At 56.7% G+C, this 69,887-nt stretch overlaps 1 protein-coding gene and 1 long non-coding RNA gene across 4 annotated transcripts; both read right to left on the reverse strand.

Annotated features, from left to right (window-relative positions):
* Window positions 1-12,000: 12,000 nt before the first annotated feature.
* LOC121103404 lies at window positions 12,001-14,949 on the reverse strand. Its single transcript, XR_005835567.1, has 2 exons — window positions 14,364-14,949; window positions 12,001-14,137 (listed from the first exon to the last, which is right to left on the reverse strand). It is a non-coding gene; the product is annotated as an uncharacterized LOC121103404 (long non-coding RNA).
* A 13,217-nt stretch (window positions 14,950-28,166) lies between these two features.
* IRF8 (interferon regulatory factor 8) lies at window positions 28,167-50,313 on the reverse strand. Of its 3 annotated transcripts, none has more exons than XM_040633221.1 (9): window positions 50,259-50,313; window positions 46,437-46,611; window positions 41,535-41,718; window positions 39,035-39,123; window positions 37,560-37,665; window positions 36,387-36,434; window positions 31,417-31,803; window positions 30,784-30,899; window positions 28,167-30,251 (listed from the first exon to the last, which is right to left on the reverse strand). In XM_040633221.1, the coding sequence occupies exons 2-9, from the start codon at window positions 46,608-46,610 to the stop codon at window positions 30,075-30,077; spliced, it is 1,281 nt and encodes a 426-aa protein (XP_040489155.1). In that variant the 5' UTR covers window position 46,611; window positions 50,259-50,313; the 3' UTR covers window positions 28,167-30,074. The 3 variants fall into 3 exon arrangements, with proteins under 3 accessions (XP_040489155.1, XP_040489154.1, XP_040489156.1); XM_040633220.1 differs by lacking the exon at window positions 50,259-50,313 and adding an exon at window positions 49,914-50,057; XM_040633222.1 differs by lacking the exons at window positions 46,437-46,611; window positions 50,259-50,313 and adding an exon at window positions 41,831-41,972.
* Between the last annotated feature and the right edge of the window lie 19,574 nt (window positions 50,314-69,887).

The following is a 69,887-nucleotide window of genomic DNA, read 5'->3' on the forward strand; positions in this document are numbered from 1 at the left end:
TTAGAACCTCGGACCCAGTGTGGGGTCAGCCGATTCAGGCGTGCAAGTCGGGAGCTGGGTTCCAGTATTGGCTTGGCCAGGAGTTCCTTGAGACTTAAAACCAGTCTTCCCCCTCTCCAGCTTCACTGGGTCCAATCCTTTTGTGTTCCGCAGAGAACTGTGATCCCCTCTCCTCTCCCCAGACGTTTGCGAGGCCAGCGACGTGCTGGACGGTGCCTGTACCAGCCCACAAGGGGCAGTTAGGGGCCTCCCTTCCTGCTGCACATACAGCCGACATCACCCTGCAGCATATCTCAGCCACGCTGGGAGTAGTTACGCCACGGAAACTGGTACGTGTTTTTTGTCCCTGGAAAGCCAGTTGTGAGCATTTCTACCAGCATACGACTCTGAAAGGCCCAAATCTGCTGTTATCTTTAAAATCCTCTATATTTTGGGGCGCCTGGGTAGCGCAGTCGTTAAGCGTCTGCCTTCGGCTCAGGGCGTGATCCCGGCGCTCCGGGATCGAGTCCCACATCGGGTTCCTCTGCTGGGAGCCTGCTTCTCCCTCTCCCACTCCCCTGTTGTGTTCCCTCTCTCGCTGGCTATCTCTCTGTCACATAAATAAATAAAATCTTTAAAAAAAAAAAAAAAGATGAGCGCTTCAGGAAGCCTCCCGTGTTCATCCTGTGCTCGACTTTGGGCGACCAGGCCGTGTCGATGCCGGTTCACCCGTGGTCACGAAGGTACCCTCCGGTGGGGGTGTTGTGTGCTGGGGAGGCTGGGGGCAGGGCTGTGTGGGAGCTCTTTACTTTCCACCCAGTCTTGTTGTGAACCTAAAATTGCTCTAAAAATAAAGTCAATGTTTTTAAATTTTAAGATTTAAAAAAAAGAAAAAAAAACCCAGCACCACCTGATTTCTAGGTGTCCTTCTAGACCTAAGCGCCCACAGGGTTTTGTGTCCTTTCTTTAATTAGCTGCAGGGAAAGCAGGTGCGGGGGGAGCTGCGGCTCACACAGGTGCGGCCCATCTTGGTGTCAGGGGCCCCGGGCAGTCGCGGTCCCGGTCGGAGTTGAGCCCAGGGAGGCCCGACTCTCCAGTGGCCGCCTGAGTTCGTGGAAATGCAGATCCCCAGGCCGGCACACCCAGGAGTAGCCCCGTATGGAGGTCTTGGCCTGCAGCGCAAGGCAGGCGCGTCCCCTTCTCCGCACCTGGGTCTCCTCAGCTGTGAAGTGGTCAGCCCCGGGGTATCGGGAGAATTAGACCCAACGCCCTGAGCCCTCGGCAGTGGCCAGGGAGCAGCTTCATCCCCGAGCTTGGGGGGCGGCGCCCCTCTGGGTCTCTTGCCGGCCTGAACCACAAGCCAGGGCAGGCATTTATCTTTGTCAACAGAGGGGCACCTGGGGCCGGGACTGTCAAAGAGACAGGGCCAACTGCCAGCAGGGACGCAGTCCGCTCCCTTTCTGAGTGGCCGAGACTGACCCAGGTCCCATGGACTCGCACCACACCCAGCCGCTTCCCGGGAAGCTAAAGTGCCGTAGGAGGCACCTTCCCCTGTCCTCTTGAATGGACCTTTCCAGAATTCGCACCATTGATCACCAGCGGTTGCTCTCCTGAGGGCCTTCCCGTGCACCAGGCCCCAAGCCCAGGCTTGCCTTCCCCTTAACCACAATGGCCTGGAGACAGGAACTCTCACCGCGCCCTCGTGGAGGGGAGGACACTCGTCTACAGTGTGTCCGCCACGGGCCTGAGGCCACCCGGACTGGAAGCCAGGTCAAACCCAAACCCATTACCCCATGGGTGGTTTGCCTCCTGGGCGCTGGGGGGCTGAGCCACAGACTTGTTAGAATGAACCCCAGGAGACTGGTTCCCACAGAACCTACCAGAGAACTGGCATCACCCAGCCTGAGAGCCCGCTGTGTGCCGAGGGTTTTGTGCGGGTTATCGATGGGGTTCTGGATGGGGCGGCGCTGGGGCGGTGCCCGTGAATGAAGACTTCTGTGTGCCGAGCTCTCTGCATCCCCGCGAGCTCTGAGCACACCTTCCGCTGCCCAGAACATCGACCCAGAAGGCCACGGAGACTCGGGGACAGCGAGGGACACGCACAAGGTCACACAGCTTGTTGGGGTCAGAGTCTGCCTTGGAACGCAGGCTGGCGCTTTCCTCCACTCTCTCCGACAGGATCCGTCGGCTGGACTCTGGCATCAGGCGCAAAGCCCACCCCGGGAGGGGCGTTCTGCCCCAGAGCAGCTGTTCCCACGCAGGCGGCACGAGCTGGCCCGTGACTTTCTCATCTCCATCAGATTCAGGATCAAGGGCCCGAGGCTGACTTCGGCTCAGGCCGCCCTGGGCCAGGTCAGCATCTCCCGGACCGCTCGCGCTCTGGCTTCCAAGGTGGGGACACCGCCCTGGGGACTGAGTGACCCTCACGTGGTTTGCTTCGGCTCCATCTGCAGATGTAGCCTACCGTCTCCAGGACAGAGGTGGTCAAACGGTGCCCAAGGTGTCACTGCTAAGAACAGAGCCCTAGTCCTCCATCTGGGATTGACCCACATGCATTTGGCGCCTCCCGAACTAGCACCCTGAACGTGTTCAGGTCCGTGGGTTTGGAGGCCTGAGTGAGCCAGAGAAAATCCCCAACTGAATTTGCCCCTGGATCCCAAGCACTTTCACAGGAGCTAGCCAGTGACAAGCGCTGGGACGCGGCCACACCTTCCGTGAACAATGTGGGCAGCCCTGTCAGGACACCCAGAAATGTCCGTCACCCTCCTGTGTTCCAGTGTTCAGTGAGCAATGCTGACCTCCTCCTGTGTGCCAGGCCCCTGTGCAAGACTGCAGACGCACCAACGCGCGGGACACAGTCCCTGCCCCCGTGGCGCTTACTGCCCCACGGGAAGCCACTGACAGCCCGTGTCAACAGCAGAGAAAGTGAGGACAGCTCCCCGAGGGAGTCACACCTGAGCAGACCCGGAGGAAGTAAAGGAAAAGCCACGTGAACCTCAGGGAGGAATGTTCCGGGTGGAGGAGCGACAGTGCAAAGGCCCTGAGGTAGGACCATGCGTAACAGGTCTGCGGGCAGCAGGGAGCCCCACGAGGCTGCCATGGAGTGAGGGGTCGGGCAGAGGGGACCCCCAGGAATGCCACTCCGGGACAGCATCCCAAAAGAGTAAAGAGAAGCAAACACACACACACACAGGCATTTGCAGCATCATCCCCCAGGATCAGAAATTTCCCAGCCACCTAGATGGCCACCCCCACGGTGACAGGTGAAGAGAGGACGGCTGTGCAGACTTGGTAGCAGTGAGGAAAGCGCGCATGATATAATGTTTTAAAAAAACATTTTTTAATCGTGGCTCAGAATATGGTCTCCAGCCAGAATGAAGACCGAGAGTGGTTGGCGTGGTCCAGTGGGGGCGGGAGGGGGGGTATGGTGGAGGGGGCAGTTCTTTTTTCCTTTTTCAAATTTTATATAATGCGGTCGCTGTATTATTTTTATAATTAAAAAAAAATTAAGGGGAAAAATGTGTTCAAACCAAACCAATGGCAGAGCGAGGGGAGGCAACGAGAAATGTTGGTTTCCCTTCCTCATGATACCAACAGCCCCCCTACCCCCGGCACGCACTGACATTTCGGGTTTTCTCACCACCACCTTCTGGGTGCAGCCAGCTCAGAATGCCACGTTCAGCCCCAAAGGGCCACAGGGATTCCTTGGGATGGGGGAGTCCTGTTCCTGAGCATAACTATGTTTCTAGAACAGGGCCAAGAGTGGGCAGGGCACATGACCTTGCAGGACAGCTGGAAAAACCATGTCCCCAAATACGTCCCCAGCTTCTGCCTGACATCCCACCACATGAGACTCATGTGAGCCACCAGGGGTTTCCTCCCGACCCCCATGGAGACAGTCCGCCTGTACCTCACACCGTAGCCAGTGTAAGTCCAGCCCGGGGTCCAGGCTCACTGCCTCTGACCCGGAGGCGTTAAACAGCCCCCCAGTCACTCTGCGGCTGTCCCCAGGCACACAGGCAAATCAGAGGTGCAAACACCTTCCACACAGGGCACGAGGCCTCCAGCTCCTGCTTCCTTCTCTCCCTTCCTCTCTTAAACTTCTCTCCTTCCCCAGGCGCCCCCCCCCCCCCAGCCGAGCTGCGGGCTCTTTCCCGAATGACACTGAAGCTTTCTGGACTGAGGGCAGCCTGCCTGCCTAGCTCTGGACTTGGCCAAGCCCTTGACACCCAGCTCAGATGTCCCCTCTTCCGAGCAGCCCTCCCTGACCTCACCTCCCTCCCAGGCTCCTCCTGCTCACCCCAGCACCCATCCTGACAAGCCAGGTGGGGAGAGCCACTCCCCTGCCTCCTCTCCCCGACACACACCCCTGATACGAGCCCAGGTTGGACAAGCATTGGAGAAAAGGGAGCATGGACGAGTGGGAGCAAGAAGGGCTCATGTGAGCCTGGGGACAGACGAGGTGCCTAAAACAGGTAGGGGTGCCTGGGGGGCCCTGAGAAAGCCGTGGTGTCATGGACTGGGTTGCGGCGGCCAGCCCAGGCTTGGTGGGGAGAGACCAGGCAAGCCCTGCCCCGGTCCCTAGCTGCCCCTTCACCTTCCACGTCGTGGGATGTGACGTTCACCGGCAGGGAAAGGACCCGGCATTTGCTGAGAGAGCCCCAGGAGGGGCAATGCCTGAGGCTGCACTGGAGCCCGGACCCCCGGGGCCTGAACGGGGGCGGGGGGGCAGGCACACGCGGGAGCCACAGAACACCCGGATTCCTCTACCAGCCTTCGCACACGAGCTTCCACGGGATGAGGTCTTGGCTTCTTTTTCTCCCAAATGGGAATAGAAAATAAACTGCGTCCTATTATTTTGTAAAAGCCTCATGGCAAAATAAATTCACAACAGAGAAAAATACAAAGACAAAACCCACAACTGGACTCATTTCCACACCCACCCCCAGAAGGGTCTGCAGATTTTAAAGAGAACTTTCAACGGGTTCGTGGCCAAGCCACACGTTCAAATCCCCGGAGGGGCCTCTCACGGTGCGGGTGTCCAGGTGCTATGAGACAAGGGGTGAAGCCCAGATGCGGGGTTCTTTGTCCATGACCCCGCAGGCCCCGGCGGTGTGCAGGGCTGTGTGAATGGGCCACCAGGGCCAGTCCCCAGGGAGACCTCCAAAGGCTCTGGAGAGAATGGATCAGGGTCCAAGTAACCCAGAGCTTCCGCTCTTACGTGCTTGCTTTCCGAGCCCTGCTGGAACCTTCAGAGGGAGTATGGCTTCAGGGGAGGGGCCCACGAGAGACAGGAAAAGGGAGGTGGGAGGGGGAGTCTCCCGGGACGCATGCCACAGCCATTGTGGGGGCACAGAGGTCTGAGTCTGGGGTTGAGGCACCCCCCTCTGTGCTTGGCCCCTCGGGGCTCCGAGTCCCCCCTCCGCACAGAGGGGGGTGAGCTCCAGGGTCTGTGTCCAGAGGCCCTTCCAGCCCCGAGAGCCTGATGCCTTTGAGGTTGGGGTGACAGAGACGCACATCGTCTGCGGTGGAAGCCGCACCTCGCAGAGAGCTTCACCCTGTGATTTCAGCTCGCTCCCTCAGACCCGGCACCTCACCCAAAATCCCGAAATGCTGAGTGAATCTTAACTCCGTAGCTTTCACTCCCAAGCCCACGCCCAGGGGGCCCACGGGCAGAACAGCGGCCACCAAAGAGGCGAGGGCTTGTAATTAGTGAGCCTCCAAAATGGAAAATAAAAGCCTTCAAGGACCGTTCGTGTGGGTCCCAGAGTCTTGCCGGTTTCTTGTTTTTACCTCCCTCCATGTTCCCAGCTGGTCTCAATTCAACACGCAAGAGGTCTGATTAAATGAACAGAAACTGGCTTGGGAAGGGAGTGGCGGGTATTTGCTGGAGGACCATCTGCATGGCGGGGGCTGGGAATGCGGTGGGAGGTGTGCGGTTTCTGCACCTGCTCGGGCTGCGGGAACAGGATGAGCCCCGGGGTCATGGAGAGTGAAAATGCAGAAGTGCACGGCCCGGGTCAGGCCTGTGGGGGCTGCAGGTAGCGGAGGGGTGTCCCCTGGCCTCCACACGAAGGGGCAGGGGTCTCCCCAGAGCCCTCTCCCGCTGTGTGGTCCTAGGCAAGCCACTCTGTCAATAGGAGCCTCAGTCTCTCCATCTGTGTAACGGGAACAATGAGTCGATGAGTAGACCGGAGAGTGGTGGGCCGTGCTCCCCCCAGAGACGCCCTAACCACCCCCCCGCGCCCCGTGCCTGCGGGTGGGTCAGGTTACACGCAAAGGGAAATAGCTGCTGCAGGTGGGATTCGGCTCGCTGATCAGCTGACTCCAAGTTGGAGGGATTAGTGTGGGCCAGCCAGGTGGGGCCACTATCCCCACTAGGGTCCCAAAAGCAGAAGCGGGAGTCGGTGGTGCAGGTCAGGGGGCGCCGCCTGCCACGCGGGTTTTGGGGGGGAGGGAGGAGACACAGCCGGGCCATGCGGTGTCTCCAGGAGCTGGAAATGCGAGGAAGGGGGTTCTCCCCCGGAGCCTCCAGAAGGAACGCGGCTCCGTCCACACCTTCCTTGAGCCCCGGGAAGCTCGTGCTGGACATCCACATCCGATCCCCGCAACTACAAGAGGGCACATCCAAGCGGTCTAAGCCGCCGGGCTCGTGCTGGCGTGACAGCAGCCCCCGCAAACACTTCACACGCTTCGCGGGGTGGTTCATGTCAAGGCAACAGATGTGCACGCAGTGCGGGAGGGGCAAGAACAGAGACTCAGCCAGGGTCACTCCGTTAGTGGGGGATGGAGCCTGCACTTGACCGCCTAACACCCTCGCCCAGGTCTTTCCCCTTGAGCAGGCACGTGGAAGTCTCACCCACTCGGCACAGAGCTGCGGAGCGAGCCCACCCCCCACCCGTGTCTGGTCCCGTGGCGCCCTGCCGGCAGGCGTGGACTGGGACAGGAGAGACTCTTCAGCTCTGGTTTGGGGAGGCTGGGCGTAGGTTCGGACCCGGGGGATGGGCAGCAAGGCCCGTCTTCGCATCACTGTACGTAGGACTTCTCGGTCTGCACCTTCCTTTGAAAACACAAGCCCCCCAGTCGATCCTTATCACGATGGGTATCCTGGTAAAATACGGTCCCGGCTTCTCAGAAAGACGCTTCACTTGTAAAGCAGTAGGGATATGTTCAGAGAACTGTATGTTTCTGAGGGTGACAGCAGGAGCCTGCCTGCCCGCCGGCGGGACAATCCCACTTGTCCCCTCTCACAGGAGGCCGGGCCCTCCCGCAGGAACCGTGGGGTGAGGGGGCGTCGGAGCCCGCTGTGGGAGGCGGTCTGGGGAGGGCCTGAGAGCGGGGCTCCCTCTTGAATGGTGCTGGGAAAGGGGGGCAGTCGTCTGATTGGGGGTCTCGCTCCTTCACCCACGGGGCAGGAGAGCAGCAGCAGGAGGAGGCTGGGGGGTGAAGAGGCAGCAATCTCTCACTGGAGCAGAGAGGGGGGAATGTTTGCTGTCTCGTGGGGACCGGTGACCTGTTTGGTCCCACTGCACCGTGGTCTCCGGGCGACCTTGCCTGAGGCTGGTGTCCTGTGAGGGGTTTGTGTCTGGCAGGAGGACAGCACGGCCCAGCCAGGAGCCAGGGCTGTGCCCATGTGTCAGGGCCCCTCTGCTTCCTCCAGAGTAATTGAGTGCACCGTTCCAAAACCATCCCTCCATCCCTGCTTTTCGTGCTGGCCTTCCCCTCTGTGCGGGGTGTGGTGGACTCTTTTGGGTCCCACACCTCAGTTGGTTCATTTGCAAAAATAAGCCATGTTTTCTAAAGGATTTTTTTGTATAACATGAGTTGCATGAGTTTCCTGGGGGTCATGGAAGATAAGGGCTCCGTGCACTGTTAAGTTTAGCAAGCACTGGGCTTTTGCTGCAGGACTTCTCAGAGCCTTTAGTATGTTCCAGAGCATCTGAAATGTAGGGAAAGAACTAGAGTACTTAGAAACTTTGTTTGCAAACAAGGGGTCTGGGACTTCTTTGTTTGCTTTGGGACGTGGTCAGTGTCTTGTGGGAGAGCGTTTATAAACGGCAGAAATAAGGGGAGGCTAACACAGTGGTGTCCAGCTGGTGGAACATGGGCTCCGTGGGAGCAGGGGAGCCCTCACAGGAGTTCGCACTGCAGACACTCTGGCACATGTGTGTGGCTAGCGATCACAGGCCGAGAAGCTGCTGTGCCTAACTAAGGACAGGTGTGCCGGCTAAAGCAGGTCGGAGGGTTCAGCACAGCACCTGATAATCATGGAGGCTCACGAGGCGTGGCCCTCACGAGCCCTGCGTGGTGTGATCTCAGCCCATGGGCCCCGGAGGCCTCGGCTTATTTGCCTCCCTCCCTCCCCTGCCCTCTGGCTGCAAACACCACCGGGCAGGCTTCCCTCCACTCCACCCGCAGATGCCGCCTCGGGCCGGGAAGCCTGCCCTCACTCCGGGGAGGGGTTAGGTCCCTGCAGCATCTCTAGTGGCTTTTTCCTGGTTTTCCAGCACCTTTCAGGCTGTGAGGGACACAGACTCCTCGCGTCCCGGTGAGCTCCATCTCCGGCTCTGGAGGCGGCAGTCCTGTTGCAGCCGGAGCTCCTAGTGCCGGGCTCGGCCCACGGTGGTGCTCAGTACACGGGGGCGGCACGAGTACCGGACGGCGAGGCCCCTGTAGAGTCTCGTAATATGTCAGAGGGTCCCCAAGACTCAAAGACGTTGGAAACCACAGGTCCAAAGGATGCATGGACGCATTCACGGTAAAAAAAAAAAAAAAAAAAAAATATTCATGAGAGGTGGGGGGTGACCTCCAAGGCACGCGGGATTTGGGGGCAGAGGGCATAATGGCGCGTCCTGAAACTGCAGACAGCTGTGTGACTCTGACGACACTGAAGGCTACCAAAGTGTGCCCCTCGCCTCGAGTGCTGAGCTGCTCCCTGATAAAGCCGTCAGCAAGCACCCGCGAGTCCAGGGGAAACCAGGAGCGTGTTCTTTGCCCCATCCTTACCGGCTTTTTGTACATTTACAGTGATTTTCCAACACGTTTAAGTGGCTAGATCAGATCCCGTCCCCAATGAGCAGGGTTCAAGGACTCCCCCTCCCGCCTCAGTGAGCGTTGCCTTTGCACGTTTCTGCACCGTGCCCATCGCCATGGTGAGCGCTCCTGGGCATCCGGTCGCTCGGACCTCTCAGCCTCCCCAGGAGGGGGTCCTGTTCACGTGCCCAACACACCCATCCTGCAGATGGGAAACAGGCCTACTGAGAGCAGCTGCTCACGAGGCGGCCGAGGCGGACGGCTCCGGACCCAGGGTGTCCGACTGAGAGCGTCCACGGGCTGGATCCGAGCACCAGCCTCGGCCGTGGCGTAGGTCGCGGGGTGCGGGTCCCGAGCCAGGCGGGTGGCGTCTGTTCCTGGGGGCTCTAATTCGGTCTCTGCCACACGCCTGCCCACAGCACCTGGGCTGCCTTCTGACGGGGGCACCGCAGAAACCTCAGCTGCCGTGTCGCAACCGTGTGGCCCACCACGCCGCGGGACGGCAGCTGCTCAGGAAGACCCGGCCGGCAGCGCGGGCACAGGTGCCCCGACAGGGCCCGGCCGCCAGGCGTGGACGCCAGAGCCTCCGCGGGGAGGGGGTGAGGTGAGGTCCTGAAACCAGACCCCCGGACCAGTTCCCCTTCCACCGCCAGCGAAACGTGGGACTCCCACTAACGATTCCTCTTTGGGCGTCGCTTGTTCCCTCGAGCAGGACGTGCGGAGCTGGGCGCCTTCCGTCCTCAACTTCACGTTTTCACTTTTCTTATCAGAAAGGTGCATGACTAATCCCGTGAGCCGGGCCCCTCGTCCGCGTAGAGCCGCCTTGATGTTCAGGGACCCCGAAACTTCTCCCGTCTCCCACGTGTGCGTCAAGGTAGGAGCCTGAGGTGAAACGAAATTCAGAATGAGAAGAGCTAAAATAGAAACGAGAAGAGTCGGGATGGGAGCCGCCCCCACGGCTCCGGGAGCCACCGCCGTCCCTCCTGGCCGGGCTCTTTTTTAGCAGAGCCCACTCTCCATGGCCACACCGGGGGACAGCACTGCCCCAGAAACAGACCCCACTTCTGAGCCCCACGGACCTGGCTCCATCTACAGGCCACTGTCAGACGCGAAATCACTTGGTCTCCCTAAGCCTTGGTTTTCCCATCTATAAAATGGGGCAGCAGGAACACCCACCCCACCAGGTCAGAGAACCAGGTGCACTCACCCACAAATTGAGACTATTGATTCTGATACTATGACTTATTGAGCTCCTACTCCTCAAACAACATGACCCCACACTTAGATACTCCACTCCTGTCGTGCCCCGGGCACCACACCCCATTTCTTTATGTGATCCAGTGGGGTGGGTCTCATTATTCCTATTTTAAAGATGGGAAAGCTGAGGTCATCCGGGCAAGGGGCCTGCCCAGAGTGGGCGCAGGCTTGGGGCTGCTGCTGCTGACTTAGGGTCCCTCTTCAAGATGAAGAGCCCAGGGTGGACCCCCAGCCAGTAAAGCGCCCACACAAGAAAGGAGCACGGGGCTGAAGCTCTGTGAGCCCCATGGTGCATGTGCTGCCGAGCCAGGCCCCCCATGCAGGCAGCCCAGCTCCTGGGCTTCGGCCTCTGCCACGTGCAAGCGCTCTCGAGGACAAAGCACTCTGTGGGCCTGGGGCCTCGCGGGAGGAGTAAGGGAGGGGAGAGGCTGAGCATGAGGGACTTGGCAAGGAGGTAGGAGAAGGAGAACACACAGGTGTGTGAATGGCGGAGGATAGGAGAGGGGTACTGGCCCCGTGAAAGTCAGGTTCTAGAACATTCTCTCTGGCTCTGCTGTGGATGATCACCAGCTGGGAGGCTGTCATGACTTAAGGACTTTGAATTTCAGTAGCACATGGGGCTAGTGGCCAACACGTCAGACGATGTGGCTCTAAGTCCCGACAGGGCTTCGGGTGGGAAGTCGCGACGTCCAATTTGTGTGGCTATGTGGTGGCTCCGTTGCTAGGGAGACAGCAGATCAGGACAGTGGCCAGTGTTTGCAGGGAGCAGTTGGTCGCCCCTTGGTGTCCAGGCAAGCGCGGTTGCTGGCCGGGAGGGAGCCAGGCAGCCAGGGTGATGCGGGAGTCTGGTCTCTGGGCCGACCTCGACTGAGAACAGAAGCAGGGAGGGGGCCCGGCCTCCGCGGGGGGCGAGGGCCAAGGGTGCAATCGGGAGTCTGGACTGAGACGTGCTGCGTGTGAGGGTGCCCGTGGCCCATCTTGGCAGAGGAGTCCGAGGGCGTTCCTGAGCCTGTTCCAGGATCTGTGACGTCGGCATGGAGATGTGGGTTACAGGTCACCAGCCCGGGGTGGCTGCTTCCTCACAGCAGGGGAGGTGGTCCCGGCAAAGCACAGCCTAACAGGGGCACACGAAGTCCCACCATCCCACTGGTGACCTGGCAGCACAAGCGACCAGGTTTGAGCACCAGCAAGGGCATTTCTCTTAAACTGGGGTACTGTCCCCGCCCCCCACAGAGCAGTCACCGCAGCTCCCGGCCCCTTCCCCCCGGTGCCTGGCGTCTCCTCGCCTGGCAGCTCTCCCCGGCCACCTGCCTCTGCTTGCGGCCCCGGCCGGAAGGGCCAGGGACCTCCCGTGCCAGGCAGGAGTGTGTGCATTCACGCCTGTCACCCTCACGCTGACCCGGAGCAAGGGGTGCCCGCTGTATCACCCCCGGTTTAGAGGCCAGGCAGCTGGTGGGGGCAGAGCCAGGCTCGCAGCAAGTACGCGCCCCACAGCCACACCCGATCGGGCCCCCAGCACCGAGCGGCCTCGGGATAGTAACGCAGCGAGGTCACTGCCGGACCCGCCCCAGCCCCTCTGTGTGCCTTTCATTCCGAGGGGGTCTCCGGTCTCCACCGCTAGAGGAAGCTTCTCTCTTCACACTTGAGACTCAGGGTTTAAAAATAAAGAAAAATAAAACTGGTTCAAAATTAGCACAAGACTCGCTACAAAGAACACAAGACACAGTTTCCTGTGTGTGTGTGTTTTTTCAGTTTTTTTAAGACTTCCAGAAAAGTTTCCTCTGCAAAACTGAGACCAAAAAGGCACAAAATGCAAATGTGCTGGTCCAACCTTGAACCATCATCTGTACCCGGTCCCGAGCAGCCACGGAGACGCAGGAGAGATCTAGCCAAGTCCCAAAGTCTCAGAAGCCCTGGAAGGGAGCCCTAGAACCGTGTGCACTCACTGAGTCCCTGGGGGCTCCAGTAGGGTGGGGGCGACTCCTTTGACCCTGTGTCCTGAGCCAGCACCACCTCGATGGGTGGGTGGGTTGACATTGGGAGGGGTGGAAAAGTGGATAGAGGATGGACAGATGGAGGGGTGATGGATGGGGGATGGAGGAGTGATGGATGGGGGACGGGTGGAAGCGTGGTGGATGGAGGTGAGGTGGGTGGTTAAGTGGACAGAAGATAGACAGATGGAGGGGTGACGGATGGAGGTGAGGTGGCTGGATGAGTAGATGATGCATGGACGGGGGATGGAGGGCAGGTGGGTGGAGGACAAATGGAGGGTGGGTGCATGGTGGACAGGTGGACGAGTAGCGCGGTGGCAGGTGAAAGAGTGAGTGAATGAGCAGTGATTGCAAAAACCCCCTCACTTGACTGCCAACCGACCCAGCCTGAGCAGAAACGTAGCCAGATGCTCGTGTCATCAGATCTGGGGCTCGCACGGACCCACACCTGGGGGTGAACCCCGTTCCCCCACCACCACCGAGATGGAGCTGCTCATCCAGGGAGCTCCCGCCAAGCTGAGCAGGTGCGTGCCGTCCAAGAGCACGGGCCCCGCACAAGAAGAGAGCGAGGTCTCGGGTGAGGCGGGTTCTGAAGAGGTGGCCTGAAGAAGGGGCCGCGGCTGCTGTGGGGCTCGGGAGGACAGGCCCAGACGAGCGTGTGCAACAGCAGGGAGGCAGGAATCCTTTCAACAGAGAAGGCAAACTCCAGAGTCCCCCAGTCATGGAACCAGCAGCTCTGCATGAAGGAATGAGCCCCCTGCTGCTTCAGGTATTCAAGCCAGGAACGGCCAACCATGGCGGGTGACGGTGACCTTCCTCCCGCACAGGCCTGTGTCCTCTGCTTCAGTCTGGTGGGTACTGTGCCTGCCTCAGGCAGTAGGAAAGGCCGAGATGACCCTGTGGCCCTGTCCAGGCCTCAGCTGGGGGGGCCTGGCAGCTCCCTCTTCCTGTCCCCCAGGACACCCACCCTGGACGTTCCCGAGCCACCAAGCAGGAAGTCCATCTGCCCTCCTGGAGAGGCCACGTGGAGAGGCCCTAGGGCCACACGAGGACAGCAGGCCCAGCAGACCCAGCCGTCCCGCATCCCCATCTGCGAAGCTGCCTCGGGTCCTCCGGAGTGGCTCATCGGCCAGCTAAGGGCTCGAGGGAAGCACCAGCCAGCTGAGCCCAGCCTGAGCTCCTGACCCACAAAGTTACGGTCAAAATAAAGCATTGGGTGTTGTGCATCCCTGAGCCCGGGTCTGTTTGCTCAGCATCGCTGGAGGACAGTACACGAGCTATGGGACAGGCCACAGGGGAAGTGACGGGGCCACGTGGTCACCGGGACACCGTGATGGTGCGTGGTATGGCTGCGACACGGTCAGGCCCTTCGACTTCACTCACTGTGGTTTGATAAAACCCAGGCCGATAAGTCCGGGACACATGTAAGATGGGAAATCCTAAATTTGCTGACTCAAAAATTTCATCTCCTTCCATCTGAAATGTGCTCTTGCCGGCCCTCCGAGGGAAGGAAGGAGGAGGAAAAGTTAGGCCAGTATGAGTTCTGATGAAACCTGTCCTTTTGTTGCTCAGACAGCAAATGCCAAGTGTCCTGCATCCACCGCTTCCTCCAGCAGACGTCTGTGGAGCTGAGAGCCTGCTGTCTGCTCCGTGCTCCGTGACACAGGCTCTGGGATGCAGCAGCGAGCACAGACTGAGTCCTGTGCTCCTTGAACATAGTGTCCAGTGGGGGAGACATGCCAACCAAAGAGAAAAACTGGCACACGTGTGTGTAAGAGATCAGGTGGTACACTCAGCAGATGTGTGTTGTGGCAGCGGTCCTCCTCTGGAGTCTGGCCAGGAAGGGTTTCCCAAAGGAGCAGCACGTAATCCATAACCTGAGGGAAGCAGGAGTTAACCAGTCCAGGAAGAAAAGGAGCAGATGCCAGACAGAGAGAATGGTATGTGCAAAGGCCCTGGGGTAGACAGGAGGGATGGGGCATGCTGGAGGAAGCCCCCGGAGCTTGGTTGGCAAGAGCAGCATAGAGACAGATAGGGCTCAAGGGGGTGCTGGACCAGCCCAGTTGGAGTCCTACAGCCCACACGAAGGGTGCTGGTCCTTACCTGAGAGCAGTCGGAAGCCACGGGATGGATTTAAGGGGTGGAGTGCCACGCTCCTCGGCCCCCGAGAAGATCCCTCAGATCAGCTTTCCAATGAAGACCTTGAATAATTGCTAAACGGAGGAAATTTTGTTGTTCTGTGCAGACCAGGTGACAGGGGCCACTCCAGCAGCTCCTCCCACTTACCTTGAGAAAGACCCCTAGCACATCGGGGCCTGTTTCTGCCAGAGCATGGAAAAGGGTTCGGGAAACTGTCGGGGGGGGGAGGGGAGCCTGACAGACGTTCCTTCAGGCGCCCCAGAGTGTTGTCCACAGTGAGGAGGCAGGTGATTGGACGGGTTAAGAAGGGCCCTTCAGCTCTGGGGTCTTCTACCACCACCCGTAACTCCAGTCTCACTGTGACAGACCCAAACCGAGGGACAGTCTATGAAACGCCTGGCCAGTGCTCCCCAAAGCTGTCGAGGCAAGTCTGAGAAACCGTCCCAGCCCAGAGGAGCCTGAAGAGACAGGACGACCTAACGCAGCGTGGGATCCTGGGACAGAGAAAGGACGTCAGCTGAAAGCCAGGGAAATCCGAGCGGGGCACGGACTTAGCTAATGGTAATTGATCGGCGTTGGCACGTTAACTGTACCAGAGCCCCGTACTGAGGGCAGGTGCTGTGACACGGGGTGTCTGGTTGGGGGGCCAGTGGGGACCTCCTACACTGTCTTTGTCATTTCTCTATAAATCTAAGATGGCGTGAAGAATAAAGCTGTGTTGGGTGTTTTTCAGATGGCCAGGCCCCAACTTGAGAGCAGACTGTGGCCTGGACGGGGCACAGGACTGATCTTGGCAGGGGACGCGCAGCCCTGCTCCGTGCGACGACCATCAGGGGGCCAGCCACAGGGGACAGTGCAGCAGCTCCGCACTCAGTCCGTCCTGACGTGGGTGGACCCACGGAGACGGTGAGTAATCAGTGGCCGGGTGCCCTGCCCTGGGGACGGAGGTGGGGCTGCTCTGGAGCTCCCTGTCCACGGCAGGATGCCACGCCGCAGCAGAAAAAGGCCCCCAGGTCGGGAGACCCAGATCCTAGCGCGAGAAATGCGGCCTTGGCTTAGTGAGGTCTGAGCTCTAGTCTCCACGCCTGCAGAGCGCGGGGCCGGCCGGGGCTGCCGAGTCTCGGGCTGTTACGTGCGGCCGCCACGTTTGAGCGACGTGAACTATAATGTTGTGCTCTCCCAGTATATTCCATATATGCTCCGGGCCCCAAGGGAGAGTCAAGTTCAGTGCAGCACAGCCCTGCATTCCTGCAGCTGTGCCATTGAGTAGCAAGCCGTGTGACCTTGAGCCAGCTGTGTCTCGGTTTCCCTATCTGTAAGAGAGGAACGACAATGAGAGCCATCTCCCAGGTGGTGTGCAGCCCGAGGAGGCGACACAGAAAATGCTCAATGTTGCGAATTGTCCATGAGACCAAGAGCCGTGCGGACGGGAACCTGTAATTCGCTCGTGCGTGTAGACCCAGGCGTGGCACGTGGCTGGTCAGTGAGCATCTCCGGGATTGTCCGTAACTAACCAAACATCTGCGAGAGAAAACGTTGAGTGTTGCGGAGGGGAGCGTGCTGTAATTAGCTGCAGGGCAGGGGAGGGAAGGAAAGAGGCGTGTTTCTTGGAACTTGGGAGCGTTCTGCCTTGTCCGGTGTGGTGGACAGTATGACGACGCCGGCCCCGCTCCTCAGAGCCCGTGCGTACGCCGGCTTACGTGGCAAAGGGCAAATACGTTTGCAGGTGAAATTAAGGTTACTAATCAGCTGACCTTTAAAATAGGCAGAGTATCCGGACTTGAGGCCCGTGAGCCCCGATACTGGACTCTGTCCGCAGTGTAGGAGAATACGCCCTGTTGCCCTGAGCCACTCCGTTTGCGGTTACCCCACTCCGGCGGCTGCAGGAAACGGGGCGGGAAGGCCAGGGCGTCGCTCCGCTCGACCGTGATGGGACCAGGGATGGCAGGAGCACTCGAGATGTTTCTGGGCACATGGGGGGACCGTCGCACTGCGGTGGTCACTTGACCAGTGTATTCACGGTTATCTGGAGGCGTTTAATCGGCAGGTGATGGGCCACAAATCCCAGGGTTCAAAAGTAGGGCAGTCGGAGAAAAACACCGTAAACCCCTGGTCCAAGTCCCTGCTGACCCCACAGTGCCCATCCAGACCCCAGAGTAAAGCTTTCTTGGAGGTAGAGGACAGTTCACTCTTACTTACCTGGTCAGTGTGGATAGGACACCCGCTGGCGACGGCGGAGAAGCTCTCCGTCCCTGGTTTGGGCCGCCCGGCCTTCAGAGCCCTTCTGCGGCTGAGGGACTCCCATCCTGGAGCAAGGAGCGGGAAATGCTGGGTATTCGCTTCCCAGGCCCCCTTGTGGCTGGTGGGCCTCGAAACCAGCATGCAAGCCCACAAGAAGTGAGGGGCCGCTTCCTGGCCCCTGGTCCCCTTCCTCCACGCCCCCCCCCCCCCCCGGGGTGCAGTCAGCAAGCTGCCCTCTGGCTTAGCTCGAGCGCAGGGGTGAACCCCTGGCAGGCCTGATTCCTGTGAGCAAGGCTGCACTGTGTCTCCCACAAGGACACACCAAGGGGCCTGGCCCTCCACAAGCTCGGGGCTAGGACCCGTCAGGGCCGCACCGCTGTCCTCAGAGGCCCGCCCGCTGGGCCACCCTCTCCCGGGGGGATTGGAAAGGCATGACGTCATTATCACCGGTTGTAAGTGATCGTTGTGGAAAGTGCTCAGACCTGTCGAGGAAGAATGAGAAAAGCCAGCAGAGGGAACCTGTCCCCTAGGAGCGGCAGAAGTGGCCCTGCAGGAAGGTGGGGCGACGCTCCCTACCAGGACAGCCCAACAGTGCCTGCCTTTGCACGCGGTACGGCACTCCTCCCAGGCCACACCGGGAGCCGGGCGGTGCCGGAGAGCAGGGGGAGGCCCAGAGAGGTGATTTCTCTAAGTGGCAGAGACACGAGGCTGCAGAGCCCTAGTGCTTCTCCAGCTGGTGTGGGAGGAGAGAGGAGAGGGTACCAGGTCTGTGCCTCGGGACGCTTGGGGCTGCAAGCAGCAAACTCCGGAGTGAGGGAGGTGCCTGCCGTAGAAAACAGGAATCCTAGAGCTGGCGGGGGGGCTGGCCCTCCCCTGCCACCTGCCATCAGCATCACCCACAGGCTGGCAGCAAGAGGGAGACGCGCTTCCGTCACCTCCCTGGCCACAGCCTCAAGCCGAGGAAGGAGCGAGGAGACTCCCAAAAGCCCCCTGCAGATCGCGTCTTCCCAGTGTGGGCATCAGCATCAGGGCCAGGGGGTGACCATTGCTGTCGTGGAAGGGTCAGGAATTATGGCTGGGTCTGAGTGGGGGACCCTTGCCCTGAGTCACACAGGGAAGGAGTAGATGCCCAAACAGAACCAGGGCCTGTGACAACGTAGAGGTTGGGAGAGGGATGTCCATGGCCAAGCAACACTGCCCCGTCACTGGCCAACTTCCAGGCCAATTCTGCTCTGTCACCCAGACTTGGGCGATTTGCTTACATCACTGAGTCTTGGTTTCTTCATCTGAGCAATGGGAATGACGTTTGCTAAGAAGCTTGGGTGGAACGGGAGATAGGAGTGGTCCTCAACAAATGTGAGTCCCCTTCCTAACCGGAAGACGCCCTCTCGTCCACAGGACACACAGTTACTCCCCTACACACCACGTCCCCCAGACAGCCTTCACCATCGTCAGCATAGCCTGTGAGCCAGAATCTTGCCATCTGTTTCCTCCAGACTCGCAAAAGCTCTCTCCGGCCTGGCCCTCGGTCTTGGTCTCCATTCAGCAAGTGTTCTGGCCACAAGAGGACTCTCCTCTGATGAGCGGTTCAGAGTGAGAACACAGGATCCGCGTTAGAGGCACAGCGTGGGGTAAGTTCTAGAATATTCTGGCTGCTTCCAAATTGCTGACCCACTCACACAGCCATTCCTCTGGTGGTTCCTTCACCCAATACCCCTCGGACGCCTACAATGGACGTGCTGTGGAGTAAGTCGGGCACCCAGCTGGCAACGGTCAGGCCGGGTCTCCACAGTGAACACAGGCTTTTTAAAATCTCTTTGGCATGTTCAAAAGACTCCTGTCTGAAATGAAACAGAAATTGTAAGCCTCATTTAGAAAATAATTCCTTCCCTCCCTCGCCACCTACACGCTGTGCCTACGATGTTTTTCAGATTTTCCAACTAAGAATTTCCTTTAGGTCAAGCCCAAGAACCCAGAGGAAGCTAAGGACAGCGTCTCGAGAAGGCCCTGCGCGCACCGCGGTTTCGGTTGGAAATATGGTCTTTGCTGTGACTGTATCATGGTTGAATTTCACACCAGAGAAAGGAAGGACTGACTTTAACCTCAAAACGAGGAAGACCGTAACAGTCACACACAGAAAAGCAGTTGCCTGAAGGAGAAGCCGCTGTGGTAGGGGGTCCGGGAGTGCGTGGCAGCCGCCCCCAAGGACAGCTGGAAGGCAGCCCCCAGGCTGGCCACGCAGGACTGCCACGGAGGGCACGGCAGAGGAGGGAATGGCCGCGAGGATGGGCTGGCAGCGGCACGTCAGGAGGAAGTGGCTTCTGTGAGCCGTCGCCCTCACAGCAGGCCGAGAAGCAGAAATTTAACCACACAGGGGTACAGAGCTATTTTCAACCTTGGGGTTTTCGCCCCAAGTCCCCAAAGCGCTTGGGCAGCCCAGCTCCCGTGTGACCCCGTCAGGGCCCTGGACCCACGGGAAAGGACAGAAGAGAAGGCAGGTCTGAGAGAGACGGGCAGAAGGGCACGTGGGGCAGCAGGTCTCCACCTGGACCCTGGGCCGTGAGGCCACGCTGGGCCTGAGCTTCCTGTCTGCTCACGCAGGCTCTGTGTTTCCTCCGGCTGCGGTACAGACAACCCCATCCCTCGTGGCTGAGAACAGCACACATTCACTCCCTTATGTTCTCTGACAACACGTAGATTCTAGAGGTCACCCATCCAACGCGGGTCTCACGAGACTCAAGTCAAGGTGCCGGCAGGACCGGCTCCTTCCAGAGGCTCCAGGGACAATGCTCCCTTCCCTCCTCACACTTCCAGAGACCACAGCAATCCTTGGTCCGTGGCCCCACCCCATCTTTGAAGCCAGCAGAGTGGCACCGTCCCGTCTCTCTGGCCCTCACCTCTCCCCCTTCCAGGACCGTGTGGGGACACCGGGCCCACCAGATCATCCAGGACCACCTCCCCATCTCCAGGTCCTCAACTCGGCCCCATCCTCAAAGCACCTCCCACCAGGAAGGGAGCTCCCCCCAAGTTCGTTCTGAGCACTAACATGGATATTTTGGGGGGCATCACCCAGTCTACCTCACGTTCCTTCCCTCTGGAACCTTCTAAGATTCTGGGCAAGGAAGATGAGGCTTCTTCCAAACTCAAGATCGACTACAGTGGTGGCTGATGTTCATGGCGGCCTGCCCTCCCCACGACCGTGCTGACCCACGTGGCCTGCCTGCACCCCGAGTGAGGCCCAGTCCACGGAGGGCAAAGTCAGGCTCAGGGGTGGGGGTGCTGACTGGTCTGTCCACGTTCATTCAGGAGTGAACAGCAGAGCTGGATCCTTGAACCCGCGTCCTGCCAGAGCCCGAGCCCTTGGCCGCCTCGACGGGATGCCGCTCTGGTGTCCGAGGCGGAAACCACACTTACCTCGTCGAAGCAAGGTGGACCAAAGCTTTGAAAATCAAGCCTCGCAGCCCTAAGGGCTCCCACTCATTGCTGGTGAGCATCCAGAATGTTCGGCCCCTTTGGAAGACAGCTGGCCTGTCTCTCACAAAGCTGCACATCGGCTGACCCCACGATCCAGGAGCTGTGCACCCACGTACCCTGCCACGGGAGCCGAGAACGAAGGTCCACGTGACCACCTGCACACACGGGAGCAGCTCCGTTCACAGCTGCCGGCAGGACGAGGACCAGACAGGCCAGGGGCACGGAGCTCACGAGATGCCATCCAAGCCGTTGAATGAGGACAGAGACTGAGCAGGAAAGGTCACCCTTCCTGCCGTGGGGTCCTCGCCGCCTCTCGCCTCTCTCCCCTCGGCCTCTCCCACCCTTGCCATCGTGACGCTCCGTGTCGTCACCTCCCAGAGCAAAGTTCTCCTGCCCTTTGCCAGCGTCCCGTGTGGCCCTGAGAGTGGGTAAGGTGAGGACAGGAGCGCCGGGACCACACGCTCGGGCGGGAACGTGAGAGGACAGTACACAGCCCAGCCGCGCACATGTGCACAGGGACTCAGAAATCCCAGCCCACAGTGCCGTCCAGGGCCCAACCCGGGAGCCAGACCGAGCGCCCAGCCGCAGAAGGAGGTGGGAGTCCTGGTGCGCTCACAGCCCGGAACGCGAGACCCTGGGGACGCACGTCCGCTGGGCCGGCTCTCCAGCAACGGTGAGTGAATGAAGGCCCACGCACAGGAAGACAGCGTGTGACTGAGTTGTGCGTGTTCAGGGGCTGAGGGTAGTGAACGTATAGAGAACAGCGGGGAGGTGGTTACCCGTGGAGTCCAGATATGCTGTCCCTGCAGCCGACGTGGTTTCCCTCAATGGGGGAGAGGAGGGTGCCGGTGGGGTACAGACCAGGTCAGGAGCCCGCAAACGCAAGCACGCAGGTACGCCGGGCTCAGTGTCTAGGGCCCTTTCGCCAAGCACCCTCTCTCTGTGGCTTCCCACCCATTTACCAGAGGGGACACTGAGTCACACGGCCATGAGCCTGGTAGAGGGGGCAGGGCCTGAGCTCTGGTGCCAGCGGGTCTGCAGGCCTGAGAAGGAGGGAAGTGATCCCAGCCAGCATCACGCTCAGGAAACGAAAGGCGCACTTTACGGAATCACCTTGAGTTTCAGAACGGCCTGTGTCCCACACCTTCCCCCCGAAACTTCCAAAGGACAGGCTCTTCTTGAGTAAGCTGTCTTGGCTGGAAGTCCTGCAGCGCTCACTGGGCCACACGGCCGTTGCAATCCGTTGTCTATCTCGTGCACGGAGGCCCTGGCGTGCATCCCCAGACCTCCAAGAGTGGCCCTCACCTGCCACGTCCAGCAAGCCCAGGCCCCAGCCTGGACGCCTCCCGACCGGCTACCCCGTCCGCCCTGCCCATCAGGGCCCGGACCAGCCCCATTTCTGTGCTCAGAGCCCCCAGGGCCTATGTCCGTGCTGGCACGTGGATCCCATGCTGCCTTGGACCCAGGAAGCCCATTTCACCCCGGGGCCTGCCCGACGGCGAACACTCTCTTGTGCATCGGGAACTTTGAGCAGGTGCCATGTGCTAGGGATCGAACGGAGAGCGAAGCGCACGCTGTCCCTCCTTCGTGAAGATAAGCGTCTCCCCCAGGGCTTCACCTTGGCCCCGCTGACGCTGGGGTCGGATGACTAGTTGTGACGGGGGGAGGCCGTCCTGTGCACTGTAGGGTGTGAGTGGCACCCCGGCCTCTACCCACTGGACGCCAGCAGCCCCCACCTCTCCAGTCGTGATAACCAGAAATACCTGGTGATGAGAGTAGGGCCAGGAATACAGTGCAACGTGTGACGCTTCTCAGACCCCAGCTCCCTCAGCCCTGGGAGGAAGCAGCGACCCCGAGGGGCGCCGGGAACGGTCCCAGCTCACCCCTGAAGGGGGCGGTATCGGGGGCCTGGCCGCGACCCCGTCCTGCTGCCAGTGCGTGGAATGGTTTGGAGCAGAGAGGAGCGTCGAAGACACACACAGCCTTTCAGGACCCTCTCCGCCCAGGAACACGGGAACCTGGGAAAGCGATTCCTGTGTGTGAAGAGGTCCCGGTGATGACACGAGCAGCAGCCGGCGGCCCTGGCGAGTCTGCAGACGGTCAGTCTCTCCAGTGTGGCCGGGTCGGAGGCAGAGCCTGGCTGACTGCTCCGGAAAGCTGAGCTCAAGGACGGGACAGTGTTTCCGGCTTTGGGGGCCGTGCTGCATCTGTTGGGACTGCTTGCCTCTGTCACCGTGGCACCGAAGCAGCCGGAGGGCATGCGCCAACGAGGGAGGAGAGCCGTGTTTCGATAAAACTTGACACAGACAGGCAGTGGGCCTGGTTCGCCAGATCCGCTGACACGTGGTCTCGGAACCACAGGAGAGAGGGCAGGAGCCAGGACTGGTGGGGCAGGGCTGTCACCACCCACAGAGGGGGCCCCCAAAGGACCCAGAAGAGGGAACGGTTCCTGCGCCCAGGAGCAGTCACGTGCAGACCGTGGCCTAGGGAGTGGCAAGGCTGACGGGGCGATGCAGGGAGAAGACTGGCTGGACGCACCCTGGCCTCTCTCCTCCCTCCCTCCCCCTGACTCCTGCTGGGGCTCCCATGGGCTGACTGCTGGAAGCCATAGGGTGGGGGAGCCTGCTAGCACTCCAAGCATGTGGGCCCTCGGGGGAGAGGCCCTTTTGGGATTCTCTTTGCTCCCTCTGTCCGATTCCACGCCCACTGAGCAGCCTGCCGGGTGGCTGCCTGCGCCCCCTGCCCCCAGGGAGAGGCTGGCCCCAACGTACCACCTCTAGCACCGGGCCAGGTCTAAGCACTGTGCACGGATGACCTCCTGCCATCCTCGCGGCAGCCCCTAAGAGCAGTGCACATACCCTCACAGCAGCCATGTGAAGTAGGAGTGACAGGTCTTTTACAGACAAGGACGCTGAAATTTGGAGAAAGGAAGTCGTTTCCCCAGGGTTTCACAGCTAATCAACAACTCAGCCAGGATTTGAACCCTCAACCCGTGTAGCTGCCCTTTGCAGGTGCACCTGGCTGAGAACTAGGCGCTTTTCCCCCCTTCGTCCCCCCTTCCTCCTCCTCTCCCCTCCTGGCCTGCCACCCAGTCTCCAGGCTCCCGGCCTCCATCCCGTGGCCTTGTCTGGCCCAGTGATGCAACAGCCCAGCCAGCCTTGCAGTTGAAATATTCCGAAATGTACAGTAGACGAGGCCATCTGCTTCCTGCAAGCATTGCTTCTGCCCCTGTCAGGACCCCGAGCAAACGTGCAAGGGCACCGAAGCAACAGTCACTTTATTTCTGGGCTCGAGATTGCTAACTGGCCCTATTGCTCAATGCTGGTTTGGGACAGCGGAGCAGTGGGGAGGTCAGAAGGAAGGCTTCTGCAGGTGCTACGGGAAGGGAAACGCTGAACGAGGGGTGACATCTGGGCCTGCCCGACGCACTGCACCGTGATTTTTGCCTCCAGCAGCGCTCCAAGAAAACAGCAGGGTCCCACCCTCTTGCCTTTCTCTGAGAGAGGTTTTTTTCCCAGATTCTTTGTTCTTTCCAGCTCCCTCGGGTCCTTATGATTTGGAAAAAGAGCGCGCCCTCCACGAACCAGGTGGTGGGTGTGTATGTGAGCACAGCCAGGAGCCGGGAGCTATCTCACAAGCGTCCGGCCCGAGGACACAGCTCCACAACCACAGGCGACCTCAGGCTCCCTCTCCTCCCCTCTTCTCACCGTTGAGAACCCTGCAGTTGATACGTGCAGCGAGCCCAGCCCACCCCTCGCCACCGCACGCGTAATGAGACTCCCAGCGCTCAGGGCTGGTGCTCGCTGTCCGCTCCTGGGCCCCCCCTTCGTCTTCCTACACATCAGCTGAGTCCCCCTCCCACGAGAAACAACACGTCTAGAAAAGGGGGGGAGGTGGTCCTGAGCTTGCAAGGAGCCCTCTCCCTGGAGACGGGGGAGGGGAGAGGTCTGTGAACCCTGCGGTCTCTAGTGCCTCCGTCTGACCCCACAGAAACCTCTCGGCCCTCGTTCTTCCGTATTTGACAGGAAGGAGGTGATGGGAAGGGAGCGAATGTGTCTTGAGTACCTACTATGTGTCTGGCAGCTTGGAAGAGCTGCCTCCTGGAGCCCTTCCCTCCCACGTTCGCGTGCGACCTGCTTCCACCACCAGAGCGCTGACCTGCCACGTTCACACATCAGCCGCTCGCTCCCCAAACGCCAGCCACGCACCCCTGCACGCCAGGCCCATCTTCTAGCTGGTCCTTGCCTCTGCTCGAGCAGATTGTAAATAAGACATGACAAGAGAATCAACAATTGCATTATAATTATTTCCTTATTTGTAGGATTGTAACATAGTTTTAATCATTATATAATCATTGAATAATTACTGTTTTTATAAAGTTAAATAATTCTAATGAGTTAAATAATTATAGAATTAGATAACTACAATTTATTATATTACTAATTAGCAAATATTTGCATATAATTATAGTTAATATAAATAAGATTATTTCTTAGACCTATTAAGTCTGAGACTTATCAAAATTTAATACTAAAGTAATTGCATGAATGATAAATATAAATATAAATATCCTTTTTTTAGTATTCACCATGGCCAGGGGCGGTTGTAAGCCCTTTATCCTCGCGGTAGGTGATATCATTACCCCTGTTTCACAGAGGACGAGACTGAGGAACAGAGTTGAAGTGATTTTCTCTGGGCCACACAGCCAGTAAGCTGAACCCTGGGCTGTTGGCACGTGTCCCTCTCCGGAGAGGTGACAACACTCCATGGAGCTCCCAGTGTCCCCAGCACGTCCCCTCGCCGTTCCCGCCGCAGTTATGCCGCCGACCCCCGCGGCCAGCCCATGCGGCGGGAGCCGAGGCTTCTCCGGCTGCCGGAGCCACGTCTCCTTGCGCGCAAGGCCGGTGGAAAGTACCAGGTCCCCGCCGCCCCTGGTAGCGCCTCGGCCGCCCCGGTGGAGGTGGGCAAACACGGGTCTGGCTGGTCCCAGCCCAGCAGGCGCCGCAGAGTCACGTCCACGGGCTTCTCCTCACCCCTACCGGCCCTTCCTGACGTGGCCCCGCACACAGCCGCCTGACCTCCGTCCTTGTTCCGGCTCTGCTTCTGGGGGAAAGGCAAGCGGGGTCCTGCACGGCTTCTCGGGGACCGCAGGCCACGCCGGTCGGCGGCTGAGGGTGCGGCCCGCGCGGCGGTGCGCGGCTTTGCTGTGCTAACCCAGCCCTCGCGCGCAGCCCGCAGATGGGAAAGCCGAGGCACGGGGGACCCCGCGAGCCTGGCCTCACTCACTCGGCGGCGGGTGGCAGGCCGGGAAGCTCAACAGGCCGAGCCCGGCCCCACAGAAGCCATCACCCACGGCCTGAGCCTTTCTTCGGTCTCCTGCTCTCACGGACACATTTTGGCAGAGGCCTCGCGTCGGGGTGACAGCGAGGAGGGTGGCCCTGCCTTACGCTGAGAGGTGAGGAGCAGAAGGAAGGGAGGGGCCGGGGAAAAGCCATGTCAGGCTCTCGCCCCTGCGCGCCCCGTGGTCCCCTCCGGTGGGGATGGGCTCTCACAGTAACGCCCCAGCGTCCCGCCCGGGCTGGGATCAGTGTTCCCGAGGGAAGGGCCACAGTCTGAAGAAGGTGAGTGTCCACAACCAGGCTCCCACGGTGGAGCGAGGGAAAGGCCTACCTGTCTGGGGCTCAAGGAGCCGGGGCTTCCGGGGAGGAGGCAGAAGATAGGCTTCGGCGAAGGGTAGGCGGGATGCATAGCAAAGAAGATGCCTCTGGTCCCCCCACACCCAGCGGTTCTCAAACATGGCCGCCAGCTCCTTGACGCTCCTGGCATCGAGAGCTGGGGACCCTGCCCATGCCCCTCAGTCTGGGCGGCCTGTGACTGCTCTGGCCAATGGAGCCTGCTGGAAGCGAGTCTAAAGGGCGTCGAGGCCAGTTGACAAACAAGCCCTCTGGCGTCCCCTGTGTCCCCCAGACTGCCCCAGGGCCGCCATGTTGTGAGGAAGCCCCAGCTACACAGAGAGGCCTCCCAGCCCAGGCCCTGGACGTGTGGATTAAAGGCCTCCGGATGATTCCACCCCCGGGCACTGAAGTCACCCACCACTGTGAGTCTTCCCAGCTGACACCCCAGACTTTGCGGAACAGGGGAAAAGCCAACACCGTTGTGTCCTGTCTAAATCTGGCCCACAAAATCCATGAGCAAAATGTAAGTTTGAGGGTCGTGTGAGGGTGGCCACCCCATCCCTGGCAGCCTCCGTCCAGATGGAAAGGCAGCCCTACCAGAACAGAGAGCATTCTCCTCATGATGCCTGAAGTCGGTCAAGCTGGATGAGGCATGCGTATCCCTAGACACCTTGCCAGGCACGTCAGATCAAGTAAGTTTGGAAAATGCTGGATCCGGTAAGTTTCTTACCATGAGTGAACTTGAATGTGCCCCTGTCCTAGAGGGAGATCGAGATGACGAGTAGGTCAAGACATTTACTGCTTCCTCCCTGCTTTTAGTAAAAACAGCCACACTCTCCACTGAGAAGCCACTCCTTCTCCTCCCTCAGCCCACTGAGCTGTTAAAATTATAGTCATTAGTTATAGACCATTCTTTAGAAAGAATTTCTAAATATTTCTGAGTAGTTGAGTTGCAAAACTTTCTCTTGTGGAGAGTGTGAGTCACTCGTACAAATGACTTCTTCCTGGTTCCCACCATGGCTGCTTGGCGGAGAGTAGCTGTCTCAGCAGCACCCAGGGGCCCCGGCCCACGGCCCCCTCCCGGAGGACTCCGCTAGGACCCCAGGCAGGCCTGGCAGATCCTGGGGATTCTTATCCCAGGGGCTCAGCATCTTCCTCCATCTGGACATTACAGAGGAAAACCAAAATTTTCCATCCCAGATGGATTTTGCAAAAGTTAGTGTAGCAAGGGGCAATCACTCAGCAAGGGGTGGTTGAAATATCTTCACTTGCGTAAATGTTTCTAGAATACAGAGAGTGAAGGCCGCTTGTCTGACCGAATGTCTCAGGAGCCCAGTCCCACGGGCTGCCCTTGGGTCCCAGAAGATACTTGTCCAGAGGAGGCCCCACGTCTCAAAGGTCAGTCACCTCTGGGCCCTAACGGCATTTTCCAAACTCCCAGCTATTCCTGCGGCATCTCGTCCCTGAACCCCATCCTCCCTCCTCTCCTTCAAGAAGCAGAGGGGGCAGGTCTGCCAACGGTCTGCACGGGTGCGCTGAGCTCTGGGGAGGAGCAGACTCCCTCAAGTTTGCACATTTGGCCCCGAATCCACAAGCAGAAAAGGGTTTGCTGATAAACAAAGGTCCTGCTTGCGACATGCGGGAATTAGTGTGACTCAGGAGGAGATGTCTAAGAAAGCCAGGGGTTAGCCGGCGGGCGCCGAAGCGCGGCGGCCAGGCCTTGTCAGAAAAGCCTCTCACACTGAGCTGTCCCAGGCCACGAATGGCCACAGCGCACCCCATATGGGGACATGCCTTCACTCGTCTCTGCACGGAGGAGGGAACGGTCCCAGTGGAGCACATCCCCTGGGTCGGCTGGGGCCCGGGCCCCCCTGAAACAGACTGATTTGTCCTGCTTGTTCAAAAGGGACATCCCATGAAGCAGCGTCCACGATGACCAAACTGGGTCCCTCGTGTCCCCGCTGAACCCCCTAAGGACCCAGCACAGTGAGTACGTGTATGAATGGAAGGATGCACAACCCATCACCTGCCAGCAACCCAACGGGGGGGGGGAGGGGGGAGGCGCCCAGGGCCTTCCAGGACAGGGCTGTCCCCACCAAGCTCCAACCCTCCACGCCCCCACACCCTCCTCCATCAGCTCACACAAACCGCAATGGGCCCCTGGACTTCCAGAAAAACTGAGCACGTCCTGCTCTTTCTCCAGAAACTGCTCTATGATCTGCAAACTTCTATACGTTTTTGCCATTGTTTTGGGGATGAGTGAAAAGCAAAAAATCCTTAAACTCACAGTGCAGCATTAATTCCCCCTTAAGAACCCAGAATCAGGTAAAAACGAGGAAACATTTTTATAGTGACTTAAAACACAGAGCATGAATCAGCTTTTTAAAAAGCACTTTATTTTAATAAAGAACAAAAAAGATCAATGTTTTAAGTGGATACAAAAATAAATATTCATCTAGCAGAGTCGGGATCTATGCTTTACCATTTGAGCTGGAGACCAAAACCCACTGTTCATTTCAGAAAACAGACGGAAAAGCCACTTTTGCTGAATTTCCCTATATTTTCAGGTGAAGTCAAACACAGTTCAAGGGACCAACGATGACAGAGCCTCGGTCCACACACCACGCCTCCATCACCTTCGCGGAAGCGGTCGAGGGGAACGACGTTCTTCGGCTTGGATTTTAAGTCAGACTCACGGTGACAAGGCTGCCAGGCTGGCTAAGGGGGGCAATCCTGTCCCCCAAACCCCAGCTTCCCCCACTTCGCAAAGTGCGCGTCAACAGGTAAGGCCCCTTCCTGCCCTTCACGGTGAGGCTGAGCCTGGGCCTGTGGGGACCAGGCTGGGGTACGAAGGGAAAAGAATGGGGCAAAGACTCGTCCCCACCCCCCAGAGAGTGGTAGGAGAGCCCCCCGAGCCGCCCAAGCCCCGCCTGGTGTCCACACTGAGCAGGGAGCTGGCTCCCCGGGGGCATAGGGCAGACACCTGCTCCGTGCCCACCTGGCTGGCCAGCCTCCGTCCGGCACATCACCCAGGACACAGATGGGGAAGAGGCACCCAATGGAGCAAAATACACATTTTTTTTCCCGGAAAAAAATGTTCAAGTGCTTTTTAACCATGAAAATGGTTTTAGAGCCGTTGTGGAGAGGTGTCGTGCACCACAGAAGGTCAGCTGACCTGGCCCCGCCGTTCTGACACGTGCGGGGGTAGTAGGTGCGTCCTCTTCACTAGCCAACAGCCAAAGTTCTTCTGGGGCTCAAACTGGGAAGGCCCCCTTGGGGTCCCCCCATACTACTCGACCCAGAATTTGGTACGGCCCGAGGCCACCTCGGACCTCGAGGAGTCCCAGGGAGGGGGAAGGCATTGTCCCTGCTGCCATCCGCCCCAGGACCAGGGTGGCAGTGACCTACTCCCCAATCCGCCCGAGGCGCGCCCCCACGCTCCACACCACCGGCCGGGCTCTGGGTGCACGGAATCGAAGGCACAGTCAAAACGCTTGTACGATCTACCGTTACTTTTTGAATTTGTGGTTTACAGCCTGCTCACTTTATAAAAAAAAAAATTCAAAGTAGTTTACAGTAGGACAAGTAAAGTATGCATATTTTTAAAACAGGTCAAAACCATTTAGAAAGAAAAGCGCAAGGGATCAGGGAATGATTTAATTAAATGAAAAACAAATTTAGCTCTAAGCTTCCGGGCAGTAAGGCCCACAGGGAAGATGGTCACGGCACCAGTTCATCTGCTGGGGGGCAGGCCTCCCACAAGCCCCGAGTCTTGCTTTCACTTGCTGAAGGGAGGCTGTTACCTAAGTATTCCTATATCTTATTAATGTGCTTAAGAAGTAAAGACAGTCCACATGGGACCAAGCGTATGAAATCTTGAAGCTCTGACACAAGGGCAGACAAAAAGCAGCCTTGTTCTGACAAGATGGCTTCTACTCCAAATCTCTTTCCTGGGGCGGCTCTGTGCTAGTAACCAATTACCCCCAAATGCTGGAAGAATCTAGCAACTAATGATAATTAGGGGAAATGCGGGAAATAAATGTTTGAATCACAGGTTATAGTTACAGCATCCAGATCATCTGGGGACGTTTCCATGTTTCAGAGCCGCCCCAGGCTCCTGTTCCGCCGCAAAGGTCAAGTCCTCAGGGAGCGCCCTTACTAAATTAAGAGCAGAGTGAAGCATCCCGCCCCAGGTCACAGGGATCGACATCCTTAAATAATTACGACAGTAATTGTAATAGGGAAACGCGAGATGTGGGCAGGATGGGGTGCCCAAGAGAGAGGCTTAAACCGTGATCTGTTGGTTTTCTCTGAAAAAAGGTCTCTGGTGTGAGGCGCAGATGTCTGGAAACATCCGGAAGACCTGGTCTGGCTGGGGGTCCTCAGGAGGCGGCACCATGGAGCTGGCGCCGCAGGTCTTCCCAGCTTCCTCCACCAGCTGCCGGACATAGAGCTGCTCGATCTGGAGGGACAGGCACAGGTCAGACGGGGAGGTGCAGGAGGACCGTCTCCGGCCCCAGCCAGATTCTCCGATGACCCAGCCCAAAGTGCTCACCGAGAACTCCACCTGAGCCCCGAAAAGGCAGGTGCAAGGGACGGGCAAGTGGTACTCCTGCGAAGACTCCTACGTACTCTCCCGCTACAGCCCACACTGGTAGCCAGCGTCCAGAACTCTACCGTTAGAGTTTCATTCCTTTGGATTAAATAAGGGCCTGAAAAGCCCTAATCTGTCTCTCAGACCTTGAGGCAATTGAACCTTACTAGAAAGAATCTTGCGAGAAGGGGTGTTGACTTAAGGTAGGGGGAGAACGCAGAGACTGTTAAGAGTCGTGGAACAGGAGAGGATGGCTGAGAGGTGGCAAGAATCCACTAGCCCCACATGGACGTCTCCCCCGGGCCTGCCTCTGTCCACAGGTGGAGTCCCCCACTCCCTGCTGCCTGCTCCCCAGCCCAGGTATAAACGGAGACTCGAGCAGTGGGCCGGGAGCGCTTACCTGCACGAGGATGAGTTTGGAGCGTAAGGGGCTCATGTCTGGAAACTCTTCTCCGAAGCACAGCACTACCCTGCCGTCGGGAAGCCGGCTCTGGTTGTTGTAGAACTGCTGCAGGTCTGGAAGGACACGGGGGGCCTCAGTACCCTCTGCCCCAGGGGGGGTGCCCGGGGCTTTCACACCTGACCTTCTGGGAGGAGCACTGGGGCAGGATGCTAACCCGAAGCCCCACGGAGTGACAGCAGGTCCCGCACAGTGTTCCCGTGGGTGAGCGTGGGCGGAGGACCCGGCACGTATGAGGTCACCCTGTCTCAGAATGTGCACCTTGATCCCCGGGGACCTTGCCAAAACGCAGGTCTCGCCCTGCAGGCAGGGGTGGGGCCCACGCCTCTGCATTTCTAACCAGCTGCCAGGACCTGGGGACAGTCCCCGATGGAGGTGCGGGAGTCCCTAACACTCCCCACAGCCACTCAGGAAAGGAGCTGTGTCCGCACCCCCGTTCTACACACAGGTGCCCCGGGGTCGCTCGGCGAGAAAGCACAGAGCAGGACCGGAACCGCCACCCCCCACCCCCGCCTCATGCACCCCGTGTCCCCCCGCTCCTCCACGGGCCCTCCCAGGACTCAAGGGACGGACCTCGGAAGAACTGGCTGGTGTCGAAGACCTTGACCACCTCGTCGCGCTCCAGCTTGTTGGGCCGGTCCTTGCAGAGCACGGCGTTGCCGCTGCAGAACACGCGGCCCTGACACAGCCGCTTGACCAGCACGCCCTGCCGGCTGCTGTGCAGGAGCACGCCGCGCTCCAGGTGCCCGAACAGCTTCCGCGTCACCTGCCGCTGCCGCTCGCTGGGGATGGCGTCCGCCGGCGGGAAGCGCACCAGCTCCAGGCCCTCGGGGCCGTACAGCTTGGCGCCGGGCAGGCCCGGCTGGCCCAGCGACAGGCGGCAGCCCTCGGGGCAGCTGGTGGTGGTCTGGCCCACCAGCTTGCCCCCGTAGTAGAAGCTGATGACCATCTGGGAGAAGGCTGCGGGCGGAGGAGCACAGGTCAGGGGCCGCAGGGAAGGGGGGCCCGGTCGTCTCTGTGCAGGGACGAGGCTGTCCTTTCTCGCAAACAGGAGGCGCCGTAACTCCCCTGGGGATTCGGGGAAGTTCACGCACCCTTCTAGAAAGCAAGTGTTTATAAGCACGAACGAACCCAGAGAATTACTAAGGAAGCCAATGACTCCATATAAACCACCACGCCGGCCCGCGCCCGTCTTCTAGCGAAGGTCACAACGACGGGCACGACGTGGAAGTTCGTGAACTGCTCCAGGCCCCAGACCCTGCTGTGCCGCTGTCGGACGCTGTCCTGTAAACGCCCGTCCGTCCGACACACCGGATACACTGCTTCTCGCGCTACGTGCCCGCGGGGCCTGCTCCGAATTCCCAACCAACACAAGTGCTGGATTCGCATTCCCAGGCACAGATGCCATCCTTTTCTTGACAAATTCACAGTTCCCTTGGGGTGCCATGGATTTCAAAACGCAAATCTCTGCACAACCCCTCATCTACACCTATTCTCTGAAGAGTCTGAAAAGCGTTCAAATGCACTCAGCATTTCCCGAAGGGACCGCGCTGAGGACTGAGGGAGGGCGACGGCCCCGGCGGCAAGTAAATGGAAAGACGATTCCGTTCTCAATATTCTCTCAGGCTCTGGTCCCCGAAGCAGCAGCCCCGGCTTAGTGCCGACGGACCCGGACACCAACTCCTGACAAACTCCTTCTCAAAGGGAGAAAACGGGCAGGTGGGGCCAGAATTTCTGAAGCCTGCAGCGGGTCCTCGGACGCGCCCCTGGGCTCTGCTGAGGAATCATTTGCTCAGGGGCACCCGGGGGGCTCAGTCCGTTGAGCATCTGCCTTCGGCTCAGGTCATGATCCCGGGGTCCTGGGATCGAGTCCCTGCTCAGCAGGGAGCCTGCCTCTCTCTCCCCCTCTGCCTGCCACTCCCCCTCCTTGTGCTCTGACAAATAAAATCTTTTAAGAAAAGAATCATGTGCTCCATTGAATAGTAAGACTTCCTGCGACCGTTACCAAGCTCCATTTTCTCCCATGTAGGAGTTAAACGGCATTCTAGAATCATGCCAGGTTGGGAGCGTCAGGTGTTCTGGTCCAATTCACTTATGTAACAGGTGGGAACATGGATGCCCAGATGGGGTCACCCGGCCGGAAGCAGCAGGGCCGGCGTCTGACCTCACATCTTGTGACGCCCGGCTCACCATCCTGCCCCCCATGCCGAGTCTGTACCACCCGCACCTCATCCTGAAACACTCCACTTCCTTCACTCCAGAACTATCCTGAACTTTGTCCCAAAGAAACACCCTGGATGACTGTCACCACGCCACACCTTTGCCCTGTCGCAGCCAAGGCTGACCTCATAGCAGCACCTCGCAGCCGGGAGAACCGGCTGCTTCCAAGGGAGCAGCAGACAGGGGCTCCCCAGATGCCCGGGCGAGGCTCTCCCAGTGGCCCCAGGGCCATAGGGCAGCACAGCTTACAGAAAGTTTGAGCTGGCAGGGCCTAAGGAGGACCACTGCACCCGACAGGGGAGCCGCGGAGGAAAACCCACGACCAGGACCTTCTTGTGACTCCAGCCAGCCCTTCCACAAGCCTCAGCAGCCCCCACGACCTGTCCTGCCCCCCCAACAGCCACCCACCCACCGGCGGACGACCCCACCACAGTGACAGCATGGCAACAGCGCCAGGAGCAGAGACACTCTGACGTGAGGGCCAAGCTGTGTGACCGGGGGCAAGCAGCTTCACCGCCCTGTGCCTTAGTTTCCCCGTCAGCAAAGCAGAGATGACAGTAGCGCCCACCTCCCCCAGCCAAGGATGGCACAAGCTCATGTTTGCACTTGGTGCACGTCAGCAGCCCACGAGCAGCTACGACTAGACAAGTCAGGGGAACAGGACGAGAGACTCCTCGAGTTCTAAATCCTAATTCCCGGTCTACACACAAGATCCCAGGTGCTGCTCCTGGGCCGCCAGACCTATCAGCATGCTGAACCCTCACCACAGCCCCGTGAGGCACAGGCGACTCATGAATACACCATTTTCCAGGTAAAGAAACAGGTGTAGACAGGTTAGGCATCTGCGGGACGGCAGGAGGGCTGAGGGGGGAGACTGGATTCCCTCGCTTGCCAGCAGGCCGCCTCTGCACCGGGGCTCTTCAGCACAGCACCCCATTGTTCGAGTTCAGACCCCACCTCGACCCCTGAGCATCGTGGACACAGCCGAGGTCCACACTGGCAGCCACGGGCCCATCCGGATCCCCCAAGCACACTGGGGCATTGTTAATGCGGGTTTGTGGCCAACATCTCATTTGGGAAGGTTTCACACAAAAACCTAGGCTTCTGAGCTCTCCAGAAAAATGGAGAAATCCAGCCCAGTGGCGTCTGAAGGCCGTGCCATCCAGCGCTCCCTGCCACCCTTCACTGGCCCGGTCACTCATCACCTCATCCCTGTGGCACTGAGAACAGGGGACCCCTGCCATCGACTTATTTACATGGGGGGGGGGGGGGTGACGGGAACAGAGGGACCAAAGTCCACAACTTCTAGAAGAGGGTTTTGGGATTTTCTTCGCGTGAGGCAGTGCTATGGGTGGCTTCACCCGCTCTCTGCTGGGACAGCTATGGGGCAACTAAGCACACTTCCTCCTCACCCAGATGCCTCAGCCCTGCCCCCGGCTCCCCGCCTGCCCCCAGAAAGCACCGGTCAGCAGACTGCCTGGCCACAGCCCAGAGCTGACTAGGTCAGAGGCCTGGCCCCGTGAGCCAGGGCCTCTGGGAGCAGGGCCGCTGCTGTGCAGGCTGGAGGCAGCCAGGTGCCTGGCTTTGACCCCGGGCACCTGCTTACCAGCTGGGTGACCCTGACCAGCAATTGAACCTCTAAGCCTGGGTTCCCTCCTCTGTGAGGCAAGTTGTGACAGTCCCCAGCTCGTAGGGCTGCTGTGCAGGGACACCTGTGCTATGATCAGGAACACTGCTGCCTGTCATTTTCTTGCCTGGGGGGAAGCTGCCTCCACCACCCCGAACACTGTCCCACGAGGGCCTTGGTCCAGACACCTCTCTGAGCCCCATTTCCTCCTCTGCACCAAGAGAGCTTTGGTCCCCCAGACCTGACGTTCTGTGGTCCATCCTGATGAGACAGGCTGTTCACTTCTCATAGAACCAACAGCTATTGGGGAAGACACTGGCTTCCTTTGCCCTAAAGATGCTGTCAGTGAGCCAGACTGCAAATTCCAGGGGTCACTGGCAGGACGTCTGAGTCCCCAGCTTAAGTGGACAAAAATGTACCAGAGGCCACCTCTGATCATGAGGGCAGGAGCAAGAATGGGACAGCCTGAGGCCATATCCCAGCTCTGCAGCCCACAGGCTGTGTGACCCAGGGCTTCTGAGCCTGTCAGTGGGGACAGTAACAGCACCCCTCTACAGGTGAATGGAAGGATGAGATGCGGACATCAAAGCCTCAACACTGATCCTGGCATCTAGTCAGCATCCAATGTCAGCCATCATCATCATCCCCACCATCAACATCCCCACCATCATCACCATCCCCATCATCATCAATCATCCCCACCATCAACATCCCCACCATCATCAATCATCCCCACCATCATCACCATCCCCATCATCACCATACCCATCATCTCCATCCCCACCATCATCACCATCCCCACCATCATCTCCATCCCCATCATCACCATCCCCATCATCTCCATCCCCACCATCATCACCATCCCCATCATCACCATCCCCATCATCTCCATCCCCATCATCTCCATCCCCACCATCATCACCATCCCCATCCCCATCATCATCATCCCCACCATCATCAATCATCCCCACCATCAACATCCCCACCATCAACATCCCCACCATCATCAATCATCCCCATCATCACCATCCCCATCATCTCCATCCCCACCATCATCTCCATCCCCACCATCATCACCATCCCCACCATCATCAATCATCCCCACCATCATCACCATCCCCACCATCATCATCCCCATCATCATCAATCATCCCCATCATCATCACCATCCCCACCACCATCCCCACCAGGAGCAGCAGCACCATCCCCACCATCCCCAGTAATTAGTATCATTAGCACTATGAACCTGAGTGTGCAACAGAGTAAAAGAAATGGACACTCACGACAGATACTGGTAATGTTTGTTGACCAATGATGTCCCTACCAGAAACTTTTAAGGACATTACATTTAATCCTCACCACACTCCAGTGAGGTTCTGAGCGGCTCAATCACTCTGCCTGAGGTCACACAAGAGGGCAGAGCTGGGCCCGAGCTGTCCCCACGCTCTTGCGCCTGCACGTTACACAGAAAGAGCTCTTTGGATCTGTCTGTTGGTCTAATCCGAGAAGAGCCTCAAGAAGGCTGCCCCTTGCTTGCTCTAAAAGCAAACACTGAGAAGGAGGAATCAGGGGCCTGACTTCTGACACCGGATCGGCTCGTCCATGGACCCTGCAAGCCCACATAGGTTCTTTGCGCCCTGCCTTCAAGGAGCACCCGTGGTGCACCCCGCCAGCCCCACCCGGAGCGGCGCCATACCTGAATGGTGCGCGTCGTAGGCAGCGTACCCCGTCACCAGTGGCAAGCCTGCGGGAGAAAGAGGAAAGGAGATTCAGACCCCGTCGTGTGTGGGGAACCAACCCAAATGCTCCCTCTCCAGAAGTTTCTTTAAAAGCCACACGTGGTGTGCTCCCGAGTTCCTGCCACAGGCTCTGCTGAATTTGGGATTCCCACTGTCCCAGCACGATAACCCACGTTTCATAAACCAGACCTCAACTCAACCAGCAAGAGGGGGAGGAAACGTCCTCCGTGCTGTGGGATTTCTGACTGAGGGTCAGTGTGATGCGCTGGGGCCCCGTGTCCTCCCACCCAAGCGCCTGCTCCCGAAATCTCACGGACTGCGTTCCCACCATCCAGGCCTTGTCTCCAGAGGGGAACCCGGGGCCCGAGCTGCTCGCTTTCCCCGAGGTGTCACTCCAGTGCAGGGAAAGGGGGCTCGCCCAGGGCCCTGCAGGCAAAACTGCCACCCCACAGCCTGGCGACCTGTGAAGCCCGTTGGCCAGAGTCCCCTCGCAGCCTCCCGCAGGGGAGCTGTGGGGGACAGAGACTGAGGGCAGAAGCACAGAAATCCGTGCTCTCGAGGAGGGTCTTTGGAATGGGAAGTGGGGAGGTGGGGGGAGGAGGCATGAGAAGGTAATAAATGCGTGAATGTCTCAGTCAGCCCCATAACCCCTTGGGACAGGTCCTGGTGTCTCCATGGGATGAGACGACTGAGAACGGAGTAAGTTACACAGCCTCCTCCACCATGGGATTCAAATCCAGGGCTCCCATTGAGCGACCGCACAGTCCTGGCCCTGGCCCCCCTCCTCTCCTGCTGCCCAGGGCTCCCCTTGGCTCTGAGAGGTCCCTGAGGTCCTAGGAGAGTGGCTGGGAGGCCCACGTGGCAAGCTCCGTCTCCCCTCTGGTCTGGGAGGGGTTTGCCAACGCAGCTCGGACCCTCCCAGGAGCGCAGGCGGCAAGTAGACCCCTCCTGGGGGAAGGGTCCGTGTGCCTTCCTAAGAGGCCGTAGGGGAGGGGGCTGAGTTACCTTCAGTAAAATGGGATCACTGTAGTCCCACAGCCCACCGGCCCCCCACTGCCTGAAGGCGGGGAGGAGTGAGCGCCACGCTCCCCGCACCCCATCCCCCGCGTGTGCGGCAGTCCCATCCTCACCTGCGCTGGGTTGCTGAGCCCACCAGTCCGGGAGCAGCTGGTTCCTGCAGGCCTCGGGCGGGGAGGGGCTCCGTTTGACCACGCCCATGTAGTCGTCCACAGAAGGCTGTGGGAACGGGGAGAGACAAGAGCACCGTGGTCACTGGGCTTCCAGAGTGGGACTCCGGTGTTTGTAGAGATGAAGGTTTAGACTTCACCAAAGCCACAGTCACCGTTATCCCAAGACAAAAGGAAAGTTTTACTTTGCATCTTGAAAGATCCAAGACAAACCCACCAGGCTTAGCAACCAAACCACGTGCCTGAACGATTAGCCTCTGCAGGACCCCTCATCAGTTAATGGCCTTTTTGTGAAACCGCCTGTCACAGAACGGAATGGCCAGGTCATCCAGCTGCCCCAATGCCCTGGAGAGGCAGAAGGTTCTGGGACGCCAGTGAACGGTGACGCTGGACAGACTCTGCCGTGACTCAGCGCGTCCTGCTTCTCTCTCCACGCCTGGACTGCCGACCTCTGGCCCACTCCTCAACGGAGGCTGAGAAATCTGATGAGCAAATATTCTGAAACCTGCTTTTCTTGGGACCCCGGGGTGCTAACGCAACTACCTCACTGCCTCAGCTGAGTCAGCAGAAAAGCCTCACAGGGAAAATGGGATGTTGCTGGAGACCCCAAGCCAGGAGTTCCCTCGGTCTGCTGCCAGAGGCCACGGAGAAACTCCGCACCTGCCCCCGCACCCAGCTGCGGCTGCTGGGGGGGGCTGCACTTTGCTATCTGCGTTCTGACAGCCAAGCTACCCCTAAAAATGGCACTGTTGCCATGTACTGGGAAGAATTTCCGCAGCGCCCACACCACCTCTTACAAGGACGGCATGGGAGGGTTTTAGCTCTGCGAGGCCCACCTGGTAACAGCCATAAAAACAGAGGTAAGAGGCGGATGGTAAGAGAACAGGGTTTCTGTAGACCTAAAACTGGCACCCAAAACCCCACGTGTTTTCCCTAAAGAGACCCCATTAAGCCTTTACTTGCAGCCTATGGACTGAGTTTACATACAATTCTAGCAGGTTTGATTCTCTGCCTGCCAGCGGCAGAGTCTGAGATGGGCAGCTGCCTGCCGGGACCGCCAGCACCGCCATCCCCGTAAGGACAACCCCAAGCCGCATGGGGAGTTTACATTTTGTTCACGGCAGCGCTCCCAAGAAACCAAGGGGTTCCGTGTCACATTTCCTAACACTGCCGCTCAAAACGTTCAAAATATAACAAGTTTACAGCTGGAGCAAATGTCACTGGCACAGAGCAGGGAGCTCAGCCCCGGCCCCCGGAATGAAGCTGGGGACCGGGGGGAAGGGGCTGGCCAGATGGCAGAGGTCGGGGCTGGAGGTGCCGCCTCCCGAGACAGCCCAGGGCTCGGGACACCTCGGCAGGGCAGGAGCGACGCGGCTTCCCGGCCGGGGGCCAGATCGCTGGCGGGGCTACCCGCTCACCTCCTTGATGAGCTCATCGATTTCGGAACGCCCGCACTCCATCTCAGTGATCTCGCTCACGCAGCCAGGGGTCGCCATGCCTAATTTACCTGCGGAAAATCGGGCGGACGTGTGACACAGGGCACGGAGGCATCACAGCCATCATCGAGGCCAGAATCAGTGTTGGTGTTTTGTTTTGTTCTGTTTTTAATGCTCAGTTGAAAGAAATAAAAGCCAGTGTCTTCACTGGTTTGGAAAAGGCCTAGAAAGTATTTCCCCCCGCTGCTTCAGGTGTCTGACCGGCAAAGTCCAAGGGAGAAGTCGGATTTGCTGCTTCTAACACTCAGAGGACAAGGCCTGGCGTGTGGCTCATCCCCATTAGCTGTGATGGAAAATGAGTGCCTATCAGACATGCTTCACGCCAGGCGTTCACCACCATGTGGGTTACACTCATAAGCCGGGCTGTCTGAAGGCACTCAGAAGATTTCCTGGCAAAATGTATGTGCAGACCGGAGTCATTTTTTTAAAGTTAATTGACAGGAAATATCTTTGTGGCCTTTCCCAATACACAGCACAGCTCTATGCACACACACCAGGCATGCGCACATGCGGCACCAGGAGGCCTGGCTCCAGCAGGCACGGCCTCCAGGCACAGAGCCGCCCCACAGCAGGCCCCCACCCCAGACCAGAGATCTGCCTTATCCAGTGACCTGTGTCCTGTAACCAGCAAGCACCTGAGTGACCCATCGCGCCATCCCGACTGAATCTGGATTCTCCCTGGACAGACTCAAGAATTCGCTAGAAGCTGCGGATGGGGGAAGTAGGGGGTAAAGGGGGCACCCCCAGTGAAGCCCGTGAACCGCTGAAGTACAGAGCAGAGCGGGTCCATTTAGACACTATGCAAATGCAGCGTCCCTCTGCCCCCTGAGAACCAACTTCTGTAACGCCCGCCCTGGCAGGTGATGCCGGCTGCTCCCCACACTATAAACAAGCTGGGCTCACCTGCCAGCTCAAGCTTGGCCAACCCCGGGGGTGGGGGCACGAAGAGAAACTTCTCCATTCCCTCCAAGCACAATTCATTTGATGTTGATGAAAAGTCATCCAGAACTTGGAGGGGAGGGGGAAAGATGCATGCCTGGCCTTTCAGAGCCCTCCCAGAGCATTACCCACGAGGCCTCCCTGTCAAGGTCGAGGCCTCCCTGTCAAGGTCGTCGGGTTCTCCCGGGAGAGGTGGGTTCGTCTGTCTTAACTGCTGACAGTAACGACTCAGTAGTTAGGTGCTAATTTACACGCAGTGAAGCTACAAAGGACAGCAGCTCAGACGACCCCCCAAACCCCAATGGCAGGCGGGGACAGGGTGGGACATCCCAGACCAAGTCTCGCCCCAGCCTCACATGCGTCGTCCCACGGTCTCCGTCCTCATGCTGACTCCCCTGGGGAGGAGTTACAGGACTCTCTCACCCAGGCTCACTACAGATTTGGGAGAGTCACAATTTTAACTTTTTTTTTTTAATTCTCTGTCAACATTTTCAACCCTCGCCCAGTGGGAAGAGCTCAAATGCAGACCATCCGTGCAGCCCCAGAGAGTTTGAGGACTCGCTTTCCTCCAGGCGCCTGGGACAAGTGAAGAGCTTGGAGGCAGCAGGTCATTCGGCTGCAGCGGCCTAATGGCTACCTCTGACGGCTAAGGGGTGTGTTCAAGGAATGTTCTCAACCACTGACGACAACGAGCTTTCGTGTCCGGGCCAGCTCGGATCCGCACACAGCACCCCACTTTGCAAAGGCTTCTGAGGCGAGAGCAGTCACAGCCTCCTGGTCGATGAGCCACGTGTGACCAGGGCGCGGCAGCGAGGCTGTGGCACGGGAGGCAGGTTTGGGCTTCTCCTGCTTTAATCTCACGAATGCTCTGTGGGGATCTCAGAGCTGGAAGACCCGTCCAGAATCATCACTTCCCGGAATTCCCAAATAACGATTAGGATCTAACCATGTGCCCAGGCGTATCTGATCTTTGTCAGCGAGGCCCACGGTGCCGTCATCGCCCGAGGCATTCAAGAACTTTACCCTCCGCCCCCTCCATCCACCTGACCGCCCCCTCCATCCACCTGACCGTCCCCTAGCCCGCCCAGGCGTTGTGAGAAAACAGAAGGAACTCCTCATCCACCCTGCCCAGGCCGCTTGCTCCTGCCCAACCCCGTGACGGCGCCTCTGGAGGCCCCGCACAGTCAGCTCCTGGTCTGGCGGGGGATGAGCAGCAGGCGGCCGCCCCCCACCTCCCCACCCTTCTCCCCACCCTTTCCTCCCACTCAGCGGGAAGCCGCCACTTGGCCAGCAGGTGGTGGCCGGGGTCAGGGGAAGGAGCTCTCAGCATCTGCTTACGCAGAGCAGGGGACTGTCAGCTGAGCTAAAACCACTGGCCCAGATGTCCCCCCAGACCCAGACATCCCCCTAGACCCAGGCTCTCCGGCAGGGGCTGCAGGCCGGGCAGCCTCTGCTGGGCTCAGTGCCCATAAAGGACACTTACATTTTTGCTCTTCCTCGGGAACGATGCGGTAAACTTTGTATGGCTCAGAAATGTCCAGCTGGGACCGGTCTGTCACTTCCTCAAAATCTGGGCTCTTGTTCAAAGCACAGCGTAGCCTCGTCTTCCAAGTGGCTGGTTCAGCTTTGTCCCCTTCCTTAAATTTCCCTTTGAAGACTGCCCAGGCCTGAGGGGATAGAAAGAAGCACATGAACTAGGAGGCCAGCCTGCCCCACCCCGACCACGGATATCCAAAGCCACGGTCAGGACCGGCCCGTTCTCGCCACCCCGACAGTCACCTCTCGCTATCAACTCGTATTCAGGGACTTTCAGGACTCGGGGACCTCCGTCTTAAAAAGACCCACACCAGGAAGCCCCCCCCCGCCCCCGACGACCCAGCTGAGCCGGAATCCAGCCCCTGCCCGTGGCTCCTCCCCACACACACATGCTGGATCTGCCTCTTGGTGAATCCTTCCCTGGACCAGAGGGCCAGGAGGAGCCTGAGGTCAGCTAGCGCAAAGAGGAAGTCGCACATGGTTTCACTAGAATGTTCAAAACAAAGAACAATTTGTTGCTTTTTCAGATCAACCCGGAGCCAAAACTTAGCATGAAAAGGGAACATTTGCAAGAAGTCTGAATGCGGTCATCCACTGCCTTGCTACTTTTAATAGAAATTTTGTTTTGCATTTTGGCATTTATTCTAACCTCCCCCGCCCCACCCCCAGGGCGCTGTTTAAGAGGCAATGAAATGTTCTCGGTCTCTGCTGGTTTTCCACAGCTGTCCCTGACCTCTGCAGGCCTTACAGTCTCAACTAGGACCAGACGCTCAAAGCTGGAAACCTACAAAAGCCACAAGGCAGAAGGGGCAGAACTGAAGAACATTCAGACGAACACGTGGACGGGCAGTTTCAAGATTTCGAAACTGGAATCCAGACACACCAACGAGGGGGTCAGGGCTGTCAGGTGAAAACCGTCCGTCTCAGGCGAGATGAGACGCACCTGCCAGCCTCCGCTAACACCAGGTCTGGATGGAATCCTCAGCCCCACCAAGACGACACGAGTCTTCCCAAGGTGACCCTGTCTGGGGTTAAACACCACGGTCCTGACTGTCAGCCTGATGGAGCTCCCCTACAGCAAGGGTCCTCAAGCTCAAGACCCCCGCCGGCGCCCTGGGAGCTCATGAAAAGCAGACCCCTGGGCCCCGCCCCCAGAGGGTCTCCTTCGGTAAGCGGGGCTCAGGTCTGGGAATCTGCATCTTCAGCCAGCATCACAGTGACTGGCAGGTGACCAGGGGGCCACACGTGCAGGAACTCCGTGACACCCCGGCCCCTGGGACAAGACCTCACAGCTCCTCTCTTGACGCCCTGAGCCTGGGTGCGGCTGCCAGAGGCAAACGGGAGAACGTTCCTCCTGGTGCACAAGAGTGTCACCCCCTTCTCTGACAGACACAAACTCCCCTCTCAAGTCAATGGTTTCCAGTCCCTCCCAATCGGTGTTCGGTGTTTTCTTAACAGCATCTCAGACCAGGCATGGATTTAGTTTTTTTAAGGAAGGCGAACCACGTACACATTTAACAGTAATTTCAAATTTTTATGAGGTTAAATCAGAGTTTCTCCACCTCAGCATTATTGCTCTTTGGGGTTGGGTCGTCCTTTGGGGTGGAGGCCGTCCCGTGTGGTTGAATGTCTAAAAGCATCCCTGGCCTTGACCCACCCGAGCCCAGCAGCGCCCCTGCCCCTGCTGTGACCACCAGAACTGTCTCCAAACATGGCCGAGGGTGCCCCGGGGAGGGAACGCTGCGACACCGTCCCCCACCCCACCCCGGGAACCCCTAGTTAATCCGCATTACACACAGACCTCAAAGAGCATGGGTTTCAAGGCAATGTCAGGACCAGTTAGTTTTTATCCAGAACTGCGGGGCCGACGGTCCTATCACTCATCCGAGCCTCACACTCACCGTGAAGCGAGCCAGGACAGCATGGCGCAAAGCGGGGCGCTGCGGTCAGGAGGCACCCTGGGTGGCCTCAGACGTACCTTGCTCCCAGCCCTGCCCTGAGCCTTTTCATGGGCTCTCTGGCCGGCTCTGAAAGATCCGCTTAGCTGGTGATCTCTCAAGACCCTTCCGGAGCTAACAGAGCGCAGACGCCGCGATTCCGAGGCCCGGGGCCGTCTCCACCCCACCCGCGTCTCCCGCGTGGCGCTCGCCGGCAGCCAGCAGTGCACCTGGGCCCACAAATGCTCCCTGATGGAATGCTATTGTCTCATCTTGCGTTTTAAAGACCAAATGCTATTTTTTTCCTCGACGGCCTCCTGAATTTGAAATGTGTGCTACACAGTCCGTCCTAACTCATTTAGGCCCGTCACAGCGCTGGTCGATGAGAGACACGAGCCTCAGCGTTATGAAAAGGAGGCAGAATACTTTTAAACAAGTATGAGCGGGTAAGAGAGGCTCGGTGTACTCAAGGGCGGTACAAAGTGAGCCCAGCCTTTCCCAATCCCCCATCTCTGGCCCACAGCACGAGGCGGGCCCTACAAGCGCACCCGCAGACGGTGGAGAGCTCGCTGGTAAAATGGCTCTTACGCTCCACCAAATTTTCTGAACTCCTAGATTTCTGAAAAGTTTTCTTGGAATGTCCCAAAGAGAAGGTCCTCTGCTTAACCAGAAGCCCCGTGAGATGGCTCTTGCCCCAGCACAAGTGCGTGTGGCCACCGCGGGAGACGCCCTCAGAGGATGGGCGCCAGCCGGCGTGGCCCAGCGGAGCGCCACGTGGGTCCTTCCATGCTTCTCACCAGCGGGCCGCCCTCCCGGTGGCCACCAGCCCTGGGGGGCGCCCACGTCTCCCTCCCACCCCGCTCCTGCTGAGATTGTGGGCTCCTCTCAGATTGCCACACTAAGGGACTGCGTAATGAACGGAAGCATTGGGAATCTTGCACATTTTTCTCAACGCTGTTGAAACGGCCATGAAGAGCATTGCATAAGACATATAAATCTGGGGCTTTATTTCATTACCCCCAGAGCCTAAGTTGAAACAGGGAGCAGGGTGAAGGAAGAGGCCTTGCACAGCCACCGGGAGACACAGCCAGGGACGTGCAGCCTACTCGATGGGCCCCTACTCCCCTCCTGAGGAGATCTCAGTGAGAGTCACCCAGAAACTGTGCCCTCAGCAGCCCAGGCATCCGCCTCCATCTGCTCAGCCGGGCCGCGGGCCACAACCCGCATGGGTCTCGGCGGGGAGGGGGAGGGGTGCTGCCGGCCACGCTCCAGTGCCCAGGACGGCCCCACAAGAAGGAACTGCCTGGCCCAAGACGTCAACAGTGCCAAGGTTGAGGAACTCTGGCCTGTACCATCTATAACGTAGAATTCCCAGCAGACCCGGTGGACCCTGGGCACCGTTCACCTTTACATGTAGAGTCTTTCCCAAGAGAGATTCACCACAATGCCAGGGAGTCCAGGACACTGCCAAGAACGTTGCAAGCACCTGCCAGTGTCCAGGCTCCAGATGGAAAGAAATCTGCTGGACACTCAGGCTACATGGGGTCCCTTGAGGGCCAGTAACTGACAGCAGGTTCCCAAAGAGATCTGGGACCCCGGATGAGAGATGGCACAGAACTGTTGAAACATGGAGTCCCACGGCAATGCCACAGAGAACCGGAGGGCCCACACGCCTCTGAAGCCGGCTGTGACCCACGTGTGCCCCACTCTGGGGCCAAGGCATGATCTGCTGCTGTTTCTGTTCGGTTGGGCCAGAGGACGGTCATCCCCAGCTCAGCATCCATTGCTCCCAGGGGTCCACAGGCCTGTGCGCCCTCCCTCACCACGGTCTGGGGTCCCACCCTTCCACAACTCCGCCTGCCCCGCCCTCCCCATCCTCACCCGCTCTCCCCTCCATGGACCCCAAATGCCCACAGAACAAAGAGGGCTCTAAGTTGGCCACCTGTGGTGCATCCGCTTGCTGTCACAGAAGACTGGGCTCACCCTGACCTCGGGATCCAAACCTCCCAGGGCAGGGGGCCTGCGTTCCTAGACCTCAGAGATGCCTGTGGGTGGCGACGACCCACAGGGACTCTGACGGTCCAGCTGGGCTGCCCTGGCTCCCGCTCCTCCGCCTGGAGGTAGGTTCATGGCAAGAAACGTCTGCTTCCCGGGACCGCGCAGGGCTGGGAGCACGGGCTCCTGGCTGGGCTGCCTGACTCCGTCACCCAAGAGCTGTAAGAGTTAGACAAGTCACTTCTCCTGCGACCTCTACGGGAGAAGAGGAGCAGTGCCTATGCCACAGGAGCATGTGGAAGGAAAAGCAGACGTGGGCCGGCCGGGCACAGAGCGAGCGCTCACCCTGCGCTAGTGGTAAATAGCAAGCTTCGCCATGCTTGGGCACTTCTTATTCACAAGGGAAGGAAGACTATTTTTAGACATCTGCTGCAGGTTCAGGGCACCCCACATGACCCAGCCCCGGAAGCAATGACAGATGGTGTCTCTCTCAACTGAGCTGACCCTGCATTGCCAGGCAGAAGTAATAACTTTGAAAGAACAAAGACGTACACCTTTCCTAGAATTCCTAATGGAATTTAGACGGTAGCCCAGAGGGCCTTGAAGGAGTCTTTTCTCTCTCCGATTGTGAGTCCTTGTGCAAAAGAAATGGTAGGACAGGTGGGGAAAGTGCCCTCCATCTCCCCGTCGGGAAAACACCAACAATACCCAACTAACTTCCAAGTGACTTGGTCATACAATAGATGTAAAATCACCGAGTGTATGTTTTGGAGACCCATTCGGCACTCACTCCATGTTTGTTTAAAAAAATTAGATTAATTTCCAAGCAAATAAGAAAGATGTCACTCAACACCGCCACGGGCCTGAAGGGAAGACAGAAACCACTTGTGCCCCGGGGAGGGAGTTCAAGTCTGTACCTTAAAAATGGACGCATCCACTTCCTGATTATAATCTTGTTTGCCGGCGTGTTTCCAAGGGATCCGGAACATGCTCTTCTCGTCATTTTCCCAGATCAGCCCTGGGTACATGTTGCTGTCAATCTGCTCGATCAGCCACTGCCGAAGCCGCCGGCCACCATTCCGGTCACACATCCTTGGAGAGAAAAGAACGCACTTTGTGCTGTTACAGTTATTGTTTCATTAATCACAGCACCCCATGTATCTGAGAGCCAAGAACTGCCAACAGGAAAATCAGAGGGTCGCAACACAGGTGCCAGCCTCGGGGAAACCCACAGACGCTGGGACCCTGGGCCACCTGCTGTGGGAAGACCGTGCCTCCCCTGGGCCTCAAACCCCTGAAAACTGAAAGCTCCCTGGGAACCCCGCAGCGGCCCCACACCAGACGTCTGTCCGTCCTAAGGCTCCGGCTGGTACTCCTTCCGGCCTTCACCCCTTGCTCCGTTCCAGGCAAACACAGCCACATCTAAGGGCACCATTCCATTTTTAGCATGAGACGGGAATAAGCACCTTTACATTTCCAGGTCCTCTAATGAGCAGCTCACCACGTGGAGAGCCAATTCCCGGACTCGATGCCCAGTCTGACCAGTGTTTATTAGCAAATATGACATCTACACGCTCCAAGAAAAAAAAAGATCCCTTCTAGATTGTTCCTTCACAGATGGGTTATTGATGAGAGCAAGGGTTTGGGAATTAGACAGCACTGCAGTCCCATTTGAGTCCCACCATCTCCCAGCTGGGTGACCTTGAATCATGATTTAACCTTGGAAAGCCAGATACGGGGGCTGAAGCCCCAGGATAACCATCAGCACTAGGCCTCCTCGGGATGAGGGCTCAGAGCATGCACCTGATGCCATGCCTGGAACTTAGAAGGTTCTCTCTAGATAACAGATGTTATCACCCTAACTTTCTTCCTCAGGAACTCTTAGGACCAATTAGAACAAAAGCAAGGAAATCAACTGGGGCCACAGAACAGAGCAAAGTCAGCCAGGCTAGACTCTTCCAGAAGGCACCAGAATTTGGGGACCTCACCAGAGTGCCCTAAGACATCCTCTGGAAGAACATTGTTGCCGGGATAGGCAGCTTTCCCAACAGCACACAGAAAAAGAACAATCACGCCGTATCGACGACACACAACCCACATTTACAAGAAGAGGGGTGGAAATCCCCTAGACTGTTGGACAGACGCCCACCAAAAAAAAAAAAAAAGGCATTTCTATTCTTCTGATTAAAATGTGACCTCTTTGGGCAAACAGGTTTGAAACAATCAGTAGTGGCAAGACATAATGTCCCCGAGAATATGGTCACATCCAGAGCTGGTCCATAAAGCAAGTGCATGACTTAGAAACCAGCCATCCTCCAGGTGGCTGTGGGATCAGAAAGGGGGTCCAGGTCCCGGGGAGAAGGTGAATCCCAAGTGCCAAATGTAACTTCTCCATGCCCACTGGTGGGTGTAAAAGGGGTGACATGGGTGGAATTAGGAACTGGACTTGGACTTGGGAACTGAGGACCCAGCAAAGGCTCTTCTCCAACTTGACCTCGGGAAAACCACCTGAGCCTGTCTGAGGCTCTCCTCAGCGGCAAAGTGAATGCATCCCGAGCATCCCAGAACTCCAGAACAGTCCCTTGTGCTTCTAAGTAAGAAGGTACAGATGTAGGAGGGACATCCAGGGAGGGAAAAGAAACCCCACCACTGAGCACCCCCCAGAAAATAACCTAGCACCGTACTGATTCCTACAGATCCTTTCAGAGGGAAAAAGGAATCTCGCCTCACTTGAGGAGCAAGCTGTGTGCAGGAGGAGGGCAAGAGGGGCCAGAACACGACAGGAGGGGTGGTGACTGCGGATCTGTCAATTCAGGGAAATGTGCCCACTCATGAGGGCTTTGTTCACCACCTTAGCACAAGGTTTATAAACCAGAGTCCATGCTCCAGGAGGCTCCTGAAAATGAAAAGCAAGATTTTGTCTGTATGGGCACTTTTCTAGAAAGTGGGTCAACACCTTCTTATCAAGATTTCTGATGGATTTGGGGCACCTGGGTGGCTCAGCTGGTTAAGCATCTACCTTTGGCTCAGGTCATGATCTTGGTATCCTGAGATCGAGCCCCATGTTGGGCTCTCTGTTCAGCAGGGAGCCTGCTTCTCCCTCTCCATGTGTGCTCCCTCTCACTCGTGCTCTCTCTCAAGTAAATAAATAAAATTAAAAAAATATATATTTCTAATGGATTCATAGCCCCCAAAATTTTTAAGGACAGTGGTCTTGGTGATTTATAAGGACAGGAAAAGAGAAAAGAAAGTTAAGAGAGGGATCAATGAGAGGAAGAGGGAATCACAGAATATGAAAACTGGACAATACTTTAGAAGCAATCCAATTCAGCCTGTTTGCTCACTGGAGGAAACACTGAAGCCCAGAAGGGCACCCTGACCCCCAGGAACCCCGGCAGGGTCTTAACTTTGCTCACTATACAGAGAAATGCTAAGATTACGTTACCACATCGAAGCACATGGACAGCCCCACCTGAATTCTCACTGAGATCACCTCTAAGACTCTTAAGTGGCAATACAACCCTGAGATTCTAGTCCCATGATGACCCACAATGATTTATGGAACACTAACGCATTAATCCCATCAAATGTCAAGCCAGAAAAAAAATTCATAAGCCCGGTCACATGTTTATAACTTCCTCTTCCTTGATTTTTAGATAATCTTTCTCTTTATGGGCCAAGTCCTATCTGGAGCTAATCTGCATCCCAATAAATGGGTCCCCGCAATCAGGCTTCCCAGGCGGGAGGTGATAAGAGGCTGTGGTGGCCCCACCCAAGCCAGATTCCAGGATATGCTCAGGAGGTGGTGCGGGGCTCACCGCCCACACCTCTCAGGGCTCCAGGCCACCTTTCCCTGGAGGCCCCAGATCCTCATCGCCCCCACCCCCAGACCAAACGCATCAAAGCCATTTGTCACTTTGGCCCCAGTCTTTCTGTAACGACTGAACCACTCCCAATTCTTTTCTTGGAAGAACCTGCCATAATCCCAAAGGACATGCTCAGAACCTTCATTTCAGGACCAGCTCCTAACTTGGGTTTAGAAAAAAAAAAAGAAAGAAAGAAAAGAAAGTGTGTTTTATCCCCCCATATGTTGAAGGGATTGTTTAAAATTCTGGAATACTCAGTCTCTAGTGTCCATTCATACAGCACTCCACAGTGGGTAAGCAACTGGGTAAGCAACATATCTCACTTTGTAAAGTCTCCCCTTTGCCCTGGGGTGCATTTTGCACCCAAATGCTCCTGTTAGTGGTGAGCCCTACACAGCTGGGGCTTTCTTGCCAGGGACCACTGGGCTATGATGGGAGCGAAGGGCCTCAAAGCCCACTCAGAAATCGTTAACTGTCATCAGGCAGAAGAAAACCCCAGTGGGCACCCCCCTCCACCAGCTAGCTCACACGAACTCGGATGGTCACCGGGCAGGTTCTCGGTCATGACCCTCCGAGCGCTACTCCAGGCCGCAGGACTTGGGCGGGACCGGCGAGCAGGTCTTGCAATAAAGGGGTCAGTATTTCCCCTCATTAGATAGGCCATTCTAAGGTCTTCCATGCAAACCCGACTCTAAGAAAAATAGGATTTTTTTGTCAAGCATCAGCCACTTGGGGACCCGCCACCCCGTGCTCAACGCCTGGACTTTGGGTCTGGGTTCGGAAGGAAGAGCAGAGGACGAAAGACGGAGCGGGGCCAGCCCGCCGCCCAGGCCCCCTCCGGCCGGGCCGCCTACCTGCCGCGGGGCTGCCTACCTGCCTCCGCGCGCGCGCCCCCGAACCCGCCGCCCGCCTTCGGCGCCGCCGCCCGCGTTCCCACGCCGGCCGCCGCGCTCCAGGGATGCGGCCGCGGGCTCCGGCGCCGGCGCGGGTCTAGGGCCGGGGCGGGTCCGGCGTGCCGAGCGGCGGCCGCGCGGGCCAATGGGCGCGGGAGGGCCGCCGGGGCCGCCCAATGGGCGCGGGCGCGCCGCCAACACCGCCCAATGGGCGCGGCCCGTCCGGCCCGCCTTCTTCGAAGCGCTCAGCTTTCCGAGAAATCACTTTGCGCAGAGGCGGCAGCTGACGGTCCGGGTGCCCTTCCGGGGTCTGCGCTGGGGGTCCCGGGGGCGGCGCGGGACGTGGGGGTGTCCGCAGGAATTCCCGAGGGGCCGCGGGGGCGTCCTTGCGGCCAAGTCCAGGGCAGGGCGGGTGGTGGGTGTCAGGTGGCGGAAGTCAAGGCGCTGGCAGGCCTCCGGGGCGGTGCGAGGGGTCGGACGGCGGAGGCCAGGGCAGAGCTGGGCCCTCGGGGCCGAGGCGGAGGTCCGATCTTGGAGGTCAGGGCTCGCTGGGGCTGGGACCGGGTTCAGATACCACAGTCAAGGCTCTGGGACGGATGATGGATGTGAGACCGCACAGGTCCGGGCCAAGGTGGAGATCCTTGGAAGTCATGATTGGGATGGTGGCGGCCCGGAGGTCACTGCTGCAGACGGCCTGTGGTCCCTGCAGAGCGACCCCCATCTCAGTGAGTGTGGCCAAAGCTCCTGGAGCTGCGTGGGGGATGCCTCCTAGGGGAGGAAGCCACTAGTAACATGTCCAGACAGGGGCAAACTTTACACCTGACCTATGGTTACTTATAGACCTGGTCCTAGATGACCAGTCACTGGCAACTGACAGGGAGTGTAAAAAAGGAAAAAGTGCCCAGCTACAAAAAGGTATCTGAAACCATTGCCCTCTGACTATCAGAAATAAAAACATGATTGTCTAGCATATTAGTGCTAGAATGTCCAATTAGGGAAGTTTTCATCATAAATTCTTTTCCCCAGGTAATGTGAATTGTGTTGAGGCAGGGTCCTCACCATGTCTGTGTCCAGTTTCCAGCCCCTCTGGGATGTTAGCTGGCATTGGGAGTGGAGTGGGGGGCAACACTGGTGACAGAAATGACAAAGGAAACCCTGGAGACAGAAGGAAAAAGACAGGTCTCCCCATGTTCAGGTCTGGGGCAGCCTTACCGGGAGAAGAATGAGAATCTTCGTTGACTTTTATTGCCTCGTTGGCCAGTCACACACAAGCAGCAAGGTTTACTGAGCCATGTATTATTAGGCTTTTCAAGAACCTATGAAAATGTTTGAGCCTCAAAAAGAAAATTTTTTGGCCCCCCAATGCAAAAAGTACACTGCAAATTTGAAATTAATAAATGTTTGAAGAAAAGTCCCCAACATGTAACGTGCCAGCTTCAAATTGCAATTTCTTTGCTGATAAACATTTGGTCGTATTTGAAAACCACATGGAAGTTAGAAATCACTTGGTAAGAATTTCCTAATACCATGATTGCCAGGAAGTCATAGCAATCATAAATTAAATGAGTTCCGTGTCGCCAAATAATTTCAAATGAAAACTCGTTTTTCAAAGCTCAAATTCTTTAAGAGTGTTTGGATAATGTGGGAGTATTTTGATACGTTCGTTATGATGTGGGACAAGCTTCCAGAACTCAAATTCTTTCAAGAGCCTGCATGAGTGTTTATACTATCTCTTCACAAATGTGACCCTTCAGCCTGCCCAGATTTCCTTCCCAGTCAGTGCTGCCCGTGGCTCAAATTTCCACTCAGCTCTCCAGTTGGATCAAGACGGGAGCACGGCAGCGCAGAGAAGCCAGCCGGCCACCGTCCCAGCGCGCAGCCCTGGCAGTAGGTGTCACTATACACATTACAGGCACGCTCACAGCACAGCGGCTGGCACTGAAACTGCTCCCAAAACCCCGAATTTTCAACGTGGTGACTCCTCACTGCCTGGGAACGACTTTTACCTTGTCTGTTTAGTTCTGTTCCTATTTCATGAGCGTTGATGGAGTGACGGCTATGGGCTGGATCTGGTGCCAAGGGCCGGAGACCCGAAAAACAAAAGTGTCTCTGACCATTCCTTCCTCTCCCGTGACCCACCGGCACCTCGTAATCCGGGTGAATCTCACCCTGCTGTCTGCAGCAGCCTCCACCTGGGCCTCCGTACCGTGTCCTCCGCACCATGTCCGTGTGTGGCCTCGCCGTGGCCCCCCAGCTTCAGCGTCTCCCTCGACGAGGGATCCCCCGTGGCTTCACAGCACATCCTGGCATCTGAAAACCCCACCCTCCCAACCTGACGGACGCAGCACATTCTGCAGGGGACCCAGTTCAGATCCAAGTTCCTGGCTCACTACGTGTGTGACCTTGAGCAAATGACTTCACCTTCCTAACTTTTGGTGTCCCCGCCTATACAGTGGCGTTGATGAGAATATTGTGTTATTTGAAATTGCCAATACTCAACAATTTTCTGCCCTACAGAAAGAGCAGTTTGGTGTGGTTCAGCCTAGTCTTTCCTGCCTCTTAGGATTATCGAGGGCTGTGACCACAGGGGCGCAGGGGAGGTTGGAGGCTCCGTAAGGGAGTTGGCGAAGAGATTTCTCAGGGAGGAGCTTTTCATTTTCCGGTCCCCCCCTCTCCTTTGCACCTTCCAAGCCAGGCTTAGCAAGGGGTGTTGAAGAGAGCTGGGAAGGCGCTTGCTGGGAGGACAGGTGTCGACTCCCTCCAGAGAAAGCCAGTCACCTGCCGCGGGGGTGGGGCTCTGCCTCCCGCCTGGAAACCGACAGGTGGGGGCTCCTGGGCTTCTGACGAGCGGGTCACAGCCAGCAGCCTGTGCCTTTTACTGTTCTTCATCCACCAAAAACAAAAACTCAACAAATCTCTATTCATTTCCTCAGGCTGCTGTAACATGCGTACTTGCGGGTCAGAAACCGACCCCGGGGTCTTGGGGCTAAGATCAAAGCGTCCAGAGCCATGTTCCTTCGTCTTTCCAGCTTCTCCCAGCCATGTTCCTGGCCTTTCCCTGTCCTGTCTCGAAAGCCCCGATGGCCCGTTTCCACATCACATCACTTTGCCTTTCTCTTCTGCCTCCCTTGCCACAGATGGAATGTTTGTGCCCCCCCCCCCCAATTCATACGTCGCAATCCTAACCCCACGGGGACGGCACTAAGAGGTGAAGCCTTCAGGAGGTGATCTGGCCGTGAGGGCGAGCCCTCGTGAACAGGAGGAGTGCCCCTGTGAAGGGACTCCAGGAGCTCCCGCCCTCCCTCCGTGAGCACGGGAGGGCACAGCCCAGTCCTCTAGGAAGCGGGGCCTCACCAGACACCAAATGTGCCAGCACCTTCATCCTGACTTCCCAGCCTCTGCAACTGCGAGGGGCAAATGTGAGCTCTTTGTACGCCCCCAGCCTATGTATTTTGTCATAGCTGCCCGAACAAACTAAGACATCCCTCTCCCACATTTAAGTTCCCCGCAATTACTTGGGGCGTACATGCATCTCCCACCGCAGAATCCAGGACACTCCCTACCTAAGGCCGACTAATTAGCAACTCCAAGTCCATCTGCAGCCGTCATTTCCCTTTGCCGTGTAAAGCAACGCGTTCCCCGTGTCACAGACGAGGACATAGGTGTCTCTGCGGCCGTTATTCTGCCTGCCACGCCATCCATAAGATCCAACTCGAGCCTCATTTTTTTTCTTACTCCAACCTTTGACCCTCATTTTAAGCACATGGACGACTCCAGCCACACTGAAATCTTTCTAACATAATTTGGGACCAGATGTACACATTTATGAATGATTTCACTGAATTCTCCTTAAGATAAAGCGTAAGATCTTATTCTGGTTTAGCACCCCTACTTAGCGCAGCACTGAATTAGGGGTGCCTTAAACAGACACGTGTGAGTTCACTGTGAGAGACAATCTCGGGGGCAGCAGGGGAGGGGCTGGGAGAACCTGTGCTCATCCTTGCGCTCCAGGACGTGTGCTGTTGTTTACAGTCCTCTTACTTGAGGGTCTCCAAGAACACCCTATTTTGGTAATTCACCAGGACTCACGGACTCAAGCAGTCTTGCACTCATGGCCATGACGTATTAGAAGCACAGGACCCAAAGCACGATCAGGAAAGGGACAGGCATGGAGGCAAAGTCTGGGGGAACAGGCGCCATCTTCCAGAGCCCTTTCTCAGGGGTCACAGGACACACTCAGTCCCCCAGGAACGCGTTGTGACAGATGTGTGAAGTGTTGTCCACCGGGGATGCTCGCTAGGGACGTGGCTCCAGGGTTTTCCTGAGGGCCGGTCACGTGAGCAGCCTCCGCTGCCAGGCGCGGACCCAAACCCCAGAGTCCCGGGAGGAAAGCAGGTGTTCGGCATCAACCACGTTGTTTGCATAGTGTCGGCACTGGGAGCCACTTTTATCAGCGTTGGGGGGGGGGGCCTCCCCAAATCCAAGTTCCCAGACGCCAGCTGAGGGCTGACCTGGCCAGCAGGCCTTTCTGGGGACCACGGTCTCAGCCTTGCTGTGTTAAGTCCCTTCCACCCATGCTCCTAATTCTGAGGGGTTTATTCATGCACAAAAGCTGCCACACGTGTTCCAAAGGTGGCTGTGGCTGTATCTACCTGCTATTAGCCACCTGCGTCTACTTGTTAACTAGCGTGAGCTGCGTTTTCTCCTGCTTCCCAGGGGCCCGGCATTCACAGGACGGTGGGAGTGCAGGCAGGTGGGATGCAGGCTTCCCGGAGGGCCAGCTGCGTCTGTCGGCCCCTGGATCCCCACGTGCAGCTCTCATTTCTCTGGCTTCCCGAGCTTGACTCCAGTGCCCCCCAAGGACAGCTCTGGACAGAGGAAACCTGTACCGGTTGGAATTTTTTTCCTGATTGCATATTTCCAAGAGACCAACACATGACAACTCTAATGGAATTGATCCCCTTCGAGATGTCATACTGACTCTAAATTGAATTTTCTGCTTAAGACCACATCCACGCAATGACACGACTGCTCTACTCCGAGGGCGGCGATGCCACATCCGAGAAGTCTGGCCCACTGCAGACCACAGTGCTAATGCTCCCACGGCAGATGGGCAGCCGAAGAGCTCCGGATAAAGAGGCGGAGGAACAGGACACAGGAAGAGACCTGCCCGTCAGCAGAGCGCTCATCTGGGCGTCTAGATAAGGAAGGCTCTCGAGAATGTGCCACTCGCGGGGGGCAGGGCAGGCTGTGGGTCAGCAACGCAGCACAGGCACACCACGACGTCGGCCAAAAAATACCTCTCAATCAAGAAAACAGTGAGGGGGGCGGGCAAAGACTCCTCGAACAGGACGGAGAAAGCAACCACCATGAAAGACAAGCTGGATGCGCCGGAGGTCACGAACACAAGGAGTCGGCGTCATTACCAGCCGGCGGGCAGGGCGCCACCACGCTGGGAGAAGCTCACCACACCCATTTTCAAGAAACGACTTACATGCAGGCTATGAAGTGCGATGCCCCAGAAAGAGAAAGATTCCATCTCCACCCCCAGCAGGGGCCGCGGACTGTGCCGCCAGATAGCCCCAGCCGTTTTCGGAGAATCGTGGCGGGAGCAAGTCCGTGGCAGAAATGCCGTCTGCTCGGCCTGCGCGGGTGCGGCGGAGACCAGGACCCGTCCGGCGGTCACCAAGCGGTCTCCACTCGGGTGGGTGGCAGCGCTGGCCCGCACGCGGCCCCCACCTGTCTCTAGTGCTGTCTTCGTGCGCCACGTTGGCCCCTCCCTGAGCCCAGGCGCGTGCTCAGGCTTTGTCAAAGTGACGTAACTCCGGGCACAAACCTGCTCGGCTTTGAGAGAGAGCCTTCATGTCCCTGAAGTGGTTTCTGTGGGCGCGAGACATACGCTGCCTTTGAATCAGTCCTTCTAAGACTGTCGAAACGAAGTCGCCTTAATGGATGAAGTCATGTTCACACTCTGAGTTTCCAGGCTTGTGTCTACCGAGAGGCGCAACCGCGGCGCTAACCAAATAGCCAGAAAGCACATGACAGGGTTATCAGAATCATGGGAAATGCAAATTGAAAACCGCAGTCAGGGGCGCCTGGTGGCTCCCTTGGTGAAGCGTCTGCCTTCGGCTCAGGTCGGGATCCCGGGCTCCTGGGATCCGCCCCGCATCGGGCTCCCTGCTCAGCGGGGAGCCTGCTTCTCCCTCTGCCCCCCTCCCAACTCATGCGCTCGCGCTCTCTCTCTAATAAATAAGTAAAATCTTTAAAAAACAAACACAGTAAGATACCACTACATCCCCACCAGAATGGCTAAAATTAAAAGACTGACGATACCAAACGTCGGAGAGGTGTGGAATGACGAGAAGGTTCACACACCGCTGGCAGGACAGCACACTGCTACAATCGCTTTGGGAAACATAGGTTGAACCTAGGCCGGAACTTGCACTCCTGAACATGTCCCCAAGAGACACGAGGGCAGGGAGCACCTCCACCAAAACACATATGCACGAAACTTCACTGCGGCTTTACCCAGAACAGCCCCCGACGTCCGCCTGGAGGCAGCCCCTCTGCACACAATGAAATACTACGCAATAGTGAGAGAAAACAAAGCGTCCCCGGGCCGCACAGCGGGGGTGAAGCTCACAGACTTGCGCTGAGTTGAGAAAGTGTCCGAGTTCAAGAACAGGCTGGACTCAGGCGACAGAGGGGGGAATAGAGGTTACCTCTGGGGGCTGGGGGAGGCGGGTGAGCGGGAACCGACCGGGGTGAGTCACTGCAGAGCCTTCCTGGGACTGGAAGGTTCTGCATCTTGACCTGGGGGTATGTACACGGGTGTGTACACACGGAAAATCCATCCTGCTGTATTTAAGGTTTGTACGAAAAATGAAAACAGCAGCAAAGGACAGCTGACGAGCTGCGGGCAAGCAACAGCGATGTTGGCTCGAGCGCAGACCCCTGATGGACCCTTGGCGAGGTCAGAAGGAAGGCCGGCTGCGTGCAGGGGCGGCGCCGGGCGGCAGGTGCAGGAAGTAAGGGATACATCTGGGAAAGCCAACCAGGACTGGAAAGTTGGCAGTTTATCCAGCCAGATAAGGGACAGATTCATTCATTAGCTGACACAACACCGAACAGATGGCCACAGTTTGTCAGGTAGTTCCACACACAGGGCGTGTGTGTGCATGCCTGCGCGCGTGCCCTGTGTGTGCATGTCCACAAGGGGTCGGTTTTTTCACGTAGGTGGCTGTCTTCCAATAAAAGGGGGCTTTCTTCGAGGTGGTAGGTCGGGGCTGACTCAAGGGCCTTGGGAAGGAACTCTCCAGAAACTGGATAAAACTCTGTGCTAGAGATGTGAACTTTGACCCCATGTCCTTTCCTGCGGTTTCTCTTGTAACTGAATCAATTGCTCTGTTTGTTCAAGGTGGATTTAGATGATTATTTGTTAGTTGCTACTGATGTGGGAAACAAAGGCAGAAGGAAATGTAGATAAAATTAAATGTCCTTATAACCCGCAGCCCACTGGCAAATAGTTGGGGCAGGAGGAGCGTTAGGTTCCTCCAGGAAGCCCCCGACTGTCTTCATGTTAGTGCTTTGCTGGATGGAAAAACCACCTTGGCTTGACAATAGCCAGGCTTCCGGACCCAGTGAGTCTCCTTTAGCAGATGAAAATCTTTCTGGAACTTCCCTGATCTTTACTTCCCCCTACCCCAAAGTGTTTACTCAGTTGCTCCTCACGACCCCAGAACGGCAGCTCCTTCTGCCCACGGGTGCTGTCCTCAAGCTTTCCTGAAACCACCTTTCTGCACCCAAGATGTCTCAAGATTGCTTTCTTGGCCTTCGGCTCCGACCCCACCAACCTCATCGACATTCCAAAAACCACATCACTACTATTGCCCCCGATTTATTTCTTTACCCTGAAAGGATGACCAATACAAATGTGAGGTAAGGCTCTGTTTGTCTTACTACAGAGTAGGGACGCCCACGTTCGTTCCTTCGAAATGCATTGTTCGTTCACTTGCTGGGTGTTTATTCAGTCCTTGCAAACCGCGCCCTGTACCTAATTCACAAGCTTCCTCCAAGGGAGGGTGGCAAGCAGAGCACATGAAACTTTAACGTAAAGAATTAGAGTAAGCAATTCGATAAGTTTTTCTTTTTTTTTTTTTTCCTGCCTTTCAAATACAGACTTTATACTCATACTGATTACTAGTGAAAGAGCTTGAAACAGTACTGGGAAAAAACCAGCTTTTTGGAGTACAAAGGTTCTAAGCGCAGACCAAATATCTTAATATTTGGGGCTATAGCTAGGAAAGACTGGTTTACCAAAACTATCGATTCTGACATGTACCGTAGATGCATGTCCTTATATTTTAATACACAGAAGTAACGCAGGGCACGTAGTATATTCAGGGTGGGGCCGGGACCCTGCGTGCTCAACCAGCAACGCTAAATAATCAGAGTGACTTATCCGTCCCCGTCTCCAAGTTACCTTTGCGGACTTGCAACGAATAGCTGTCTGATAAATGTAGAGTGTAAGCACGGGGGGAGAAGAGCACAGCATAATCGCTGACCTCTGAAGACAGCCACAGCCTCTGAGGATTCGCACAGACATTACAACAGTGCGCCCGAGCCCCATCGTCACTGCGGTCCTACGAGACGGGCCGAAGACTTCGCCACAGTCCCCACGGTTCCACAGCCTGCCTTCCTTTCGGGCGTCTGCGGCGCGAGGGGATTCTGAGCCAGCGGGCAGGATTTGCTCCCGTGCTTACTTCCATCCCTTGAAGGACCGGCTGTGCCCGCAGCATCCCTCTGAGCATGGGATGACGTGCCCACAGGTGATGTGAGCGTGGGATGACGTGCCCACAGGTGACATGGAAAGCTGCCTCCCCCACGGGAGGGTGGAGGGGACAGGGGCGTCCTGGGCTGTGGCAGGTTTGGGGGGGAATCCTCCTGTGTCATCGGGATAGCACTGCTTGATCCTACACGCCCGGGGCCCCCCCCTTGCGAGTTTAAGATGGTGATTGCAGGGGCGTCTGGCTGGCTCAGTTGGGAAAGCGTGAGCTTGATCTCGGGGTCATGAGTTCAAGCCGCACCCTGGGGGTAGAGCTTACTTAAATAAATAAAAAATTTTTTAAAAATCGCAATTCCAGTCCAACTTCATTGTCACTAACAGGTGTTGGGTGAGTATTTCGTGACCTGAGGCAGTTCAATCCACACCGGGTCGTAATCTGTTTTGCTGTAATCACATGGTTGTCTGTAACGTGCCACATAACCGGCAACAATGGAGGGACACGAAGAAGAGATAAGGCCGAGCTGGTTCCCAAGGCCGAGGTGCCGAGCGGGGACCCCCCCCCAGGGGCCACTGCTGCCTTACAGAACTCCACCCCGAAAGCGAAGAGGAAGGGCTGGAGGTGCACGGACCTGAGACTGGCACCACCAACTTTAACCTGCAGTTTGCTTTCTCTTTTACAAACACCTGCTCTCAGACCTTCTCCCGTGGTTCTCCGAACAACGCTGTGGGACAGGTATGATTGTCCCCTTTTGGCAGATGGGGACGGTGAGGCTGAGGGAAGCCGAAGGCTCTTCCCACTCCTCCATGTTGCTTTGCTCAGGGATGCAGGTGCGGCCGGGGCAGGGGTAGAATTCATGCCTCTGTCTCCCCTTCTGCAAGAGCAAAGGTTTGAATTAGCCGGCCGCTCCGGTTTCTTCCCGATCTCCAGGCCTCATTTCTCCAGGCAGAGCCGGGCTACAGCTGCAACGCAGGCCAACTGGGAACTTGGTGGGAGGCATTTGGGAGAGGACACGAACGGCTGAAATTTCTTTGCAAGTTAGTCATTTCCTTCCTGACAGCCTTCTCCTTGCTCTGAGCTCTTTGTTTGCACCCGTCACCCACTTATGCAAATAGATGCATCATCACTTGCAAGCCAAGCTAGAGATGTGTGCAAACAACACCTGCTTCCCCTCGCTCCAGGACCGGGTGCGAAGGCCGCGTCTGTGTGGGGGCCCCGCAAGCTCACACCAAGCCTCGGGAGCTGCGCACACCCTCTTCTGCTCGCCTCCAAGTCCTGGGGCCGCTCTCATGGCCCCGGAGCATTTGGGACTATCTCTTCGTAGAATAATTTCCAGGGACTCTTTCTCAGGTGTGAGTAAATGGAAAACCCGTCTCACCCCAGGATGTAGGACTCTGGAGAGACGGAGTGCGCTGCCGACGCCCGCTGAGACTCCCTGGTAGCGAACGGCTGCATCACCCTCTCGAGCAACGGGTGCCGGACTTCTTTCCCCTACAGACTGTCCTTACGTGTTTTCCTCCTCATTTGCTGCTTGGTTTGGGTCCCTTACTGTCTCAGCACATGAACTTCTATGAATGCATGACTCCCGATATTCATATGTTGAAGCCTGACCCCCAATGTGACGGGAGGAGGGCCTTTGGGGGTGGTTAGGCCATGAGGACAGAGCCTCTGTGAATGGGGTTTGTGCCTGTATGAAAGGCTCCAGAGAGACCCCTTACCCCTCCACCACGTGAGGACGCAGTGAGAGGGGACCACCGCCTATGAACAAGAAGGTGCCCTGTCATTGGAAGTGACAAAGAGAACACGACTGAGTAGAGAACATACCGTGTTAATGGGTTGGAAAAGACAACATCACAGAGAAGAGCCAAGACGGTGTTGCCCGATGATACGGAAGCGTGCCCTGCCCGGTGTCCAGTCCTGTCACGGAGCAGCTGGGACTGAGGGGATGCGGTCGTAACCCAGGTAGAGACTGCAAGTCAGGAAGCCATGGCGTCAGCCCCGAAACTGCCCCGTACGTGTGGCAATATGCGGGGGACCAAGGAGGTGTCTGGGAGTGAGAGCCAGCAGCCGGAATAGCTTACGCTAGAAGCAGAAATCACAAGGACAGATCCAGAGACAGGAACCAGCTGGGAAGAGTCAGGCAGGAATCCGCACGCTCGCCCCGGAATGCAGACGCGGCCCAACTAAGACAGGGAGGGAATTCTACATTGCTCCGTGATCCAGGACTGACTTTTCAACGTGTTTAAGAAAATGCACACACGCGGTATAGACTAAATGACCGAGAGGAATAAAGAAGGGTAACCATAATCTCCTCTCTCGGGAAGCCTGGGCTTTCTCTAGTGGGGACGACTGGACAGGTGCACAATCACTATAATTCAAAGCAAGACGTGTGTGTGGTTAGGACCCGGGCGGGGCCAGCACCTGGGAGTCCAGGGAAAAGACAGCAATGCACACACGCAGCACGCCCTGGTAAAGTCGACGAAGCTTCTTCTCCCAGGCCGCTTGCTGGAGATTCTAGGTGGTCTGGCGGGGGGGACAGGCTGAATACCAGCTCCCCACCGGCCACATGCAGAAACCTAGATGCAGCGAGGCCCACAGGGTCGGCCAGCCAGCAGACGGGAGGAGGAGAAAACGCAGTTCTGTGAAGTGAAGGAAGGAGGGCTTACCTGCTGCATCAAATTCACCCCAACGGGAACAATCAAGAAAGACTTCATGGAGGAAGCCACATTTGAAATAGGCCTTAAAGGTCCAGAAAGGCTTGTTACAAGAAGCGGGAGAAGAGACCAAAGTGGGAGAAAAATCATGCCAGGGGCTCCTGGGGAGGCAGAAAGCCTGGCTTTGTCTCTTGGACTGTGTGTTGCCTCGAGTGTCTAAAGAGCAGATTGATCGTGGGCCGTCGAGCGTGCCCAGCGGACAGTATTAGTCCCAGAGAACTAGTGTCCAGGCTACAGACGGGAGAGGAAGGGGTGGGAGCCGTGCCGGGATGGGCTCTCTGCACCAGGGCCCGCGTGACGTGCGGGGACGCAGCTGGCCCTTGGGAAGGCTGTGGCGTGGCGGGCTCTGGAGGCATCCTCATCTCAGGTCGGCGGTAGGATAGAATTCATTGTGTCATTCAGAAAAGTTTTCCGTGGGTGGCTGGTCTCCCTGACCATGAACCTGGGGGTTTCCAGAGAGCCAGTTCTCCTTTCCCTGGCCCTCAGCTTCCCCGTCCAGCGGGGGAGCGCCTCTGCCACCGTCCCGTCCATCACACGGATCCCCCGAACCAGACTCCATGCAGAGAACACTCGGTGTGTATAGCCCCGATGTTTTTTAACGTGGTTTCAATACCTTAACAAACACTATATGCAAATTCCACACTGGGGGAAAAATGTTTTTAACAGTTTGCCTCTGCAATAGTCAAGCATCCCAAACATCGCTTGGGCTCACCTTGTGAATGCACTAAAATCCACTGAATTGTACATTTTAAAATGGTGGGTTTGGGGCGCGTGGGTGGCTCAGTTGGTGAAGCGTCTGCCTTCGACACAGGTCATGATCCTGGAGTCCCGGGATTGAGCCCCACATCGGGCTCCCTGCTCAGCGGGGAGTCTGCTTCTCCCTTTGACACCCCCCCCATGCTCTCTCTCTCTCATTCTTTCTCCCAAATAAATAAAATCTTTTAAAAAAGAAAAAACCATGGTGGGTTTGACGGCATGTGAGTTCTGAGTCAAGAAGACACGAGGAGAAACCAGCAGCAAAGAGCAGCGGCGGGCCCGGGGATGGAGACGTTTCCAGCTCAGGGTTGGGGTCAACGTCTACCTACTGGGCTATTTCAGAAAAATTATCACTGAACGTCTGAACTAAAATCACCAAATTTCACTGTGCATGTATCCTAAGCGACTGAATGACACGGTTTTCACCCAGCGTTTTCCACTTCTCTCTTCTGGTTTTGACTGGAGGAAAGTTAAAAATTATGTCATTCGAAGACATTGAGGTTGCCTGTCTCCTCGCCCTGCAGACATCGTCAGGAAAGGACAAAGGAGAAAAAAGAGAAGAGAAAATGAGAGGGACCTCAGGGCAGAAAGGGTGGCCAGGCACCTCTGAGGAGGTGACATTTAAGCAGAGAACAGAAAAGCGGGGCGATGGGCCATGTGAGCTGGAGGAGAACCATCACCGTGGCCCCACGGAGTCATGTGGGACAAAGTGGTTTGTAAAGGACAGGGCGCCCAGCCAGCCCTGACCCCGCAGTGGTTTCCAGTGTCTCCAGAGAAGTGGCAGGGGGCAGGGGATGTGGGTGGTGAACTTCAGAGCGAGCCCAAAGCGGAGAAGCGCCATCCCAGGCACGGCGGGAGTTTCCTCCTGGCAAAAAAGCATTTAGCAAGTGTCACGCTGTCGAATGTACGTGGGAGAGATGTCAAAAGTCACCTGCAACCAGTGGTTTCCTGATTGAACCATTTTTGAGGGTAAAAAAGGAAAAAGGTGCCTTTGTCCATCCCCCCCATAACTTGATCCTGTTCAGAAGCTGTTTAGGGGGGCGGGGTAAGGGGAAGGATCATTATTTTCAGTTTGCAAGTCAGGAACACAAGCATGTTACAGCAGCAAAAGTCACGAAAAGGTGAAGTTTTGACAGGAGAGATCAGTCATCCTCTAGGAAGATCACGACGATTCTTAACGTTTTTTGTGACATGGACTCCACAGCGGGTTGAATGGTGACCCCTCCAAAGAGATACGTCCACACCCTAAGATCCAGGACCAGGAAATGTGGCCTTATTTGGAAAAGGGGTCTTTGTGGCTGTAACTAAGTTATGGATCTCAAGCTGAGATTATCCGGGATGGAAGGTGTCTTTATCAGAACAGAGGACACGGGCGCCCAGGGACAGGCCGCATGCAGACAGAGGCAGAGATCCGAGGGACGCAGCCCGAGCAATGAACGCCCAGGGTCACCAGCACCCACCAGAGGCTGGGAGACAAGCACGGAGCGGGCTCCCCTCCAAAGCCTGCCGACACTTTGATTTCAGACTTCTGGACTCCAGAAGGTGTGAAAGAACAAGTTTCTGTTGTCTCCAGCCACTCAGCGTTTGGCAATTCGTTATGGCGGCCCCAGGGCCCTGGTACAGACTCCCCTGGCAAGCGGGTGAGGCCTGATAGTCCCGTGAGGAATAATGTTTACGAAAGGCATAGAATACAAGGTATAGGGTTGACAAAGAAACCAATCCTACTGAGATGCCCTCTGCTCTCTGGACTCCAGGGGCCCCAGGTGAGGAGCGAGGAGAAATTCCTACAGCTCTCACTGGAGAATGTATTGGTGCTTGTCCCTATCTGGTAACCCTACTAAATTAGCAACTCCATGTACCAGAATTCCTTGAGAATAGCCAGGGAGGGGCTGCCTGTCACTTGAGCCCATTCTGGCAAACGCATATGTTCTGCCACAGAGGCAGCCGTATCCGGAGTCCTCATGCCCAGGACCTGCAAGCTGGACTACACTGCCTCCTCGAACAATGATTTTTAATAGGGATAAAGGAACACACAACATTTCTGTGACACTCCTTTCCCTTAACTTGCTTGTAAGGGGCAGGACAGCATCACAGCGCACATACTTCAGGGGATGGGCTTTCCGAGGGGCCCGGCGGGTCCTCCAGCACGGGGTCTGCTCGGACCCCAGCAGGGCCTGCAGGGACCCCACTCTGCTCACAGAGGGATCTGCTCCTCATAACTGGGGGAAGAAAGGCTGTGATGACCAGTCTTTCCACAAATATCACTTTTGCTTCCAAAACATTCAAGAAAAGCTTTCCCTAAAATCACCACCACATTCAACCTCGGAAACCCAAAAGGACCAAAAGTGCATCAGACCACGGTGTCCCCAGATCTGTAGACCTGGGAGAACAGGTGACCAGTTGCCCTTGGTCAAATGCTTGGGAAGATGATTAGTTCAGAGAAAAAGAGAGAACTCCCAGAACAGACTAGATCAGGCAGACGTGTGCAAAGTACAGAGGCACGGCCTCCACCCGCCCCGCCAACCTTGCTGGGACGTCCAGGCCCGGCAAGCAGGACAGCCTGCGACAGAGGGAGCCTCGCGCTTCCACCCACCTCGGCTTGCAGTAACCAGGTGGACGCCCCTGAAAATGGCCCCAGGAGTTCCTGCCCTGATCCCCGGGGCTGTGCAGGCCACGGATGTCCTGCCCGGATTATATGTGCTACACGACAAAAGGGATTTTGTAATTAAGATTACTGTCAGTTGACTTCGTGTGAATCAAAAGGAAGATTATCTGGCGAGTCGAATCTAATCACATGAGCCCTTTAAAAGCTGATAGCGAAGGGGCAGTCAGAGCGCAAGCCTGAGGGGCCACATGCAAAGCGTGAGTTGGAATGTGGGTGGCCTCCAGGAGCGAAGACCCGTCCCCAGATGACATCCAGCAAGGAAATGGAGAACCTCAGTCCCACGTCTGCAAGGACCTGATTCTGCCCGAGAGCCCGAGTGAGCTTGGAGGCAGAGTCCCCAGCCGAGGCTCAGGGGGAGAAGGTGGCCCAGCCAGCCCCACCAGGGCAGCCTGTGAGGCACGGGGCAGAGGACCACTCTCCTCGGTCCACACGGACGTCTGACCTACGGAACTGGGAAATGACCAGTGCCTGTTGCTGGAAGCCACAAGTCTGGGGCAGCCGGTGACACGGCAGTAGGAAGCTGACACAGCCACCATGTTGTCGGGAGTGGGCCAGTGCGTGGCCTCTGGCCCTGAAGAGTCACAGAGAGGAAGCAGCGGACACAGCCCCCCAGCACCAGTTACTGGACACTCCCTCCTGCTGCCCTGTCTACTCCCGCCCCCTCCAGTGAAGCCCCCCCCCCAGCCATGTGTGGCCCCTGAGCACTGGAGATGCGGCTGCTGTGAATGGAGATGCTCTGTAGGCGTAAAATACACCAGGTTTTGGAGAAAAAAGAATGTGAACTATCTCATTAATAACTTTTATACTGATTACATAAATCTACTGGGTGAAATGAAAAATATTATTAAAATTAGCTTCACCTCTTCCTTTTTGCTTCTTTAATGTAGCTTCTAGAAAATTTTAAATTAGGCATGAGGGTCACGTTGCATTCCAACGGGGCGGCGCTAGCCCAGGCCCTGCCTTGCCGGACCCTCACCAGAGGAGTAGAGTGGTCAGAATCAGACGGCAAGGGGGCAGGACAGGGATGGGCATCGGGGTCATCAGAGCCCAAAGCCTCTGTCCCACTCCCAGGGAACTGCCCTCCCAGACAACCACAAAGTCGGCCTCTTCAGCAGAGGCTGGAATGCCCTGAACCAAACAAAGGCTTCAAATGGGGACAAGACCACAGGCTGATGGACTTGGGGAAGTATTCTGGAGTCCTGGGGGACCTCTCATTCCCCCCCAATTCTGCCTTAGGAACTGGCTCTGATAAGCCCAGAAACCAGGATCTTCCACGTGAGTGGTAGTGCAGTCGTTAGGGACATCTGGGGTTCTTGGTCTCCTTCTCCAGGATATCCAAGGATATATTATTAGAAAAGAAAGGTTACGATTCCCACGACATGATCAGTTTTTATAAATGCCTTCTCTAAGCCACGGTTATCTCAACATAAGTGCCACCCAAGATCCCTCCGATCGGCCACCAGAAGGGGCACGTGCTGCGTCTTCACCCCACACTGGCCTCAGTCTGGGAGTGGAGAGGGCAGCAGAGGGCTGTGCTCTAAGCAGGTGTTGAGAACAGCAGCACGCAGGCCCTCCACCCGCCCTGAAGGTCAGCCCTGCAGCGCACTGGGGGATCGGGGGTCCTCCTCGACACCAGGAGAAACTGAGGGGTACTTGCCACCATTCTGGAAGACGTGAGCCAAGCACGTGGCCCCTCAAAATCACTAACTGTTCATCCATCTTGCTCTATCTACTAACCCACAGCACTGTCCTGTTTTACACTCTCTTGGGCATCCTCCCGCAATTGATATTCCAGGTGTACTCCCTTTTAGAAAATTTTAATCCATTTACAATTCAATGTTCATTGTGTTGAGATTGCCAGGTTCCGAATTCCCCTCTCAGAAAAGCTGTTATTATAATTGCCGCGCCTGTCATCAAGAGTGTGAAAACCCGCCGAGACCTCCTGGGATTGCTCCTGGAGGTGTAGGTCGGGGGAGGTTGAATGGTGTTGGTGGGGAAATCTCCAGGGTCATGTTTTGAAATCCATTCTATACTTGTTTTTGGTAAAAACATGTGACACCCTTTGTTACTTCTCAAAAACTCTTGTTCTAAAGATGCTGACCTCGCTGACACGGACTGTGGCTCCAGCAAGGAACTAGGCTCCTTCCTGCACATCCCAGGATAGGCTGAGCGTGACCCGGGAGAATGTGCTTCCTTCTGAGTCACACGACCCAGCAGGGGTGACTGTGGGTCGGGAAAAGGTAAAACGCTCCACTCAAGTTCCCAAGATCTTGACGAGCGGGTTATTATTTTTCTTACGTTGGACATGAACCAAAATTCTTTGATCACAAAAGTTTAGCTCTGCCATCAAGCTTTTGCATATTTTAATTTTTATTGAAGACTTTCCCTCGCCAGCATCTCAGATAGCCATCTCCAGGTGCACGTGCCTGAGGCCATCTCTGCTTAGAATGGAAGAGGGGAGCTTGGGACCCCTGACCTGAACCTCGCTCCTCCACTCCCCCCATACACTGCATCTTTCTTGGGTTTATGCCTTTTAAAAATCGATCATCACATCCGTACATGTGTGCTTACAGCAGCACTGTGCACAACGGCCAAAAGCAGAAATCACACAAATGTCCGTCGACAGATGAGTGAACAAACAAGAGGTGGTCCACCTGTTCGATGGAATATTATTCAGCCTTTAAAAAAGAACGCAGTTCTGATTCACGCTGCACCATGGATGAGCCAGAAAGAAACCAGACACAGAAGGATGAGTGCTGTCTGCGCCCGTGTGGACGAGGAATACACCATAGGCTAACCCACAGATACAGAAAGCAGATGGCGGTTACCAGGGCTGGGGGAGGGGAGGGCAGCCACTGGTCCGTAGGGACAGAGCCTCAGCGGGAAGAGGAGACGGTTCTGGAGACGGGTGGTGGGACGGCTGCACGGCAGTGCGGGTGTGCTGAACGCCACTGAGCTGGACACCTTCTGTCGTGTATATTTTACCACGATAAAAAAGTTTGAAGACATTTTCAGCAATAGGGAGAAACAGATTAGCTGTATGCTTTAAATGATAAACATTAACCTTATGAAAACGAAAACTTCAAATTCTGACATGGTGAGTCAGCAGCTAACCAAGGAACGCAGGATGGGGAGAAAATGAAGTTGCTATTTCCTTGAACTCGTGCAAAAAAAAAAAAATCAGATGTAAATATATTTTCCTTCTGTGGGAGAATTAAAAGAATGCATTTTCTGTTAAAAAAAAAAAAAGTAGGGGCGCCTGGGTGGCACAGTCTTTAAGCGTCTGCCTTCGGCTCAGGGCGTGAGCCCGGCGTTATGGGATCGAGCCCCACATCGGGCTCCTCCGCTATGAGCCTGCTTCTTCCTCTCCCACTCCCCCTGCTTGTGTTCCTCTCTCGCTGGCTGTCTCTATCTCTGTCGAATAAATAAATAAAATCCTTAAAAAAAATAAATAAATAAAAATAAAAAAATTTAAAAAAATAGATAAAATTTGGGGAGGGGTGCCTGGCTGCCCCTGTCGATGGAGCGTGAGACTCTTGATCTCGGGATTGTGCGTTTGAGCCCCATGTCAGATGTAGAGATTACTTAAAGAAATTAAAAATTAACAAAATATTTTTGAGGAGTTGAGAGAGGACATAAAGATGCATTTCCACACAATTCTATAAATTGCTTGTTTCCCTTTACTTATTCCTTTGTTTCCCTGCTCTTCACCATGGATTTATTTTAGAGTAGCCCCCTATTAAAATTGGTTTTACTTTTTATACAGATAAAAGATACCGGTAGGAAATTTCCACAGTGTAGAAAAACATAAGGAAAAAAATCCCCAAAATTCAACCACCCAATATACACACCACCAACATTTGTTTAACATTTTTCCAAACCCCTTGCTATTCTAATGGACGTAGAAGGATGGATGGGTGGGTGGGTGGATGGATGATGGTGGTGGATGGATAGGATTACATTTACATAAATAAAATAATTATGGTTGTTCTTTTCTTACTCAGCAAAATATGTGGCAGTTACTTGCCACTAAAGAGCACAATTAGCTCCTTTCCAGAGGCTGGTGGATATCCCAGGGGGCGGCTAAACCATAGTTTATTTACCAGCACCCCCTGCAATATCGAACAATTCCAGTTGCTTCCAATTCTTCCCCACAAAAAACAATGTGGCAGTGGCCATCCTTGCCCATTTGACTTTGTGAACGTGTCCGGGTACCTCCCAGGAGAAGTTTCAAGATCTGGATTACCATGTGGAAGGATATGCACTTGAAGTTTGTCAACATTTTCCCCAATCGCCTTCCAGAGGGGCTGTGGACATTTTATGCTCCCGCCGATGGTGCGTGAGAGGCCCGGTTCTCCTGCACCCGGACCAACACGGGCCGTTGCTCTGTGACAATCCGACAAACCAGCAGGTATCTTGCTACTGTTACTCACATCTTCCTGAGCAGTAGTGAGGTGGGCAAAATGCAGCGTTTTTTCGCAAACTGTAATTACAAGCTATTTCATGTCTTTTTATTTGAATTCCCTGTCCATTTCCTTTGCTCACTTTTACCTTGCCCTTTATTAATTTGTAGGTTTTTAAAAATAGACCTTTATTCTTTGTCACGTATTGCAAACATGCTTTCTCGGTTGGTCGTTTTAACTTCGTGAATGGTATTTTGTTTTGCTTTTCTGTACAGAGCGTTGGATTCT

The sequence above is a fragment of the Ursus maritimus genome, unplaced genomic scaffold, assembly GCF_017311325.1.
Source record: "Ursus maritimus isolate PB19 unplaced genomic scaffold, ASM1731132v1 scaffold_19, whole genome shotgun sequence".
NCBI lineage: Eukaryota > Metazoa > Chordata > Mammalia > Carnivora > Ursidae > Ursus > Ursus maritimus.

Coding starts and splice junctions, on each gene's coding strand:
- IRF8 (XM_040633221.1), bottom strand. CDS start 46,610: ATGTGTGACCGGAATGGTGGCCGGCGGCTTCGGCAGTGGCTGATCGAG. Junction 31,804..36,386: donor CTACGACGCGCACCATTCAG/GTATGGCGCCGC, acceptor CTCCGCCCGCAG/CCTTCTCCCAGATGGTCATC. Junction 30,900..31,416: donor CACCAGCCAGTTCTTCCGAG/GTCCGTCCCTTG, acceptor GTGTCCTTCCAG/ACCTGCAGCAGTTCTACAAC.